We start from the raw sequence: 72,089 nt of genomic DNA on the forward strand, positions 1-72,089 counted from the left end.
TGCTGCCTCAAAGGGAATTTATTTATTGTTGATGTGTTCACTGGTGTCGAATTTTCACCTCCATCTCTTCCATTGAGTTGCGACTTTGACTTCTACTACTATGGCACTCTGACAGCGCGCCCTGCATCACCAAACTGCCATCTACTTGTCAGCACCCATCACTCCCTGTTTGATTGGCCCATTGGAAGTGACTCTTGGTCTCAACTCAACCTTCCCTATTCACGCATAGATCAGATTGTGGAATTCACCGGTCAGTTCATCGCACTGGATTGCCATTGGAGGATCCACATTCTGAAGTTGGCCCCCCAGCTTGGTCTGGAGCAGATAACAACCAGCAGGTTTTTCGACGGCATGGCCAAATGCCCACAAAGCCGATGGCTAGTAGTATGTGGTGACATGCTTCTCATCGTTGGCCATTACGAGAGCTTGATGTCATCTAAAGCACCAGTCCTATATAAACCATACCGTCTTGATATGTCGACCAGACCTGCAAAATGGGTGGAGGTGAAGAAGCTGGACAACTGGGCACTCTTTGTAGGGCGTGATTTCAGGAGCCCGTCGTTTTCTTGCTCGAGCCCGGAACAATGGGGAGGGTGGAGTAACCGGCTATACTACGCCCATAACTTTCAGCCTTTGACCATACATGGGTTGGGTGACGATGCAGAGGCTGTGTGGGATCCTTCCAATGACCCCAATCTTTTCTATGGGAGGAAGAGGTACAAGAAGGTGCAGGCCTTCTGGGTGTATCCGAGCATGTTCAGTTCCGATGGCTAGTGATCGTCAGTGTGCAACTACGGCTTGCTGCTCTACAATCTTCTTCTGAAAAACATTAAAGACGTCTACAGCTTTGGATGGGTGATTTTCATGGTGGAAGGAGGGCCAAAGATTTTTGCTGTTAGTTCCATCCTTCTGTTTTCAGAACACTGTGGGAGACTTTTACTCAAGATTTTTCAGTTAGTTTGCCATTCCGTTTTCTGTTTAATCTTTACATTACAATAGACGAATATGTAATACGTTTTGCATTAAGAAAAGTACCACGTTTTGCTTATTTGTGCTGGAATAGGTAGGTTTCTAGCCGCTTAGTTCAGCATGCACGGAAGTGCTTAGACCTTAGAAAGAGGTGTGTGTTCCTTTTATCAGTTATTAGGTGTGCTGTTTAACTATTTGCTGGAACTCACAAGTTTCAGGTGTAGCTTTGCCTCAAGAGGAATAGTGGGGCCTTGTGAATTAATCAAGGGATCCCATTAGGCAGTGTATGAGAAAGGGATTCTTCTTCAGGTGCACGCTTTGGTTTCAGATTGCGTGCATCGAAATGGCCGCGTACTTGTAGTAGAAAAATGCACTCCTGAGAGCACATATGTATCTAATCAGATGCTTGGGCGGAGTATATTCATCGGGAATATTTTCTCTGATTGCTAAATGGATGAAATTCAAGTTCGCACCAGATTTTGCTTGGTCGTAATATAGGAAGGTGAAGAGCACCAAATATACTCCTGAGAACATCAGATGCGTACGCTCTTGTGTTGTTGATTGACAGCTCTTCCTCCTGTGTCCTGTATCTTCAGTTTCATCTTATGTTCAGAGAATAGCCTACATGAACATATGGCGTCGGCAGAGCTCCCGATGGAGAAAAAATGTTTTTCCTCACGAATGATCTTGGGACGATAGAATTTGTTTTTTGTACAAAAAAAATTAGTCCAACGAGAATTATGTTGCAGTATTAAAGCTGCAGTTTTCATCCCTCAAGCTTTGTTCCTAGTCGCCTACAGCTTTAGGAATCCCAAAAATTGCTCAGTTTAGTTATATGCAAGTCGCCTGAAAATTAATTTTGGGTCAGTTGATTTTTGAGCTGTTCATTTCTGCTTTAAGATTTGTGTATCTATTTTTTCTGGGATGGTCTGTGCGTTGTTTTGGGCTGTTTTTTTGACTGACCTCATATTTCCGTCAGTCAGTTTGTTAATGGGCCAAAGCCCATTACTGTGAGACATAGCCTTCCTCTCTTCCCCTTTGTTGTTTCTGTTTTTATGCTTTTTTTTGCTTTTGTTTTTTGCTTTCTTTATTATTTCTTTATTTTTATTTTATATTTATGGAATGTAAATAAGTATTTTTTTTAGTTTTTTATATAATTTATTTCTTCTGTAAGGGTAATACCAATACCACTAATTCATTACTTCTTAGTAACATCTTCTTTTGCAAAATTTCACTATTACGTGTCTATGCTTTCATATTATAAAAAAGCATAATTTTTGTTTAAATTATGTGCACATTTTGTTATTTTTATTGTTTTCACTTTATTTCTTCATAGTGGGTAATACTAATATCACTAATTCATTCCTTCTTAGAAGATATTTTTTAATTTTTGTGTGTTTAAGTATACATGCAGGTACTAATAATATGTGCGTATATTATCGTAGAATGTGAAAAGTGCACTATTATATGCTTATTCTTGCATATTCCGAAATGTGCAATTTTAGTGTAAAGTTGTGTGCAAGTTTTGAAAGTTTTTTGTTCTTCTTAAAGGTTCATTACTTCTTAGAAAACTTCATTATCTTGTTTTTTTTTCTTTTGATAGGGTAATACAAACTCCACTAATTCATTCTTCCTTGGAAAAACTTTATTTTTTATTTTGTTTTACTTTTAGTTTTCATTTCATTTCATTTTCTTTTCTAATGGTAGTACAAGTGGCACTAACCCTTTACTTCTTAGAAAAGATTGTTTTCTGAAACTTTCACTATTATATGTTTGTTTTTTCAAAACTTGTGTGCAAATTTTTTTAATACTTGTTTTATTTTATTTTATTTTTTCTTAAAAGGGTAATACCAATTTCTTCTTAGGGATTTTGCGTAAATTCAACTCCTATATGCTTATTCTTGCATATTGTACAAAAGCACGGTTTTTGTGTAAATTGTGTGCTATGGTTTTTCATCATTTTGTGTATTAACTAATTCTTTCTCCACTTGAAAATTTTCATTTGTTGTTTTCCTTTATTTTTGTTTTATTCATCAACGGGCTGTTGTAGGATAAACAACGATGAGTAGGCTGGGCCGCTGGGGTACCAATCACATGCATAATTTGTGATGGACCATGCTTGCATGAGATACACATCAATCACATGCAACAGTGCAGCCCTGGACACCTCAATCCGGGGCGGCAAACAGTGCAGCCATCGGCACGTCAATCGGTAAAATATCTGGTGCACCGGAGCTGCACCGGTAGCACCACAAGTGCGGGTGCACCGGATATATTCCCCATGTCAATCACCTCGAGCGAGATTAATTTTTTTTTTTGTGAAACTAGTGAGATTAATTCACATGCAATAGAGCAACAGGAAAAAAATTTTACTGACCATAAATTGGTTTTCAATCGACTGATGTATAGCCTGTCCCATGATTGCTACATGGAGACCAAATATAAAGTGCGAAGAAAAAAAAATCCAATTCCAAGTATACTACTCCCTCCGTCTCAAAAATAAGCGACTGAACTTTGTACTAAAATTAATACAAAGTTGAGTCTCTTATTTTGGAACGGAGGGAGTACTTGTGTAAGCTCTGTTTTTTAAGAGCAGTGTTGTAGTCTCTCCGTGCTTGAAAAAAAAGCAAACAAATTTGGTTTCAAGTCAAACAATGGAAATTTTGATAAAGTTTATGCAAAAGAATATCAAAAACTACAAGTGTTCATGTGCCTCATAAAAAATATTCATGTGTTACAAAGATTTTTTTTAAAGAAAGAAAATAGAAAAAAGGACAAAAAGAAAAAAAAGAGAAAAAGAGAGAAGCACTAAAAGAAAACTAGAATCAAAGTAACCCGGATAAATAAAACTTGGTCAAACTTTAAAGGTTACATTTAGGAAAAACATAAATTAGAATTAATTTGAATGTAGGGAGACCATTAAGTCTTCGTTTTTTAAGTTTTTTTTTTTGAGACATGAAGGAGACTTTAAGTGTGGGCCAACGTCTAGGACTTCAACTCGTTAGCATGGGCTGCCCAAGCACGACCCAGGGTTAGCCCACACCCAGATAAGCTAGAGGAGACGACACGAGAGCTTCTGGAAGCAGCAGCACCAGAAGCAGAGACCAGTGTGAAAGCGTAAGGGAAGGCGAGGTCTGCCGGAGCCACCACCTGCCGCCGGAGAAGACGCCGGCGTTCGTCAGCCAGCCGTAGCGCCGTCATGGCCGACCTCTACCTCCTCCCCCCTGTAAGGCCTGCGCTCTCTCCCCTCCCTCCTCCCGCCTCCCTCTCTGGCCTAAGCCCTAGTTTCATTTCCCCTGAATTCTGAGTTCATCTTGGTTTCTGCCTCTAAATCCAGCCCTATCGCTTAGCACAGAACTCTGATTATCGTTACCAGGGTCACAAGATTTTGGGGCAAAATATACAGTAGGTGTGTACAGTTTAGTACCAAAACTCTGATTAGTAACAGTGGTTTTCAGAGAAGAAGAAATTTGTGTATCTCGCATACCCAATCAAGAAAAAAACTCTGATTGATACTTATAGAAGACCGGAATTTGATTTGGGCCGGTGTTTTGAGGAAAAATTAGTGTGTTTCGCGTACCACAGAACGATCTTTAGATGGAGTGGGAAGATAGAATACATTAATATGTCGGTGTACCGGGCAGTTGCATATTTGCATTACTGTCACATTTATAATCTCATGGTCTGAAGATGCATAGGTGTCTTGCGACGGAGTTTTAGCCTTTCAGGTGATGGTTTCCTGATATGTTTTTTCAGTGGAAATTAATGTTTTTTTTTCTTGTTATTGTATCAATTCTTGAACGTGAAATCCTACCGATGAGTTGGATGCTGATATGTTTTCTCTGTGAGCAAGGACCGTTACCCCATGGTCAGTCATGGTCCCTTGGTGTTTTACACTTTTTTTGGAAGTTTTTGTTTTTGCTTCTCTTTTGTAGTTTCAACAGTTTTCCCTAATGAAATCGGGGGCTTTCCTAATGAATCCCATAATATAAGGAAGAATCCACCCAAAACCAACCATTAAAATTACACATATTTTTACATGTGCATAACAAGTCTTGATACAGGGCATACATTAGACCCAAAGAACAACACATGTTTATCCATGGTTCTAACTTCTAACAGGCTATCTATGTTTTCAGTTTTCATTTCGTCATTGCCTTGTCTTTCTAATTCGTTGCCCTTCAACTTGTTATGTTTTGCAGAGAGTTTGCCATAATGCAAAGCCCTAGCAAACTGCGTGCCGCCTCTGTGTCCACACAACCTGCTCCGTCCATGCTCCGTTGTTGGGCAGACCTCCCAGATGACCCACTTCACACCGTTCTTGCTTTGTCACGATCCTTCGGTGACATTCTTGCCTTTGCTGCAACATGCCGCTCTTGGCGTGCTGCATTCTGCTCATACCCATCCAAATATACCTTCTGCTCCAAATTCCCGCCTCTCCTCGTCCAACTGAATGCCAGTGTTCAAGCTGCCAACCTTTCTTCTAACAATGGTCGTCAAGACCTGCACACATGCAAAGTCATTGATCCGACCAACAAGATAGTCCCCCTTCGCTGCCAGATTCCTCGAGAAATTTATCAGGAGATGCATTTTGCTGGCACTTCCTATGGTCAACTAATTTTTTGTCGTGGTGGACATTGTCTTGTTGTTGATGTATTCAGCGGTGCGAAGGTTTCACCTCCACGTCTCCCATTCAACGGCGAATTTGAGAGGGAGATCTACTTCAGTGGCACCCTGACAGCTCCCCTTGGATCATCCAACTCACACCTCCTTGTCAGCACTACAACATCTTTGTTTGACTGGCCGGTCAGAAGTGACTTTTGGTCTGAACTCCAACTTTCTCATGCATGGATAGAACAAATTGTGGAATTCAATGGTCAGTTCATCGCAATGGATGATTGCTATGAGATATACACTTTGCAGCTGTCGCCCCAACTTGGTCTGCAGAAGATAACAGCTGAGTTTGTCAGCGACCTGACCCCAAGCTCATATGAGAAACCTTGGCTGGTGGTCTGTGGTGACATGCTTATGATGGTTTTCTGTTTTAGCACATATGTTTCAGGCCGGACAGTATTTGTAATACACCACCTTGACATGTCAACCAAACCTGCAAAATGGGTGGAGGTAAAGCAGCTGGACAATTGGTCACTATTTGTTGGGGGTGATGTGAGGAGCCGGCCATTTTCTTGCTTGAGCCCAGAACGTTGGGGAGGAAGAAGCAAGTCGCTGTACTATGCGGGCCTTCGCTCTTTTATTGTGCATGGGGTGTGCGATGAGGAAGATCCAACTGGCAGTCCTATGATGGAATACAATAGAAGCTGGTGCCCCAATCTGCAACCCCTCTGGGTGTATCCGAGCATATTCTACTCAGATGGCGAGTGATCATCGCGTGCAACTATGGCTTGCTGCTCTACAAGACTACAAGCTCTGACGAAAATTTCCCCTTGCAGCACAGAGCATGGATTTTTGCAAGTTGGATAAGAAACAGGAGATGCCATGTAGCATTAGCACTTGCCAAATTTTACTTTGTTGTAAGAGAAGTGTAAAGCACAGAAAGATGTACTTAGTAATCAGCTTTGCTTGCACACCAATTGACTTTGTTGCCAGAAAGCATCAGATTCGCCTGCATACATCTGCTGTTGTCGTAAATCTTCTTTGACATATTGCAGTTTTGCTGAATCATAGTTGGGTCCAGAACATGCTCGGACTCTTCAGAGTCAGTCTAATTTTGCAGCATGGAAGAGGAAACCGCCGCGGCGACACCACCGGAGAAGGACTCATGAGAAGCACCGCCCGCCGCATCGCCGTTGTCTCCAAGGCAGGCTCTCTCTCCCTCCACCCTGGTAAGGTTTCACCTGTTCTCTTGGTTCATCTTGCATGTAACTGCCTCCTGCTTAGTACGCTAGATGCATCCGTATCTAGACAAATCTAAAACAACTGTGATGCAGAAACTGGCCCAACTTTAAGATGTATCATAAATTCGAGGATGAGTTTTTTAAACCATAGATTACAATATTGTATCAAATCCATTGGTGCCAGGTCATGAAACACCAAGATTGGCAACAGTAATGGGAAGTGCCACCTTTTTTTCAAAGTGGATTTGCCGGCACACAACAAAGCATTATGATACATTTTGAAACAAGAAAGAAATTAATCAAAACATCGAAACTACTTTGTGCACCACGTGCATGACCGATTTCTGCACGATGCATTATCGGATCGGATGAGGTTGTGGATGCTGCTTCCTAACACCAACAGCTTGATTAATAACATCGTGCATAAATCGGCCAGAGGACATCGTGTGTATAGCAGTGCTGATAAAACATTACGTAATACTCTGAAATAAGACAAACTTTGCCCAAACAACAAAATGTAGCAGGAATCTCAAAGCAATGTTGGACGACGGGTGCATACACGTTATATGAAGTGTGTGATAATATGTGTGATAATATCATTTCTCAACAATAATGGCTCACTGTCCAAAATCATAAACAGAGCCCCGGAGCACCCATAGGTTCTCCAGTTGACTGTAATGGCCATCATCCCCCGGCGGTCTCATTAGACTGGATGAAATGGCTCTGGTTCTGCTCGGCACTGGTTGACCAAGCTCGATCGCAGTCCAAGGTTCATCCAAACCTTCAATAGGTCTCGCAACATAAATGCAGTTGCTCTTTCCTCCCCACCTCTCGGGGCTCATGCAAGAAAATGTAGGGTTCCTCCTATCAAAGGTAATAAAGAGTGTCCAATTCTCCAACTTCTCTATCTCCACCCACTTGGCTGGTTCCGTTGACATGTCAAGGTGAAAGACTCGAAACTTCGCTTGGATGCCATATAGTTCGTCAGAGACTACCAATAGGTCAACCAGGAGAAGCCTCTCGCCACATACCACCAACCATGGCTTGAAATGGTGGCCAGTAACCATGTCCCCTCCCCTCACAACTGCTACTTCATGCATGGCAAGTTGAGGCAAAAATTGCATAATGTGGATCCTCTGAAGAAAACCGATGGCAAACATCTGACCTTTGAAGAACACGATCTGAAGGATGCAAGCACCACAAGAAGCAATTGGCTGCTCAACCCATGAGTGTGTTCCAGACTTCCACTGGACCATAGAGGTGTTCGAACAAAGGAGAGAAGACACGAGTTGGACGAATTGAGTGGAGCCGTAAGAATCCCATAATAGTAGTTCTCAAATTTGTTGCCACGTTGGAGTTTGGGAGATTTCGTTTTAGTGCCAGTGTACGCATTGACAAGTAGGCAGTGTGTCTGATCAAAGAATATAACATACCCGTATGAGGAACCTAAATAGCGCGCTGAACTTTTTGCCGCTCATCCCCGCATGATCATTTTGCGGGGCGGGTACGGGTATGGGGAATATAAGATACCCGTATGAGGAACCTAACACCCGCTGAGCATTTCGCGGGGCCAAACATCGAGGGGACAAAGCTGTCCTAGAAGGATCAACAAGCTCCCATTTGCATTGCGACAAAAGGATGCGCGTGGCACTGCGCCGCGGTCGACGAGCATAACGGGCATCAGGTTTGAGGTGGGGCGGGGGAAAGGTGGATGTATATATAGATGGAAAAGAAGAGCCCGTGGAGCGCCAAGATTTGCAGGTGCCAGCGAAGGCGAGGAAGTCATGGAATGAACTCAGGAGAACAATCACTTGGTGAAGCATGACGTCGAGGAGGTCTGTCCAATCACGGTGTTCATGCAAAGGAGGTGAGGGAGAGCCTGAAGCGGATGGCCTGCCAGCAGCAACAGCGACTTTTCTTTCAATGTGAAAAATTTAAGGTTAGTAGAGCAGAAGAAAGAATTCATACAGAAATGCTGTGTGAGGCAAACAAGAAGGACCAATTAGATTTATTGAGAAAATAATCAAGCTTCATGATTTTTAATGCCTACGACAAGCCACATCAGAGTTGAACAACGTTGAGTTCATCGTCTAGCCTTGTACTGGATCTCAGTTTGGAAAATCCATCATAATTAACTAGATAAACTTGAGATGAAATCAGAAGTACCAAACGGAGTTGGACAAAGACTCGAGCAACAAAGAAGGTGGGGTAATCAAGGGTGAACGTGCAGACCTAGTAGCGCTGAGAGCGGTGGGCAGCGCCCGCGGTGAGTGGTCGACCGGCGCTCTTCCGCGGCTGCTGCCGGCCATGGTCGCCTGTACGTACGTACCACCACTTGTAGAAAAAGGGCCATTTGTCCCGGTTCGTAAGGCCCATCTGTCCTGGTTCTGAAACCAAGACTAAAAGGTAGTTACTAATGCCCTAGGCCTTTAGTCCCGGTTCTTACACGAACTGGAACAGATGGGCCTCCACGTGGCCGCTCCGGCAAGACCAGGCAAGAGGGCCTTTGGTCCCGGTTGGTGGCACCAACCGGGACCAAAAGACATCCACGTGTCAGCAGCTGGCAGGAGTTGAGTTTTTTTTTAAAGGGGGTGGTTTAGGGGTTCTGGGGGTTAATTTAGTTTGTTAGCTAGCTAACATAGAGAATTGTCCTCTCTTATCTCCGTGCTTGGTTTACCAACGCTACTGCTATGCCTAAACATGGCTTAGATTGATGTGAAGGCAACATGTGGTTCATGTCCAAAGTAATACTAATCCTAACTTGATCAAGTTTGGATTGTACTACTTTCGACATGCACCACATGCATGTTGCCTTCACTTCAATCCAATCCATGTTCATTTCACCCACTGATATATAATAACTCTTCGTGCTCGCATCATGCATCATCATAATAACAAGTCCTACTAATCATCATCATACAACTTCTACTCGTTATTAATAACAAGTCATACGATCATTATCCTCATAGTCATCGAACCAACCCTACTTAATTGTTCTTAGCACATGATCATCAGTATTAGGTAGGACCTAAATACCCTTTTTAAGGTAAAATAGCATAAAACAATATAGACCCTGACTCTCCATTATGGAGAATGGAGATCATCCTGTCTCCAATTCTTGCGCTTCGCTTCCTTTTGCTTCCAAGAACTTCCTTACGACTGTCCATACATTTTTTCCATTTTTTGATTGGCATGTCTCCACTTCTTTTAGAAATCCGGTATGGACAGTTCAGATTCGTAGGATGACCTGGATGTATGTTCAAAACATCAAGGCTACCATTTTGATACATCAAATGAGGCACGCAATCCATCGGGATTCTCTGTTGAAAAACATAGTAATAACTTCATAGTTAGCAATGATGTACTAGTTTTAGAAGTACGCAAAAGATGCACGGATGTCGTAATAGTAAAAAAATCTTACCAGGGTATCTCCATGGTAGTTACCGTAGTTCAACATGTGCACTAGTGGCACGTATTGACCATAATGTTGAGGAGTTTGATTGTAGATATTGTAATTCTCAATATCAGTACAAAATGCAATCAGATGATTTTTCTCCTGATAAGTTAATTCGGAGCCATCCGTGTAGTGGGTTTTGTCTACCATCTTCCGCACATTCTTTGAAGAATGAGAATAAGCTGTCAATGGAAATAAGCTGTCAACTATTTTGAAATAAACAATATAAATTAGTTAATAACTATGTTTGAGAAACTCACATAGCGGTAGAATTGGAGGCGTATCAACAAGGACCCAAATGTCCATATTGTCTTGCTCGATTTTAGGATCATCAAGATCCATGGTGACAAGTATATCATCATGAAAACCATAAATCTTGCAAAGTGCTTCCTATTTTTTGCAACCAAAATGGGTTACGCTCTCAGAATTATACATTTTTACTTCGAAATCCATACCATGATGGGTCCTTAGGTGAATTTTCTGTGTTTCCATCCTTTCATGGTCTTCAAAACCCATCCTCTCCAAGACATAGCGTCTTGCATGGCATGGGATAAGCTATTCGAATTGTAAAAGATGAAAATTACACGTTGAAATAGTTGAAGTCATGCTTAATTATGAAAAAAACACTTGTCGTCGTTGCGTACCGTTTTAATATTGAAGATCTCCTCAAGCTTAATGCTGAAGCGCCGATCTTCGTCTAGGTGAGGCCTGTCGCACAGACCTCGGTTGTCGTGGCACCAGTAGCACTCCCCCGGGAGACTTTCGTCGTCCGAGTATGACATTTCCTATGTTCATAATTCAAATATTAAACTTGTACAATTAAATATATGTACTAAAAACCTAAATTAGATCATTATTATTCATCACGGGCTGACTATCGGTCTGTCGAGTCTTTTCTTGAAAACTCCCAGCTCACGTGGTGTACATATTCGACCGTCGGTGATGGCGTAGCTCCTCCTTTCATTCCCGAGTGCATTACACCAAATTGTCTAGCACACGGGAATGAAGGAGAAGCTACCGCCACGACAACAGTTGGGATTCTTCGTCCTCTCATATATATATATGGTGGAGACTCTCCCTCACTGATTCCTCTCTGACATTTGCGACCGTCGGTGATAGTAGCTCCTCCTTTCGTTCCCGAGTGCATTACACCAAATTGTCTAGCACACGGGAACGAAGGAGAAGCTACCCCCACGACAACAGTCGGGATTCTTCGTCCTCTCATATATGGTGGAGACTCGACAGACTTAAAGTCAACCCGAAATATCGTTTAATTATCTTTCTAAAAAAGGACATATCGAGAGCCTAAAATTCGCCGGAATGGAAATATACATGTTTTTATCTACATCATATGCGCATTCAAACTTGATGGCCATTACATTTCAGTGGTTGAAAATATGAGCAAAAACATTTCAAAATATCCTATAGGACTCATATTGACATGGAGATTTGGCTGGTCTCACCTCGAGGTCGGAGGGGGGTCGGTGATGGGGACGGCAGCGGGGATGATGGAGGGGGCTCCTAGATTTCTGCAAAAACAAAAACCCTATAAGCTATCAACTAATCAAATGCATACGCTTGCATAGTGCTCTCCAATTTTAGCATTCAAAGTTCCACTCTGAGCATTCAATAAGCAAAACCAAATCGTAAAATAAAGTAGTATTCCAATTAGCATGCATTCAATTATAAGCAAAACTACATCATCTCTTGCGTCCATACATCGTCGAATATTATCACTAATACACCTCGAATACTATCATACATATAGTATCGCTAATACAGCTAGAACCGTAGCGCCTGACGGGTATCGGTGCGGTCGGTGGACACCCAAAGAGAAGGAACCATCACAAGATCACTCCAGTGAGATCCTTGAAGAACCTGCCAGGTATTGTCGAACCTGCCCTCCAACGCAACCACGTAGCGACGAACGTGCTCGTCCTCCTAGCTGACACGGTGATGTACCACCTCCGCGGTGTCCGGAAGCCTCGGCATCGTCACTGGCCCATGCGACCGCCACCAAACAAGGATCGGGTCAACGACGGGCTGGCTCCTCACCAACCTACGCCCCCCGGAAGGTAGCACCTCCCAATACCAGCCCGGCGGAGCCCAGTCCCGGACATGGCCCCTCTGATGAAGCAGGCCTCCTCCGCTGAGTTGACGGCGAGGATGCGGGATAGGCATCGTCGACGTCGATGCGGGAATAATTGCTTGAACTAAAAAATAAACTAGTTCTATTAGTTTTCTTGCTAAAAATAAACTACTTCTATAGTAAAATTTATTAAATCAACTAGTTCAACTACTAAGCACTTACTATAAATAAAATAAACTAGTACTTATTAAAAATAAACTACTTCTATAGTAAAATAAAGTAGTTTTATTAAATCAACTAGTTCAACTACTAAGCACTTACTATAAATAAAATAAAGTAGTACTTACTAAAAATAAACTACTTCTATAGTAAAATAAAGTAGTTTTATTAAATCAACTAGTTCAACTACTAAGTACTTAATTACTATAAATAAAATAAAGTAGTACTTACTAAAAATAAGCTACTTCTATAGTAAAATAAACTAGTTTTATTAAATCAACTAGTTCAACTACTAAGCACTTACTAGAAATAAAATAAATTAGCTTAACTAGTTCTATTATTTATCGACCCCCCTCCCCCTCATGTCGAAATTATCGGGGAGGGGGTATATCGACAACGACATACCCAATAAAAAATAAGAAGAGGAAGAAGAAGAAAAAAAGAGGAGAAGAAGAAAGGAATAGAGGAGAAGATCGAAGAAAAAAAAGAAGAAAAAAAGAGGAGAAGAAGAAAGGAATAGAGGAGAAGAAGAAAAAATAGAATAATATATTTTCTTCTTCTTTTTTCCTCCTCTTATTTATTTCTCCACTTCTTCCTGTCCTCTTCTTCTCCTTCTTCTTCTCCTTCTTCCTCTTCTTATTTTCCTTTTTCCTCTCCTTCCTTTTCTTCTTCTTCCTTCTTCCTTCTTCCTCTTTTCTTCCTTTTCATTATTTTACTTTTTCCTCTCCGATCCACTAACCTAGAATCTACTATCCTAAATGCACTAACAGTACAACTAATAACCTAAAATGCACTAAATCAACTAACCTTAAATGTAACTTTTGCAACACAATTTTTTCTAAATATGCACATATATATATATGAACATATACATAAATTGACAACAAAAATTCTATGAACAAAAAAAATCATACGTCAATGCATACATATCCATGGATCATACATACATCCGCATATATATACATATACATACAACATACATACATCAATGAACAAAAAAGTGTATGAAAAAAAGCACCAGAGAGCAGGCCGGGGCGGCGGCGGCGGTGCGCGACAAAGCAGAGCAGGCCGGGGCGGCACGCGGCAAAGCAGAGCAGGCCGGGGCGGTGGCGGCAGCGAGCGGCAAGCAGACAAGAAGGGGCGGCGGCGCGGGGGAAGGGAGGGCTCACTGGGCGGCGACGACGAGGCACGGCAGAGGGCAGCGACGGCGAGGCCGGGGGCAGAGGGCGGCCACGTCAGGGCAGGGGTGTGATACGTCTCCAACGTATCTATAATTTTTGATTGCTTCATGCTATATTATATTCTGTTTTGGATGTTAATGAGTTTTATTTTACACTTTTATATTATTTTTGGGACTAACCTATTAAACGAAGGCCTAGCCCAGAATTGCTGTTTTTGCCTATTTCAGTGTTTCGCAGAATATCAAACGGAGTCCAAACGGAATGAAACCTTCGGGAACATTATTTTTGGAACAAACATGATCCAGGGGACTTGGACCCTACGTCAAGAAAGCAACCAGGAGGGCACGAGGTAGGGGGGCGCGCCTACCCCCCTAGGTGCGCCCTCCACCCTCGTGGGGCCCACGTTGCTCTACCGATGTACTTCTTCCTCCTATATATACCTACGTACCCCCAAACCAACAGAAGCATCCACGAAAACCTAATTCCACCGCCGCAACCTTCTGTACCTGTGAGATCCCATCTTGGGGCCTTTTCCGGCGTCCTGCCGGAGGGGGCATTGATCACGGAGGGCTTCTACATCAACACCATAGCCTCTCCATTATGTGTGAGTAGTTTACCTCAGACCTTCGGGTCCATAGTTATTAGCTAGATGGCTTCTTCTCTCTCTTTGGATCCGAATACAAAGTTCTCCACGATTCTCGTGGAGATCTATTCGATGTAATCTTCTTTTGCGGTGTGTTTGTTGGGACCGATGAATTGTGTGTTTATGATCAAGTTTATCTATGAACAATATTTGAATCTTCTCTGAATTCTTTTATGTATGATTGGTTATGTTTGCAAGTCTCTTCAAATTATCAGTTTGGTTTGGCCTACTAGATTGATCTTTCTTGCAACGGGAGAAGTGCTTAGCTTTGGGTTCAATCTTGCGGTGTCCTTTCCCAGTGACAGTAGGGGCAACAAGGCACGTATTGTATTGTTGCCATCAAGGATAACAAGATGAGGTTTATATCATATTGCATGAGTTTATCCCTTCACATCATGTCATCTTGCTTAAAGCGTTACTCCGTTCTTATGAACTTAATACTCTAGATGCATGCTGGATAGCGGTCGATGTGTGGAGTAATAGTAGTAGATGCAGGCAGGAGTCGGTCTAGTTGTCTCGGATGTGATGCCTATATACATGATCATACCTAGATATTCTCATAACTATGCTCAGTTCTATCAATTGCTCAACAGTAATTTGTTCACCCACCGTAATACTTATGCTCTCGAGAGAAGCCACTAGTGAAACCTATGGCCCCCGGGTCTATTTTCCATAATATTAATCTCCCGTCAACTAGTTAATTATTTCTGGCGCCGTTTATTTTGCTTTCTTTACTTTTAGTCTTTATCATAAAAATACCAAAAATATTATCTTATCATATCTATCAGATCTCACTTTCGTAAGTGATCGTGATGGGATTGACAACCCCTTTATTGCGTTGGTTGCGAGGTTTTTATTTGTTTGTGTAGGTGCGAGGGACTCGTGCGTGGCCTCCTACTGGATTGATACCTTGGTTCTCAAAAACTGAGGGAAATACTTACGCTGCTTTACTGCATCACCCTTTCCTATTCAAGGGAAAACCAACGCAGTGCTCAAGAGGTAGCAAGAAGGATTTCTGGCGCCGTTGCCGGGGAGGATCACGCCAAGTCAAGTAAAGATTTGACTCCCGCCAACGTGCGATTTCTGGCGCCGTTGCCGGGGAGGCTCACGCCAAGTCAAGTAAAGATTTGACTCCCACCAATGTGCGTTTTCTGGCGCCGTTGCCAGGGAGTCTACGCAAAAGTCAAACATACCAAGTACCCATCACAAACTCTTATCTACCGCATTAAAGTATTTGCCATTTGCCTCTCGCTTTCCTCTCCCCAACTTCACCCTTGCTGTTTTATTCGCCCTCTCTTTTCCGTTCACCTTTTTTTGCTTGCTTCTTGTTTGCTCATGTGTTGGATTGCTTGCTTATCACGATGGCTCTACCTAGATTTTGTGATCTTCACCTTAAAAGGTTAGAAGAGATCGAAAGCAACGTCAGGAGTTTTATGACTTTATAGTTTGAGCATAATAATTTCTTTAGGAACGAGCTTAAGGAACAAAAAAGCTTTATGAGTTATATGAATAAAGACCTCAATGATATGTCTAAGGAATTCTATGGTTTGAAATCTCAGATTGCTCATCTCGAAAAATTAATAGCTGAAGTCTCGGATAAGAAGGCCACCTTAGTTAATAAGATGGCCGCTAAGCCGGAAAATTTTGAGAATAAAGATGAAGATCTAAAAGTTATTGATGTGTCCCCTATTAAATCTTTGTTTTGCAATATAATCTTGATAATGATGGGACTGAATATGATCCACCTTTACATAGAAGGCGTTCCAAAAATTCGGAGTTTTTAGATCTTGATGCTAAAATTGATAAAAGTGAGATTGAAGAAGTTAAAACTTTAGGTATCAATGAACCCACTATTTTGGATTTCAAGGAATTTAATTATGATAATTGCTCTTTGATGGATTGTTTTTCCTTGTTGCAATCCGTGCTAAATTCTCCTCATGCTTATAACCAAAATAAGGCTTTCACTAAACATATCGTTGATGCTTTGATGCAATCTCATGAAAAAAAACTTGAGTTGGAAGTTTCTATCCCTAGAAAACTTTATGATGAGTGGGAACCTACTATTAAAATTAAAATTAAGGATCATGAATGCTATGCTTTGTGTGATTTGGGTGCTAGTGTTTCCACGATTCCAAAAACTTTGTGTGATTTGCTAGGATTCCATGAATTTGATGATGTCTCTTTAAGCTTGCACCTTGCGGATTCCACCATTAAGAAACCTACGGGAAGAATTAATTATGTTCTTATTGTTGCAAATAGGAATTATGTGCCCATAGATTTTATTGTTCTTGATATAGATTGCAATCCTTCATGTCCTATTATTCTTCGTAGACCTTTACTTAGAACGATTGGTGCAATTATTGATATGAAGGAAGGGAATATTAGACTCCAATTTCCGTTAAGGAAAGGCATGGAACACTTTCATAGAAAGAAAATAAAATTACCTTATGAATCTATTATGAGAGCCACTTATGGATTGCCTTCCAGAGATGGCAATACCTAGATCTATCCTTGCTTTTATGCCTAGCTAGGGGCGTTAAACGATAGCGCTTGTTGGGAGGCAACCCAATTTTATTTTTAGTTTTTTTGCTTTTTGCTTCTGTTTAGGAACAAATATTTGATCTAGCCTCTGTTTAGGTTTTTTTTATGTTTTAATTAGTGTTTGTGCCAAGTTATATGATCGTCTTGGATGATAGTTATTTGATCTTGCTGAAAATTCCAGAAACTTTCTGTTCACGAAAACAATTGTTAAAAATTATCAGAACGTGATATGATATTGATTCCAATTGCAGCAGATCAATAAACAAATTATTTACTTCTTCATATTGTGGCTGAATTTTTAGAGTTCCAGACGTTTGCGTTAGTTACAAATTACAACAGACTGTTCTGTTTTTGACAGATTCTGTTTTTCGTGTGTTGTTTGCTTATTTTGATGAATCTATGGCTAGTAAAATAGTTTATAAACCATAGATAAGTTGGAATAGAGTAGTTTAACACCAATATAAATAAAGAATGAGCTCATTACAGTACCTTAAAGTGGTGTTTTGTTTTCTTTCGCTAACGGAGCTCATGAGATTTTCTGCTAAGTTTTATGTTGTGAAGTTTTCAAGTTTTGGGTAAAAGATTTGATGGATTATGAAACATGGAGTGGCAAGATCTTATGCTTGGGGATGCCCATGGCACCCCAAGATAATCTAAGGACACCTAAAAGCCAAAGCTTGGTGATGCCCGGGAAGGCATCCCCTCTTTCGTCTACTTCCATTGGTAATTTTACTTGGAGCTATATTTTTATTCACCACATGATATGTGTTTTTCTTGGAGCGTCTTGTATTATTTGAGTCTTTATTTGTTAGTATACCACAATCATCCTTGCTGTACACACCTTTTGAGAGAGACACACATACTTTCAATTTTGTTAGAATACTCTATGTGCTTCACTTATATCTTTTGAGCTATATAGTTTTGCTCTAGTGCTTCACTTATATATTTTAGAGAATGGTGGTGGATTTGTTTTATAGAAACTATTATTCTCTCATGCTTTACTTAGATCATTTTGAGAGTCCTACAAAACAGCGCGGTAATTTTCTTTAATTATGATAGGCATTCAAGATTAGTAAAGATTTTTTTTTCTTATGAGTGTGTTGAATACTATGAGAAGTTGGATGCTTGATAATTGTTTTGAGATATAAAGATAGTGATATTAGAGTCATGCTAGTTGAGTAGTTGTGGATTTGAGGAATACTTGTGTTAAAGTTTGCGATTCCCGTAGAATGCACGTATGGTGAACCGTTATGTGATGAAGTCGGAGCATGATTATTTATTGATTGTATTCCTTATGAGTGGCGGTCGGGGACGAGCGATGGTCTTTTCCTACCAATCTATCCCCCTAGGAGCATGTGCGTAATACTTTGCTTTGATAACTTGTAGATATTTGCAACAAGTATATGAGTTTTTTATGACTAATGTTGAGTCCATGGATTATACGCACTCTCTTCCTTCCACCATTGCTAGCCTCTCTATTACCGCACACTTTTCGCCGGTATCATACACCCACCATATACGTTCCTGAAAACAGATACCATACCTTCCTATCATGGCATTTCCAAAGCCATTCCGAGATATATTGCCATGCAACTTACCACCGTTCCATTTATTATGACACGCTCCATCATTGTCATATTGCTTTGCATGATCATGTTGTTGATATCGTATTTGTGGCAAAGCCATCGTTCATAATTCTTTCATACATGTCACTCTTGATTCATTGCATATCCCGGTACACCGCCGGAGGCATTCACATAGAGTCTTATTTTGTTCTAAGTATTGAGTTGTAATTGTTGAGTTGTAAGTAAATAAAAGTGTGATGATCATCATTTTTAGAGCATTGGCCAAGGTGAGGAAAGGATGATGGAGACTATGATTCCCTCACAAGTCGTGATGAGACACCGGACGAAAAAAATAAAGAAACAAAAGAGGCCATAAAAAAGGGAGAAAAGGCCCAAATAAAAAAATGAGAGAAAAAGAGAGAAGGGACAATGTTATTATCCTTTTACCACACTTGTGCTTCAAAGTAGCACTATGATCTTCATGATAGAGAGTCTCCTATGATATCACTTTCATATACTAGTGGGAATTTTTCATTATTGAACTTGGCTTGTATATTCCGATGATGGGCTTCCTCAAAATGCCCTAGGTCTTCGTGAGCAAGCGAGTTGGATGCACACCCACTTAGTTTCTTTTGTTGAGCTTTCATATACTTATAGCTCTAGTGCATCCATTGCATGGCAATCCCTACTCACTCACATTGATACCTATTAATGGGCATCTCCATAGCCCGTTGATACGCCTAGTTGATGTGAGATTATCTTCTCCCTTTTTGTCTTCTCCACAACCACCATTCTATCCCACATATAGTGCTATATCCATGGCTCACGCTCATGTATTGCGTGAAGATTGAAAAAGTTTGAGAACACCAAAAGTATGAAACAATTGCTTGGCTTGTCCTCGTGGTTGTGCATGATTTAAATATTTTGTGTGGTGAAGATAGAGCATAGCCAGATCATATGATTTTGTAGGGATAACTTTCTCTGGCCATGTTATTTTGAGAAGACATGCTTGCTTAGTTAGTATGCTTGAAGTATTATTATTTTTATGTCAACATTAAAATTTTGTCTTGAATCTTTCAGAACTGAATATTCATACCACAATTAAGAGAATTACATTAAAAATTATGCCAAGTAGCATTCCGCATCAAAAATTCTGTTTTTATCATTACCTACTCGAGGACGAGCAGGAATTAAGCTTGGGGATGCTTGATACGTCTCCAACATATCTATAATTTTTGATTGCTTCATCCTATATTATATTCTGTTTTGGATGTTAATGGGCTTTATTTTACACTTTTATATTATTTTTGGAACTAACCTATTAACCGGAGGCCCAGCCCAGAATTATTGTTTTTTTGCCTATTTCAGTGTTTCGCAAAAAAGGGATATCAAACGAACGCTACTAGGGAAAAGCTTATGCACAAAACATTAGCAGTAGCGCGGGCCAAAAACGCACGCTGGTGCTAATTAGCAGCAGCGCGGTGTTGTAAACGGCGCTACAGATACAGTTATAGTAGTAGCGCGCCCGAGTACAAAAGCGCTACTACTAAAATTCCCACGGCTTAGCCGATAGCCTGCACATAGTAGTAGCGATCTTTGCCGAGCCGCGCTAGCGCTATTTGCTTTGTAGCAGCGCGTTTATGCTGAGAGGCGCTACTGCTAAAGTAAATAAAATTAAATGGAAAACAAATAGAAAATTAAATGAAAATGAAAGAAATACAAAAAGGTGAAAGGAAAAAAATAAAATGTAAAGAAAAATAAATGAAAAAGTGGAAAAAAGAGAATGGTTTAGCAGTAGCGCGTATCCAGGAACGCGCTTTAGCTATGTTAGCAGTAGCGCACTTCCAGGAACGCGCTACTGCTACTTCTGACTAAACCGCTTGATTCGTTTTTCCCAACGGCCACTTCCCCCAAATCGCAACTCCTCCGCTCTCGCCGCCGCCGTTGCCCATCGGCCCCGACCCCGGATTCGACGCCGCCTCCGACCCCGACCTCGGCGCTGCCCCCGACCCCGACCTTGACGCCACCCTCCGCCGCGCGCCCGAGCCCCGACCCCGACCTCGACGTCGCCCGCCCCTCCCTTGCCGCAGTCACTGTAAGGCTCTGCCTCTCCTCTTCCCTACCCTCCTCTCTCTCTCTCTACTAGGGCAATTTATATATGTGTTGATGCTGTGTTGATGTTCATATGAACAGGTTCATATGAACCCGAGATTTGTTTAGGGCAGTAGGCATTTTTTAGCATTTAGGAAAAATGATTAGCAATTTTTTTAGGAAATTAGCTAGGGCAAATTTTTATGAAAATGCCTAAACAATAATTTCATTTGCATATTGTTGTTATATGATATATGTCATTGATATTCACTTGCATATTCCATTATTGAAGTGGTTCGATTGTGCCCAAGTGGCTTTGTTGTTTCCAGGAAATGAAGCCGAGTGGCCTATGTTTTACTGGAATGTTGATTCGCTTCCGTTCCAGCAAATTTCAGGTTCTCGATTTGTCCACTTCTTAGCAAAAGTCATGCCGTAATTTTCCATGAATTTCGGCATGACTTGTGCTACAAACTAGGACATATCAAGTGCCCGGGATTTGCCGCACCGGGAAGGAGTCAACGTTCCTGCAAAGCATAGGCCTTTTTTTACGTCATTATTCGTTTTATTAGGTATAGAAATAATTGACTAGATTTAATCGTAAGAACTAGTTGAATTAATAGAACTAGTTGAACATGTCACATTTGTTGTTATTTTTTTAGTTAAAGCAATTTTTCGTGCATTGACGTTGACGATGCCTATCCCGCATCCTCGTCGTCGACTCGGCGGAGGACACCTGCGTCACCAGATGGGCCATGTCCGGGACTGGGCTCCGCCGGGGTGGTACTGGGAGGCGCTACCTACCGGGGGGCGCAGGTTGGTGAGGAGCTAGCCTATCGTTGACCCGAACCTTCTTTTGTGGCGGTCGCGTGGGCCAGTGACGGTCCAGAGGCTCGAGGACCCCGTGGAGGTGGTGTGTCACCATGTCAGTGAGGAGGACACGCACGTCCATCGCTACTTGTTTGCGTTGGAGCACAGGTTCTCCAATACATGGCAGGTTCTCCAGGGATCTCACTGGAGCTAGGATCCTGTGATGGTTCCTTCTCTTTTGGTGTCCACCGCCCGCGCCGATACCCGTCGTGCACCAGGGTTTTAGTTGTATTAGTGATGTTATATGTATGATACTATTCGGTATCTATTAGTGATAATATTCGACGATGTACGGACGCATGAGATGATTTATTTTTGCTTATTGAATGCATGCTAATTTGAATACTTATTTATTTTACGATTTGGTTTTGCTTATTGAATGCTCATGTCAATATGAGTCCTATAAGATATTTTGAGTATCCTGGAGTTGTCTTCGATCAATTTTCAATTAATGTTTCAACTATGAACATAGGAAATGTCTGACAACGAAAAGGATTTCCGTATTTGCAAATACTACAAAGACGAGTGCGGCCTGTGCGACGGAATCTTCCTAGATGATGATAGGCGCTTCAGCATCAAGCTGGACGTGAACTTCGAAGTGGATACAGTAAGTCACAAGGACAAGTCTTTTTTCGTAATTAAGCATGACATCTGCTTCATTTGCTTCAACTTATAATTTAATTTTTTTACTATTCTACTAGCGTATCCCCTGCCATGCAAGAGTTTTTGTCTTGGATAAGATAGGTTTGATACGTCTCCAATGTATCTGTAATTTTTGATTGCTCCATGCTATATTATCTACTGTTTTGGACATTATTGGGCTTTATTATTCACTTTTATATTATTTTTGGGACTAACATATTAACCGGAGGCCCAGCGCAGAATTGCTGTTTTTTGCCTATTTCAGAGTTTCGCACAAAAGGAATATCAAACGGAGTCTAAACGGAATGAAACCTTCGGGAACGTGATTTTTAGGAAGATTATGATCCGGGAGACTTGGACCCTACGTCAAGAAACAAAGGAGGAGGCCACGAGGTAGGGGGGCGCGCCCACCCTCCAAGGGCGCGCCCTCCACCCTCGTGGGCCCCCTGTAGCTCCACCGACGTACTCCTTCCTCCTATATATAACTACGTACCCGCAAACGATTAGATACGGAGCCAAAAACCTAATTCCACCGCCGCAACCTTCTGTACCCACGAGATCCCATCTTGGGGCCTGTTCCGAAGCTCCGCCGGAGGGGGCATCCATCTCGGAGGGCTTCTACATCAACACCATAGCCTCTCCGATGAAGTGTGAGTAGTTTACCCCAGACCTTCGGGTCCATAGTTAGTAGCTAGATGGCTTCTGATACGTCTCCAACGTATCTGTAATTTTTGATTGCTGCATGCTATATTATCTACTGTTTTGGACTATCTTGGGCTTTATTTTCCACTTTTATATTATTTTTGGGACTAACCTATTAACCGGAGGCCCAGCCCAGATTTGCTGTTTTTTGTCTATTTCAGTGTTTCGAAGAAAAGGAATATCAAACGGAGTCAAAACGGAACGAAATCAACTGGAGAAGTTATTTTTGGAGGGAAAGCCAACAGATAGACTTGGACTCTATGTCAGGAGATACGGGAGGTGCTCACGAGGGCGGGGGGCGCGCCCCCCTTAGGGCGCGCCCCCTGCCTCGTGGGGCCCCCGTAGCTCCTCCGACGTCCTCCTTGCACCCATATATACTCTCGTACCCTAAAACTTCCAGAACAGAGATTGGATCAGAAGTTCCATCGCGGCAAGCCTCTGTAGCCACGAGAAAGTAAATCTAGGCCCTCTCTGGCACCCTGCCGGAGGGGGACATCATCACCGGAGGCCATGGAGGAGTATCCCAGAGGGGTTTTCATGACCATGAAGGCCAGGGACCAGAAGGTGGAGGCCATGGAGGAAGAAGCACAAGGGGGAGAACCTCTCCTCCTCTCTTCCGGTGGCGCCAGAGTGCCATCAGGAGGGGAATCATCGCCACGGTGATCGTCTTCATCAACATCACCATCATCATCACCACCCTCATCTCTTTTACACGGTCCACTCTCCCGCACACCGTTGTAATCCCCTACTTGAACATGGTGCTTTATGCCACATATTATGATCCAATGATGTGTTGCCATCCTATGATGTTTTGAGTAGATATCTTTTGTCTTTGGGTTGATTGATGATCTAGATTGGTATGAGTTGCATGTTTTACTTTGGTGCTATCCTATGGTGCCCTTCGTGTCGCGCAAGTGTGAGGGATTCCCGCTATAGGGTGTTGCAATACGTTCATGATCCGCTTATAGTGGGTTGGTGAGTGACTGAAACACAAACCTGAGTAAGAGGGATTGTTGCGTATGGGAATAAAGAGGACTTGATGCTTTAATGCTATGGTTGGGTTTTACCTTAATGATCTTTAGTAGTTGCGGATACTTGCTAGAGTTCCAATCATAAGTGCATATGATCCAAGTAGAGAAAGTACGTTAGCTTATGCCTCTCCCTCATGTGAAACTGCAATAGTGATTACCGGTCTTGTTAACAATTGCCTAGGACAATTCCACACATCGATCCACTAGTATTCCACACTCGCTATTTATAATACTAAGTAATATATTCTAACTTTATGATAACAACACCTACTTTTATGTTTTAGCTCTCCGATACCATGCAAAGTTATCCTCTTCATACCCACAACGTAGTTTTATTTCTCGTTGCTAGTTGGAAGCAAACGTCCGGTGCACGTAGAGTCGTATCAGTGGCAGATAGGGCTTGAGAGAATATTGATCTTACCTTTAGCTCCTTGTGGGTTCGACACTCCATACTTATCACTTCCACCTTTGGAAAGTGCTACGATGATTCCTTACACTTGGGGATTATCAGCTTCTTCTCTCTTTTTGGATCTCAATACAATGTTCTCCCCCTCTCTCGTGGAGATCTATTCGATGTAATCTTCTTTTTGCGGTGTGTTTGTTGAGACCGATGAATTGTGGGTTTATGATCAAGATTATATATGAACAATATTTGAATCTTCTCTGAATTATTTTATGTATGATCGGTTATCTTTGCAAGTCTCTTCGAATTATCAGTTTGGTTTGGCCTACTAGATTGATCTTTCTTGCAATGGGAGAAGTTCTTAGCTTTGGGTTCAATCTTGCAGTGTCCTTTCCCAGTGACAGTAGGGGCAGCAAGGCACATATTGTATTGTTGCCATCGAGGATAACAAGATGGTTTTTTTTATCATATTGCATGAATTTATCCCTCTACATCATGTCATCTTACTTAAGGCGTTACTCTGTTTTCATGTAATTAATACTCTAGATGCATGCTGGATAGCGGTCAATGAGTGGAGTAATAGTAGTAGATGCAGGAAGGAGTCGGTCTACTTGTCTCGGACGTGATGCCTATATACATGATCATACCTAGGTATTCTCATAACTATGCTCAATTCTGTCAATTGCTCAACAGTAATTCGTTCACCCACCGTAAAATACTTATGCTCTTGAGAGAAGCCACTAGTGAAATCTATGGCCCCCAGGTCTATCTTCATCAATTAATCTTCCAACACTTAGTTATTTCCTTTGCTTTTATTTTACTTTGCATCTTTACACAAAAATACCAAAAATATTATCCTATCATATCTATCAGATCTCACTCTCGTAAGTGACCGTGAAGGGATTGACAACCCCTTCACGTCGGTTGCGAGGAGTTATTTGTTTTGTGTAGGTACGAGGGACTCGCGCGTATCCTCCTACTGGATTGATACCTTGGTTCTCAAAAACTGAGGGAAATACTTACGCTACTTTGCTGCATCACCCTTTCCTCTTCAAGGAAATCCAACGCAGTGCTCAAGAGGTAGCAAAGAAGATTTCTGGTGCCGTTGCCAGGGAGTCTACGCAAAAGTCAACATACCAAGTACCCATCACAAATCCCTTATCTCCCGCATTACATTATTTTCCATTTGCCTCTCGTTTTCCTCTCCCCCACTTCACCCTTGCCATTTTATTCGCCCTCTCTTTTTTGTTTGCCTCTTTTTCGCTTGCTTTTTGTTTGCTCGTGTGTTGGATTGCTTGTTTGTCACGATGGCTCAGGATAATACCAAATTGTGCGACTTTACCAATACCAACAATAATGATATCCTTAGCACTCCGATTGCTCCTCTTACCGATACTGAGTTATGTGAAATCAATGCTGCCTTGTTGAATCTTGTCATGAAAGATCAATTCGCAGGCCTTCCTAGTGAAGATGCCGCTACTCATCTAAATAGCTTTGTTGATTTGTGTGATATGCAGAAGAAGAAAGATGTTGATAATGATATTGTTAAATTGAAGCTATTTCCTTTTTCGGTTAGAGATCGTGCTAAAACTTGGTTTTCGTCTTTGCCTAAAAATAGTATTGATTCTTGGAACAAGTGCAAAGATGCTTTTATCTCTAAGTATTTTCCTCTCGCTAAGATCATCTCTCTTAGAAACGATATTATGAATTTTAAGCAACTTGATGATGAACATGTTGCACAAGCTTGGGAGAGGATGAAATTAATGATACGTAATTGCCCTACTCATGGTTTGAACTTGTGGATGATTATACAAAATTTTTATGCCGGATTGAATTTGCTTCTAGAAATCTTTTAGATTCGGCCGCGGGAGGCACTTTTATGGAAATCACTTTAGGAGAAGCTACTAAACTCCTAGATAATATTATGGTAAATTATTCTCAACTAGCAAAAAGGCCCATGCGTTGCAACGGGAGAAAAAAAATACCACACGCTCTTAATTTACCAAAAAATGGTCTATAATCTGAGAATTTGTAGCTACGGCCCAAACAAAGATGGTCTTAGCCTACAAAAACACAGTTCAAGATTCCACAGGTATTCTATATCAACACGGCCTGCATATAGATTTAATCCGTAGAAAGAAATGGGCAAGTGATCATGCATTGATTCATGTATGTGTGAAATGGGGTATTGTTATGGGCCGGTAAAGGAAAACAACAAAAACAGACGATGACACATTAGCACACTACGAAGACATGTGTGCATCAAGGGCGGTTTTCAGTTTAAGCATCACTAACTTATGGTAACTCTGGAACACTTTTTTCACATGCAATTTTTTTAAATGCATGAAGAGTTGTTAAAAAGATAGAGAATTTTTAAGCATAAATAGAGATTTTTTTTCTGGAAAATAACATTTTTGTATGGTCTTCTGTGGACGCAGGTACTTGCATCAATATTTCATCATTATTTCTTGTCATACATGTCATAGGTATTGGTCCCTAGATCGTATTTTTTAAAATTGTTAACAGGTAAACTAACATCATATTTAGATTCTACATATTTTTCTAATCAAAATACATATATAAAATGTTAAATTTGGAGTTATGGTTTAGAAGATATGAGTATTTTAAAAAACATTTGATATCTAGTGCGGGTTTAATGTCAGAAAAATCAGGGAGTTTTCTATAAAATAGCATGATGGAATAAGAATACCTATTTCTTTTATTAGTAGGTACAGATATAGATGGCACACTGAAAGATCTACTAATAAAAAAACGCATGCGATAAAAGAAATTAATGTTTTGAGTGGAAAGATGGATGAACTTATGAAATTATTTGCTAGTAAGAGTGTTACTTCTGATCCTAATGATATGCCCTTGTCTACTTTGATTGAGAATAATAATGAATTTATGGATGTGAATTTTGTTGGTAGGAATAATTTTGGTAACAACGCGTATAGAGGAAACTTTAATCCTAGGCCTTATCCTAGTAATTTCTCCAATAATTATGGAAATTCCTAGAACAACTCTTATGGAAAGATGCCCTCTGAATTTGAGACTAGTGTTAAAGAGTTTATGAATTCGCAAAAGAATTTCAATGCTTTGCTTGAAGAGAAATTGTTAAAGTTGATGAATTGGCTAGGAATGTTGATAGAATTTCTCTTGATGTTGATTCTTTAAAGCTTAGATCTATTCCTCCTAAGCATGATATCAATGAGTCTCTCAAAGCCATGAGAATCTCCATTGATGAGTGAAAAGAAAGAACGCTAGGATGCGTGCTAAGAAAGATTGCTTTATAAAAGCGTGTTCTTCCAATTTCTATGAAAATAAAGATGAAGATCTAAAAGTTATTGATGTGTCCCCTATTAAATCTTTGTTTTGCAATATGAATCTTGATAATGATGGGACTGAATATGATCCACCATTACCTAGTAGGCATCCCAAAAATTCAGAGTTTTTAGATCTTGATGCTAAATTTGATGAAAGTGGGATTGAAGAAATCAAAACCCTAGATGTTAATAAACCCACTATTTTGGATTTCAAGGAATTTAATTATGAAAATTGCTCTTTGATTGATTGTATTTCCTTGTTGAAATCCATGCTAAATTCTCCTCATGCTTATAGTCAAAATAAAGCGTTCACTAAACATATCGTTGATGCCTTGATGCAATCTTATGAAGAAAATCTTGAGTTGGAAGTTTCTATTCCTAGAAAACTTTATGATGAGTGGGAACCAACTATTAAAATTAAGATTAAGGATCATGAATTCTATGCTTTATGTGATTTGGGTGCTAGTGTTTCCATTATTCCCAAAACTTTGTGCGATTTGCTAGATTTCCGTGATTTTGATGATTGCTCTATAAATTTGCACCTTGCGGACTCCACTATTAAGAAACCTATGGGAATAATTAATGATGTTATTATTGTTTCAAATAGGAACTATGTGCCCGTAGATTTTATCGTTCTTTATATAGATTGCAATCCTTCATGTCCTATTATTCTTGGTAGACTTTTCCTTAGAGCGATTGGTGCAATTATTGATATGAAGGAAGGGAATATTAGATTCCAATTTCCATTAAAGAAAGGCATGGAACACTTCCCTAGGAAGAAAATAAAATTACCATATGAATCTATCATGAGAGCCACTTACGGATTGCCTACCAAAGATGGCAATACCTAGATCTATCCTTGCTTTTATGCCTAGCTAGGGGCGTTAAACGATAGCGCTTGTTGGGAGGCAACCCAATTTTATTTTTAGTATTTATTTCTTTTGCTTCTGCATAGGAATAAATCTTTGTTCTAGCCTCTGGTTAGATGTGTTTTTATGTTTTAATTAGTGTTTGTGCCAAGTTAAACCTATAGGATCTTCTTGGATGATAGTTATTTGATCTTGTTGTAATTTCCAGAAACTTTCTGTTTACGAAAACAATTGTTAAAAATCACCAGAACGTGATTAAATACTGATTCCAATTGCTTCTGATCAATAAGAAAATTTTCTAGGTCGTCCTATTTTGACTCATTTTTTGGAGTTCCAAAAGTTTGCGTTAGTTATAGATTACTGCAGACTGTTCTGTTTTTGACAGATTCTGTTTTGCGTGTGTTGTTTGCTTATTTTGATTAATCTACCGCTAGTGAGGCAAGTCCTTCGTGGGTGATGGCCATGGTGGGATAGACAAGGTTGCTTCTTCGTGGACCCTTCGTGGGTGGAGCCCTCCGTGGACTCGCGCAACCGTTACCCTTCGTGGGTTGAGGTCTCCATCAACATGGATGTAGGATAGCACCACCTATCCGAACCACGGGAAAAACATCCGTGTCTCCAATTGCGTTTGAATTCTCCAAACCCTTCCCTTTACATTCTTGCAAGTTGCATGCTTTACTTTCCGCTGCCTATATACTCTTTGCATGCTTGCTTGAATTGTGTGATGATTGCTTGACTTGTTCTAAAGTTGCTAAAATCTGCCAAGAACTAAAATTGGGAAAAGGTTAAGTTTTTATTTGGTCAAGTAGTCTAATCACCCCCCCTCTAGACGTACTTCCTATCCTACAGTTTTTCAATCAATTGGCCCTCGATAAAGCAACGGTCACCTGCTACTGTCTATAAGTACTACTACTTCTGTCATTAAGTCTCTCTATATAGCTCAGCTCTTTCATTGCATGTATTTATAATTATCCTCACTATATTATGCAGATTGAAGATCGCCGAATTGAAGAAAAGACAAATCGGTGATATTGGGTTCGTTAACACAAATCTCATAGATGCAGTTCAGGTTAAACATCATGCCGCACAAACCGAGGCCAGCTTGCTACGATCATTCCAAATAAATGAACACAAAGATATAATACTCTTTCCTTACAACTTCAAGTGAGTGCTGTCTTGTGCATATTCGGTTTCCCTTATATATTAGTCCAGGTTATAGTAATGTAATTGATGAGTTATGCATGCGTGTGCAGTTTCCACTATATTCTCCTGGAGATTAGGCTTGAGCAGGGAGTAGTAACTGTCTTGGACTCGAGACGAAAAGATCCCCAGGAGTATGCGGACATGACTGCAATCCTCGAGAAGTAAGTTAAATCGATCATTATCCACCATATCAGCAAATTTGTTCATTTCCTGATATCAAGTAATTGTTTTCTTTTGTCTGGCAGGGTTTGGAGAAAATTCACCACAAAATCCTCGGGACTGCCGAAGTAGCTGCAATTTAGATACCCGAAAGTAAGTACTATAGTACCATGTTCCGCGCGTCTCCTAGCTATTGATTCAAGCACTAGTTTCATCAATACCATTTGGCATTCTTGCTTATCTGTTTGATTGACCTCTATTTCTTGTAAAGTGGTTGTGGCAGGAGCAAGGGAATGATTTCTGTGGATACTACGTTTGCGAGTCCATCCGCCACACGACCTGTGAGCGGGGCTACTCTGACAAACAATATGAAGTGCGTAAGAAATAATATTCACAATTTTTTTTTATTACCATCATTTGTGTTGAGTTTCATTCATTCATATATATATGTATTGACCCCTTCTTCAAATTAGATGTTTCGGCAGCAGGATGAACTCCTAGAACCAGATCGCATGCGAGCAATTCAAGAGGAATTGGCGGCATTCTTTCTTGACCACGTGATCGCTGAAGACGGAGAATACTATGTGGACCATGCGTCCATAATGTAGGAGATTATATTTGTAAAAGATAATTATTGTATATATGTAGCCGGTAGTGTCGGACGATAGATATACGAGAACTTGTTGTTCGACCAATCTCTCGGAGAAGGAGAGGTGGTCGATATCACTTCTCTCTGTATGCATATATGTTCATGACGATCTTCTGTTTCCTTCGTTTGCTTACTACCTAGTTAGCGTGCCTAGTCCTCTCTATACGTATGTATAGTACGTAGCGTCGACCAAGCACGGACATAAGAGAAGACACTTCTCTCTATTAATTAGCTATCTAACACAATATATGAAATACCTAAATTAACCCCCCAAAACCCCCAACCCCCCCCCTTTAAAAAAAACCAAAAACCCCAGCCACAGAAATGCTGACGCGTGGAGGTCTATTGGTCCCGGTTGGTGCCACCAACCGGGACCAAAGGCCCTCCTGCCTGGGCTCGGCGCACAGGCCACGTGGAGGCCCATCTGTCCCGGTTCTGGTTTGAACCGGGACTAAAGGGTGAGGGTATTAGTAACGACCCTTTAGTCCCGGTTCGGGAACCGGGACTAAAGGCCCTTATGAACCGGGACAAAAGGCCGGTTTTCTACTAGTGTAAATGCATGACGCAATAGCAGACTGCGTTTTTATCACCTGCTCCCGCGAATGCCAATTTTAATTGATCAACTACAAACTGGCATACATTGGTCTTTGTTATCGCATCCACATGCATCACAGCAGGAAAACACCGTGGGGATATGTTCAAACTTGTGGTAGGAGCAAGGAAACAGGAGAAGGCGACCGCCAACCAAGCACGCAAGAAATTGTTATCTGCTGCACCATCCATTTCCTTAATCATTTTGCACCAAGATGTTTGTGTTGGTGAGCCTTTGGTATTGATCTTGAAGATTGTGTACATTTTGGATGTGTAATCTGCTCTATTCTCATAGCAAACCTTCCTCCCCCTGTTTGGCAGACCCCATATCCTGTGAACACTTGCTGCATCTACTGGAATCTTGCCCCTCTCTGGGATGACAAGTTGGGAAATTTCAGGGTCGTAATGCTTCATAACCCACTGACTCAAGTCTCCTGGCATGCTACATGTTGCAATATGCAACAGACCTCCAAACTCTATTCGAATTACCTCATCCTTCTGACATTGCACTAGATCTTTGCTTGAACAACCTTGCTGGTGATGCCCTATTCCTACGACCCTACAAGCAAGAAATATGGGCTAAGTCTAATCTCTGTGTGACAAAAATTAGCAAGTATCAAAATTGTTTCGTCCCATCCAGAAGAGTATAATTTTTTCTTATAACTTCAACATGCTCAATAGTGCTAGTGGCCTTGCTTACACACGATGATTAAACAGCTAGTCCAAAAAAACATACACTCATTACTCAAAATTGGCACAATCATCACTCAACTTCGAAAAGAACACATAAATCATACAGCCTTAAAAATGTAGTCTGGAAATGACAAATCATGATGCGTAAATACCTCATTTCCGCCTGTTCTCTAGCGTTTTGGCTTCGATTCCTCCTCTTGTGTGACATCCTTGCCTTCTAAATCATCATCTTGTGCACTGGCGTTGCTAGCTATGTCTGACGGGCGCTTCCCACGTCAAATTATTTCTTTAGTGCGCCTACGCTTGTAGCCAATCTTTGTTGGGTTCTGTTGCTCTGATGAGTGTGCCTGCATTGGGGGAAAATGAGTTCATCTGTTTCGCATTGAAAAAAGCAGAAAAAACTCAAACATGGCAACAGCACCACCGCCACCCCGTGCCACACTCAAGCTCTTACCTCTGTTTCTCGTACACCATCTGGGTTTGCTTGTAAATCCTGACCATCACTTTTGTTCCTTGCCTCGGACATTTTCGACACTGCAAACACATAGTACGATATTTTCAGGTTACAGAAAAAAAGAACTTTACTACTTGTAACACTATAGGTTGCTAGCAAAACATGAAAAAAAGGCATTTCCTAGAGCTTGCTGATGAACCATTATAGCAATGCATGAAACGAACACACACAACTCCTGATGAAAGGCAACTGTGGTTCGTAGTCACGCGCAACTTGTATACTGATTTCTGGCAAGTTATTAAGAAAAATAACCTCAAAAATCTACATGGTACTAGCAACTATGAAAAAAAACAAGTCCAGGCAATTTCTGTTTCAAACACCGACATTGCTAAGGCAACTCCTTCACAAAAAAATCGAAGCAACTCAGCGAAACGCCCTACTACTCGTAGATCAGACAGCTCTTCGTTTCGGCAACTCATCCAGAATCAATCAAGCAACTCCCACACAATGTCAAAGCAAAAAAAATCGGCGAACACCCTGAAACTGATCAGACAGTTCTAAGTTTCGGCAACTCAATCAACGTTGATCAGGCTACTCCCACACAATATCGAAGCAACACGGTGGACGCCCCCTACGACTAGTACAAAATACAGCTCTAATTCACCAACTCATCCAGCTTCAATCAGGCAACTCCTACACAATATCGAAGCAACTCCACAAAAAATCCCAAAAACATACACATGAACTGCCAAGCAAATCCCCATACCTGTCCATCCCCATCTCAGACCAAACAAATCTAACAACACACCACCAACCACCAATATCCTCAGGACATCCCCACGGCATGAATCCCCACCACGAGGAACCGCGATTCGTCCCTGCCGTGAAACGTGAAGCAAACCACTACCATCTATAAACGCGTGATTACATCCATCTCCCTGCTCGCATGAATCCCAATCCCCCCGCAACATCGAGTACCTAGATCCATACCGCGGGAGCAGAAAAAACGGTGGTGATGGGTCCATCTGGTGCTTACCTCGGGATTCCAGAAGAACGACTCGGCCGCCGAACACGTAGCGCCGCCGGCGACCTTCACCGCGCGCCCCTTTTGCCCTTCGGTGCCGAGATTGGCCCCGTTCCGCCTTATTCTGCGGGGCTCGTGCGCACCACCGCGCCCTCGCGCAGCTCTGCCGCTCAAACACAGCCACAACGCATACCGCCACCGCGCACGTCCTCCGCTCTCCGGCAACCGTCAGGGGGGGGGGGAGGGGAGGGGGGCGGTCGAACTTGCGAGAATGGCGACGAGGAGGGAGAGGATTGGGTTGGGGAATAGAGAGCGGAGAGAACCGTGGAATAGCGGTGCCTAGCAGTTTCGAAATCTGCGCCAACGGTAGGACGTGGGGGTAGTGGTGGGCCCTGCCAGGTGAACAGTTGTCCTGGTGAAGCCACGAAACGTCCATCCCAACAGGAAAAAACCTGGCCTCGACCGCGCAGGCGCGGACGCGATCCGACGGTTCTCAAGGGTGTGTGCTCGAACGTGACAACCAGCATCCATGCACTTTTTAGCATTTAGGATATTTTTTATGGGTGTTACCACGTTTACTAGGAAAGGAGTCAGCAGGGGCCGCTGTTCTGCTATGCTCTGTTTTTTCAGCCGGGCCGAACACAAAAAGTTCAGTGGCGAGAAGAATCCCATATGGGGCTGATAATAAAAGGAAAAAGAGAAAAAAAGAAGCCCATATCGGGCCAGGTCGGAGAGAGAGATAGCGCGGCGACACCGCCGGAGAAGACGCCGCCGGCACCAGACTTCCACCGCCTTGTCATCTCCGACCGCCTGCATCCCATCCTGCTCTACAAGGTCTGGTTTGTTCCGCCCCCTCCCTTCTCCCTCTCTCCCTCATCTCATGAGTGGAACCCCAGTTTTCTTCAATCTCTCCTGTGCCTATCGCTGTAGCCTGTACTGTAGGTGCGTCGTGGTTCCTCTTCCTCCCAAGTATCAGAACCCTATATAAATCACCAGATTTGGTGGTTCTGAGGAGAAACTGGTTTGGGTGATTTGCAAACTGGACAAGAGGATTACAACTGCCTAAGTCTCTGTAAGAATTTTAGCCCGCGTATCCGCACCGCCACCTGTATTGGGCATCAACAGAGCTAGGACTGCACCTGTTCTATATTCGTGGCACCATTTTAGTATCATCATCTTAAGATACAGATAGATGGTCTCACTGTCATGAACACGTTTTAACTTCAGTGGAGCATTTGCAATGGAAGTTCATTTTCTATTTCCTGATATAACTCTGCCGAGAATCAAATTCCTCGTCTGTCCAAGTGTTTTAACAATGTTTGTACATGTAACTAGTAAGATGCCAAGTGTAACAATGTTTTACATGTAACAAGTAAGTCATATACATGATATAGTCTGAGTCGTCCGTGCAGAAATTATCTCGAGTCTGCAAGTGGACAGGGGGATTAGAAGTTTAGAACTGCCTAAGTCGTTCAACTACACTAGAAGAATTTCAGCATATCCCCGTGTCGGTTATCGACAGGGCTAGAATGGCAGTTGTTCTGTTCGGTCTATGCACCAAGCAGAAAAAAAGGTAGTAACTTGCGGCACTGTTATTATCATCTTCTATATATTGATGAGTCTCATTATCATGTAGAAATCAGTTCATCTTGTCTTCATATAACACTGCAGAATCAACTGAATCAAATTCTTTGTCCGTGCAAGTGTTTAGCAAAATTTTCTTACATGTTACTGTGTGAGTCATATACAAGATATGAAGAATATTTAAATGTGCTTATCCATTCTACTAGCATGCTACCTACAATTCCCATTTAGTCAACTCGTTTTGTTTCTAGCCTGTCATTTATTTATCAACTCATATTATCTCTAACCTTTCATATATTGTGTTTTGTAGAGAGTTTACCACGATGCAAAGCTCGAGCAAATTGTCTGGCCCCTTTGTTTCTACTCCCTCTGGTGTGTCGGGGCTCCAAGGTTGGACTGACATTCCAGTTGACCTGTTGCATTCCATCGTTCCTCTGTTGCGATCATATGTCGACCTATTTGTGTTCGTTAGCACATGTCGTTCTTGGCGTGTTGCTTTCTTGTCATACCCATCCAAATCAACCTTATGCACGGTACTCCCGCCTCTCCTTGTCCAACCCAATCTCCTTGACCTATCTCGCCATCTCCCTTCTAGCAATGGTCGCCATGAGCTACGCAATTGTAAGCTCATCGATCTAGCCAAGCAGAACATATCCCATTGCTGCCAGATTCCTCGAAAGACTTTTGAGAACATGTGGTTTGTTGGCTCTTCCTATGGGCATCTCATCTGCTGCCTCAAAGGGAATTTATTTATTGTTGATGTGTTCACTGGTGTCGAATTTTCACCTCCATCTCTTCCATTGAGTTGCGACTTTGACTTCTACTACTATGGCACTCTGACAGCGCGCCCTGCATCACCAAACTGCCATCTACTTGTCAGCACCCATCACTCCCTGTTTGATTGGCCCATTGGAAGTGACTCTTGGTCTCAACTCAACCTTCCCTATTCACGCATAGATCAGATTGTGGAATTCACCGGTCAGTTCATCGCACTGGATTGCCATTGGAGGATCCACATTCTGAAGTTGGCCCCCCAGCTTGGTCTGGAGCAGATAACAACCAGCAGGTTTTTCGACGGCATGGCCAAATGCCCACAAAGCCGATGGCTAGTAGTATGTGGTGACATGCTTCTCATCGTTGGCCATTACGAGAGCTTGATGTCATCTAAAGCACCAGTCCTATATAAACCATACCGTCTTGATATGTCGACCAGACCTGCAAAATGGGTGGAGGTGAAGAAGCTGGACAACTGGGCACTCTTTGTAGGGCGTGATTTCAGGAGCCCGTCGTTTTCTTGCTCGAGCCCGGAACAATGGGGAGGGTGGAGTAACCGGCTATACTACGCCCATAACTTTCAGCCTTTGACCATACATGGGTTGGGTGACGATGCAGAGGCTGTGTGGGATCCTTCCAATGACCCCAATCTTTTCTATGGGAGGAAGAGGTACAAGAAGGTGCAGGCCTTCTGGGTGTATCCGAGCATGTTCAGTTCCGATGGCTAGTGATCGTCAGTGTGCAACTACGGCTTGCTGCTCTACAATCTTCTTCTGAAAAACATTAAAGACGTCTACAGCTTTGGATGGGTGATTTTCATGGTGGAAGGAGGGCCAAAGATTTTTGCTGTTAGTTCCATCCTTCTGTTTTCAGAACACTGTGGGAGACTTTTACTCAAGATTTTTCAGTTAGTTTGCCATTCCGTTTTCTGTTTAATCTTTACATTACAATAGACGAATATGTAATACGTTTTGCATTAAGAAAAGTACCACGTTTTGCTTATTTGTGCTGGAATAGGTAGGTTTCTAGCCGCTTAGTTCAGCATGCACGGAAGTGCTTAGACCTTAGAAAGAGGTGTGTGTTCCTTTTATCAGTTATTAGGTGTGCTGTTTAACTATTTGCTGGAACTCACAAGTTTCAGGTGTAGCTTTGCCTCAAGAGGAATAGTGGGGCCTTGTGAATTAATCAAGGGATCCCATTAGGCAGTGTATGAGAAAGGGATTCTTCTTCAGGTGCACGCTTTGGTTTCAGATTGCGTGCATCGAAATGGCCGCGTACTTGTAGTAGAAAAATGCACTCCTGAGAGCACATATGTATCTAATCAGATGCTTGGGCGGAGTATATTCATCGGGAATATTTTCTCTGATTGCTAAATGGATGAAATTCAAGTTCGCACCAGATTTTGCTTGGTCGTAATATAGGAAGGTGAAGAGCACCAAATATACTCCTGAGAACATCAGATGCGTACGCTCTTGTGTTGTTGATTGACAGCTCTTCCTCCTGTGTCCTGTATCTTCAGTTTCATCTTATGTTCAGAGAATAGCCTACATGAACATATGGCGTCGGCAGAGCTCCCGATGGAGAAAAAATGTTTTTCCTCACGAATGATCTTGGGACGATAGAATTTGTTTTTTGTACAAAAAAAATTAGTCCAACGAGAATTATGTTGCAGTATTAAAGCTGCAGTTTTCATCCCTCAAGCTTTGTTCCTAGTCGCCTACAGCTTTAGGAATCCCAAAAATTGCTCAGTTTAGTTATATGCAAGTCGCCTGAAAATTAATTTTGGGTCAGTTGATTTTTGAGCTGTTCATTTCTGCTTTAAGATTTGTGTATCTATTTTTTCTGGGATGGTCTGTGCGTTGTTTTGGGCTGTTTTTTTGACTGACCTCATATTTCCGTCAGTCAGTTTGTTAATGGGCCAAAGCCCATTACTGTGAGACATAGCCTTCCTCTCTTCCCCTTTGTTGTTTCTGTTTTTATGCTTTTTTTTGCTTTTGTTTTTTGCTTTCTTTATTATTTCTTTATTTTTATTTTATATTTATGGAATGTAAATAAGTATTTTTTTTAGTTTTTTATATAATTTATTTCTTCTGTAAGGGTAATACCAATACCACTAATTCATTACTTCTTAGTAACATCTTCTTTTGCAAAATTTCACTATTACGTGTCTATGCTTTCATATTATAAAAAAGCATAATTTTTGTTTAAATTATGTGCACATTTTGTTATTTTTATTGTTTTCACTTTATTTCTTCATAGTGGGTAATACTAATATCACTAATTCATTCCTTCTTAGAAGATATTTTTTAATTTTTGTGTGTTTAAGTATACATGCAGGTACTAATAATATGTGCGTATATTATCGTAGAATGTGAAAAGTGCACTATTATATGCTTATTCTTGCATATTCCGAAATGTGCAATTTTAGTGTAAAGTTGTGTGCAAGTTTTGAAAGTTTTTTGTTCTTCTTAAAGGTTCATTACTTCTTAGAAAACTTCATTATCTTGTTTTTTTTTCTTTTGATAGGGTAATACAAACTCCACTAATTCATTCTTCCTTGGAAAAACTTTATTTTTTATTTTGTTTTACTTTTAGTTTTCATTTCATTTCATTTTCTTTTCTAATGGTAGTACAAGTGGCACTAACCCTTTACTTCTTAGAAAAGATTGTTTTCTGAAACTTTCACTATTATATGTTTGTTTTTTCAAAACTTGTGTGCAAATTTTTTTAATACTTGTTTTATTTTATTTTATTTTTTCTTAAAAGGGTAATACCAATTTCTTCTTAGGGATTTTGCGTAAATTCAACTCCTATATGCTTATTCTTGCATATTGTACAAAAGCACGGTTTTTGTGTAAATTGTGTGCTATGGTTTTTCATCATTTTGTGTATTAACTAATTCTTTCTCCACTTGAAAATTTTCATTTGTTGTTTTCCTTTATTTTTGTTTTATTCATCAACGGGCTGTTGTAGGATAAACAACGATGAGTAGGCTGGGCCGCTGGGGTACCAATCACATGCATAATTTGTGATGGACCATGCTTGCATGAGATACACATCAATCACATGCAACAGTGCAGCCCTGGACACCTCAATCCGGGGCGGCAAACAGTGCAGCCATCGGCACGTCAATCGGTAAAATATCTGGTGCACCGGAGCTGCACCGGTAGCACCACAAGTGCGGGTGCACCGGATATATTCCCCATGTCAATCACCTCGAGCGAGATTAATTTTTTTTTTTGTGAAACTAGTGAGATTAATTCACATGCAATAGAGCAACAGGAAAAAAATTTTACTGACCATAAATTGGTTTTCAATCGACTGATGTATAGCCTGTCCCATGATTGCTACATGGAGACCAAATATAAAGTGCGAAGAAAAAAAAATCCAATTCCAAGTATACTACTCCCTCCGTCTCAAAAATAAGCGACTGAACTTTGTACTAAAATTAATACAAAGTTGAGTCTCTTATTTTGGAACGGAGGGAGTACTTGTGTAAGCTCTGTTTTTTAAGAGCAGTGTTGTAGTCTCTCCGTGCTTGAAAAAAAAGCAAACAAATTTGGTTTCAAGTCAAACAATGGAAATTTTGATAAAGTTTATGCAAAAGAATATCAAAAACTACAAGTGTTCATGTGCCTCATAAAAAATATTCATGTGTTACAAAGATTTTTTTTAAAGAAAGAAAATAGAAAAAAGGACAAAAAGAAAAAAAAGAGAAAAAGAGAGAAGCACTAAAAGAAAACTAGAATCAAAGTAACCCGGATAAATAAAACTTGGTCAAACTTTAAAGGTTACATTTAGGAAAAACATAAATTAGAATTAATTTGAATGTAGGGAGACCATTAAGTCTTCGTTTTTTAAGTTTTTTTTTTTGAGACATGAAGGAGACTTTAAGTGTGGGCCAACGTCTAGGACTTCAACTCGTTAGCATGGGCTGCCCAAGCACGACCCAGGGTTAGCCCACACCCAGATAAGCTAGAGGAGACGACACGAGAGCTTCTGGAAGCAGCAGCACCAGAAGCAGAGACCAGTGTGAAAGCGTAAGGGAAGGCGAGGTCTGCCGGAGCCACCACCTGCCGCCGGAGAAGACGCCGGCGTTCGTCAGCCAGCCGTAGCGCCGTCATGGCCGACCTCTACCTCCTCCCCCCTGTAAGGCCTGCGCTCTCTCCCCTCCCTCCTCCCGCCTCCCTCTCTGGCCTAAGCCCTAGTTTCATTTCCCCTGAATTCTGAGTTCATCTTGGTTTCTGCCTCTAAATCCAGCCCTATCGCTTAGCACAGAACTCTGATTATCGTTACCAGGGTCACAAGATTTTGGGGCAAAATATACAGTAGGTGTGTACAGTTTAGTACCAAAACTCTGATTAGTAACAGTGGTTTTCAGAGAAGAAGAAATTTGTGTATCTCGCATACCCAATCAAGAAAAAAACTCTGATTGATACTTATAGAAGACCGGAATTTGATTTGGGCCGGTGTTTTGAGGAAAAATTAGTGTGTTTCGCGTACCACAGAACGATCTTTAGATGGAGTGGGAAGATAGAATACATTAATATGTCGGTGTACCGGGCAGTTGCATATTTGCATTACTGTCACATTTATAATCTCATGGTCTGAAGATGCATAGGTGTCTTGCGACGGAGTTTTAGCCTTTCAGGTGATGGTTTCCTGATATGTTTTTTCAGTGGAAATTAATGTTTTTTTTTCTTGTTATTGTATCAATTCTTGAACGTGAAATCCTACCGATGAGTTGGATGCTGATATGTTTTCTCTGTGAGCAAGGACCGTTACCCCATGGTCAGTCATGGTCCCTTGGTGTTTTACACTTTTTTTGGAAGTTTTTGTTTTTGCTTCTCTTTTGTAGTTTCAACAGTTTTCCCTAATGAAATCGGGGGCTTTCCTAATGAATCCCATAATATAAGGAAGAATCCACCCAAAACCAACCATTAAAATTACACATATTTTTACATGTGCATAACAAGTCTTGATACAGGGCATACATTAGACCCAAAGAACAACACATGTTTATCCATGGTTCTAACTTCTAACAGGCTATCTATGTTTTCAGTTTTCATTTCGTCATTGCCTTGTCTTTCTAATTCGTTGCCCTTCAACTTGTTATGTTTTGCAGAGAGTTTGCCATAATGCAAAGCCCTAGCAAACTGCGTGCCGCCTCTGTGTCCACACAACCTGCTCCGTCCATGCTCCGTTGTTGGGCAGACCTCCCAGATGACCCACTTCACACCGTTCTTGCTTTGTCACGATCCTTCGGTGACATTCTTGCCTTTGCTGCAACATGCCGCTCTTGGCGTGCTGCATTCTGCTCATACCCATCCAAATATACCTTCTGCTCCAAATTCCCGCCTCTCCTCGTCCAACTGAATGCCAGTGTTCAAGCTGCCAACCTTTCTTCTAACAATGGTCGTCAAGACCTGCACACATGCAAAGTCATTGATCCGACCAACAAGATAGTCCCCCTTCGCTGCCAGATTCCTCGAGAAATTTATCAGGAGATGCATTTTGCTGGCACTTCCTATGGTCAACTAATTTTTTGTCGTGGTGGACATTGTCTTGTTGTTGATGTATTCAGCGGTGCGAAGGTTTCACCTCCACGTCTCCCATTCAACGGCGAATTTGAGAGGGAGATCTACTTCAGTGGCACCCTGACAGCTCCCCTTGGATCATCCAACTCACACCTCCTTGTCAGCACTACAACATCTTTGTTTGACTGGCCGGTCAGAAGTGACTTTTGGTCTGAACTCCAACTTTCTCATGCATGGATAGAACAAATTGTGGAATTCAATGGTCAGTTCATCGCAATGGATGATTGCTATGAGATATACACTTTGCAGCTGTCGCCCCAACTTGGTCTGCAGAAGATAACAGCTGAGTTTGTCAGCGACCTGACCCCAAGCTCATATGAGAAACCTTGGCTGGTGGTCTGTGGTGACATGCTTATGATGGTTTTCTGTTTTAGCACATATGTTTCAGGCCGGACAGTATTTGTAATACACCACCTTGACATGTCAACCAAACCTGCAAAATGGGTGGAGGTAAAGCAGCTGGACAATTGGTCACTATTTGTTGGGGGTGATGTGAGGAGCCGGCCATTTTCTTGCTTGAGCCCAGAACGTTGGGGAGGAAGAAGCAAGTCGCTGTACTATGCGGGCCTTCGCTCTTTTATTGTGCATGGGGTGTGCGATGAGGAAGATCCAACTGGCAGTCCTATGATGGAATACAATAGAAGCTGGTGCCCCAATCTGCAACCCCTCTGGGTGTATCCGAGCATATTCTACTCAGATGGCGAGTGATCATCGCGTGCAACTATGGCTTGCTGCTCTACAAGACTACAAGCTCTGACGAAAATTTCCCCTTGCAGCACAGAGCATGGATTTTTGCAAGTTGGATAAGAAACAGGAGATGCCATGTAGCATTAGCACTTGCCAAATTTTACTTTGTTGTAAGAGAAGTGTAAAGCACAGAAAGATGTACTTAGTAATCAGCTTTGCTTGCACACCAATTGACTTTGTTGCCAGAAAGCATCAGATTCGCCTGCATACATCTGCTGTTGTCGTAAATCTTCTTTGACATATTGCAGTTTTGCTGAATCATAGTTGGGTCCAGAACATGCTCGGACTCTTCAGAGTCAGTCTAATTTTGCAGCATGGAAGAGGAAACCGCCGCGGCGACACCACCGGAGAAGGACTCATGAGAAGCACCGCCCGCCGCATCGCCGTTGTCTCCAAGGCAGGCTCTCTCTCCCTCCACCCTGGTAAGGTTTCACCTGTTCTCTTGGTTCATCTTGCATGTAACTGCCTCCTGCTTAGTACGCTAGATGCATCCGTATCTAGACAAATCTAAAACAACTGTGATGCAGAAACTGGCCCAACTTTAAGATGTATCATAAATTCGAGGATGAGTTTTTTAAACCATAGATTACAATATTGTATCAAATCCATTGGTGCCAGGTCATGAAACACCAAGATTGGCAACAGTAATGGGAAGTGCCACCTTTTTTTCAAAGTGGATTTGCCGGCACACAACAAAGCATTATGATACATTTTGAAACAAGAAAGAAATTAATCAAAACATCGAAACTACTTTGTGCACCACGTGCATGACCGATTTCTGCACGATGCATTATCGGATCGGATGAGGTTGTGGATGCTGCTTCCTAACACCAACAGCTTGATTAATAACATCGTGCATAAATCGGCCAGAGGACATCGTGTGTATAGCAGTGCTGATAAAACATTACGTAATACTCTGAAATAAGACAAACTTTGCCCAAACAACAAAATGTAGCAGGAATCTCAAAGCAATGTTGGACGACGGGTGCATACACGTTATATGAAGTGTGTGATAATATGTGTGATAATATCATTTCTCAACAATAATGGCTCACTGTCCAAAATCATAAACAGAGCCCCGGAGCACCCATAGGTTCTCCAGTTGACTGTAATGGCCATCATCCCCCGGCGGTCTCATTAGACTGGATGAAATGGCTCTGGTTCTGCTCGGCACTGGTTGACCAAGCTCGATCGCAGTCCAAGGTTCATCCAAACCTTCAATAGGTCTCGCAACATAAATGCAGTTGCTCTTTCCTCCCCACCTCTCGGGGCTCATGCAAGAAAATGTAGGGTTCCTCCTATCAAAGGTAATAAAGAGTGTCCAATTCTCCAACTTCTCTATCTCCACCCACTTGGCTGGTTCCGTTGACATGTCAAGGTGAAAGACTCGAAACTTCGCTTGGATGCCATATAGTTCGTCAGAGACTACCAATAGGTCAACCAGGAGAAGCCTCTCGCCACATACCACCAACCATGGCTTGAAATGGTGGCCAGTAACCATGTCCCCTCCCCTCACAACTGCTACTTCATGCATGGCAAGTTGAGGCAAAAATTGCATAATGTGGATCCTCTGAAGAAAACCGATGGCAAACATCTGACCTTTGAAGAACACGATCTGAAGGATGCAAGCACCACAAGAAGCAATTGGCTGCTCAACCCATGAGTGTGTTCCAGACTTCCACTGGACCATAGAGGTGTTCGAACAAAGGAGAGAAGACACGAGTTGGACGAATTGAGTGGAGCCGTAAGAATCCCATAATAGTAGTTCTCAAATTTGTTGCCACGTTGGAGTTTGGGAGATTTCGTTTTAGTGCCAGTGTACGCATTGACAAGTAGGCAGTGTGTCTGATCAAAGAATATAACATACCCGTATGAGGAACCTAAATAGCGCGCTGAACTTTTTGCCGCTCATCCCCGCATGATCATTTTGCGGGGCGGGTACGGGTATGGGGAATATAAGATACCCGTATGAGGAACCTAACACCCGCTGAGCATTTCGCGGGGCCAAACATCGAGGGGACAAAGCTGTCCTAGAAGGATCAACAAGCTCCCATTTGCATTGCGACAAAAGGATGCGCGTGGCACTGCGCCGCGGTCGACGAGCATAACGGGCATCAGGTTTGAGGTGGGGCGGGGGAAAGGTGGATGTATATATAGATGGAAAAGAAGAGCCCGTGGAGCGCCAAGATTTGCAGGTGCCAGCGAAGGCGAGGAAGTCATGGAATGAACTCAGGAGAACAATCACTTGGTGAAGCATGACGTCGAGGAGGTCTGTCCAATCACGGTGTTCATGCAAAGGAGGTGAGGGAGAGCCTGAAGCGGATGGCCTGCCAGCAGCAACAGCGACTTTTCTTTCAATGTGAAAAATTTAAGGTTAGTAGAGCAGAAGAAAGAATTCATACAGAAATGCTGTGTGAGGCAAACAAGAAGGACCAATTAGATTTATTGAGAAAATAATCAAGCTTCATGATTTTTAATGCCTACGACAAGCCACATCAGAGTTGAACAACGTTGAGTTCATCGTCTAGCCTTGTACTGGATCTCAGTTTGGAAAATCCATCATAATTAACTAGATAAACTTGAGATGAAATCAGAAGTACCAAACGGAGTTGGACAAAGACTCGAGCAACAAAGAAGGTGGGGTAATCAAGGGTGAACGTGCAGACCTAGTAGCGCTGAGAGCGGTGGGCAGCGCCCGCGGTGAGTGGTCGACCGGCGCTCTTCCGCGGCTGCTGCCGGCCATGGTCGCCTGTACGTACGTACCACCACTTGTAGAAAAAGGGCCATTTGTCCCGGTTCGTAAGGCCCATCTGTCCTGGTTCTGAAACCAAGACTAAAAGGTAGTTACTAATGCCCTAGGCCTTTAGTCCCGGTTCTTACACGAACTGGAACAGATGGGCCTCCACGTGGCCGCTCCGGCAAGACCAGGCAAGAGGGCCTTTGGTCCCGGTTGGTGGCACCAACCGGGACCAAAAGACATCCACGTGTCAGCAGCTGGCAGGAGTTGAGTTTTTTTTTAAAGGGGGTGGTTTAGGGGTTCTGGGGGTTAATTTAGTTTGTTAGCTAGCTAACATAGAGAATTGTCCTCTCTTATCTCCGTGCTTGGTTTACCAACGCTACTGCTATGCCTAAACATGGCTTAGATTGATGTGAAGGCAACATGTGGTTCATGTCCAAAGTAATACTAATCCTAACTTGATCAAGTTTGGATTGTACTACTTTCGACATGCACCACATGCATGTTGCCTTCACTTCAATCCAATCCATGTTCATTTCACCCACTGATATATAATAACTCTTCGTGCTCGCATCATGCATCATCATAATAACAAGTCCTACTAATCATCATCATACAACTTCTACTCGTTATTAATAACAAGTCATACGATCATTATCCTCATAGTCATCGAACCAACCCTACTTAATTGTTCTTAGCACATGATCATCAGTATTAGGTAGGACCTAAATACCCTTTTTAAGGTAAAATAGCATAAAACAATATAGACCCTGACTCTCCATTATGGAGAATGGAGATCATCCTGTCTCCAATTCTTGCGCTTCGCTTCCTTTTGCTTCCAAGAACTTCCTTACGACTGTCCATACATTTTTTCCATTTTTTGATTGGCATGTCTCCACTTCTTTTAGAAATCCGGTATGGACAGTTCAGATTCGTAGGATGACCTGGATGTATGTTCAAAACATCAAGGCTACCATTTTGATACATCAAATGAGGCACGCAATCCATCGGGATTCTCTGTTGAAAAACATAGTAATAACTTCATAGTTAGCAATGATGTACTAGTTTTAGAAGTACGCAAAAGATGCACGGATGTCGTAATAGTAAAAAAATCTTACCAGGGTATCTCCATGGTAGTTACCGTAGTTCAACATGTGCACTAGTGGCACGTATTGACCATAATGTTGAGGAGTTTGATTGTAGATATTGTAATTCTCAATATCAGTACAAAATGCAATCAGATGATTTTTCTCCTGATAAGTTAATTCGGAGCCATCCGTGTAGTGGGTTTTGTCTACCATCTTCCGCACATTCTTTGAAGAATGAGAATAAGCTGTCAATGGAAATAAGCTGTCAACTATTTTGAAATAAACAATATAAATTAGTTAATAACTATGTTTGAGAAACTCACATAGCGGTAGAATTGGAGGCGTATCAACAAGGACCCAAATGTCCATATTGTCTTGCTCGATTTTAGGATCATCAAGATCCATGGTGACAAGTATATCATCATGAAAACCATAAATCTTGCAAAGTGCTTCCTATTTTTTGCAACCAAAATGGGTTACGCTCTCAGAATTATACATTTTTACTTCGAAATCCATACCATGATGGGTCCTTAGGTGAATTTTCTGTGTTTCCATCCTTTCATGGTCTTCAAAACCCATCCTCTCCAAGACATAGCGTCTTGCATGGCATGGGATAAGCTATTCGAATTGTAAAAGATGAAAATTACACGTTGAAATAGTTGAAGTCATGCTTAATTATGAAAAAAACACTTGTCGTCGTTGCGTACCGTTTTAATATTGAAGATCTCCTCAAGCTTAATGCTGAAGCGCCGATCTTCGTCTAGGTGAGGCCTGTCGCACAGACCTCGGTTGTCGTGGCACCAGTAGCACTCCCCCGGGAGACTTTCGTCGTCCGAGTATGACATTTCCTATGTTCATAATTCAAATATTAAACTTGTACAATTAAATATATGTACTAAAAACCTAAATTAGATCATTATTATTCATCACGGGCTGACTATCGGTCTGTCGAGTCTTTTCTTGAAAACTCCCAGCTCACGTGGTGTACATATTCGACCGTCGGTGATGGCGTAGCTCCTCCTTTCATTCCCGAGTGCATTACACCAAATTGTCTAGCACACGGGAATGAAGGAGAAGCTACCGCCACGACAACAGTTGGGATTCTTCGTCCTCTCATATATATATATGGTGGAGACTCTCCCTCACTGATTCCTCTCTGACATTTGCGACCGTCGGTGATAGTAGCTCCTCCTTTCGTTCCCGAGTGCATTACACCAAATTGTCTAGCACACGGGAACGAAGGAGAAGCTACCCCCACGACAACAGTCGGGATTCTTCGTCCTCTCATATATGGTGGAGACTCGACAGACTTAAAGTCAACCCGAAATATCGTTTAATTATCTTTCTAAAAAAGGACATATCGAGAGCCTAAAATTCGCCGGAATGGAAATATACATGTTTTTATCTACATCATATGCGCATTCAAACTTGATGGCCATTACATTTCAGTGGTTGAAAATATGAGCAAAAACATTTCAAAATATCCTATAGGACTCATATTGACATGGAGATTTGGCTGGTCTCACCTCGAGGTCGGAGGGGGGTCGGTGATGGGGACGGCAGCGGGGATGATGGAGGGGGCTCCTAGATTTCTGCAAAAACAAAAACCCTATAAGCTATCAACTAATCAAATGCATACGCTTGCATAGTGCTCTCCAATTTTAGCATTCAAAGTTCCACTCTGAGCATTCAATAAGCAAAACCAAATCGTAAAATAAAGTAGTATTCCAATTAGCATGCATTCAATTATAAGCAAAACTACATCATCTCTTGCGTCCATACATCGTCGAATATTATCACTAATACACCTCGAATACTATCATACATATAGTATCGCTAATACAGCTAGAACCGTAGCGCCTGACGGGTATCGGTGCGGTCGGTGGACACCCAAAGAGAAGGAACCATCACAAGATCACTCCAGTGAGATCCTTGAAGAACCTGCCAGGTATTGTCGAACCTGCCCTCCAACGCAACCACGTAGCGACGAACGTGCTCGTCCTCCTAGCTGACACGGTGATGTACCACCTCCGCGGTGTCCGGAAGCCTCGGCATCGTCACTGGCCCATGCGACCGCCACCAAACAAGGATCGGGTCAACGACGGGCTGGCTCCTCACCAACCTACGCCCCCCGGAAGGTAGCACCTCCCAATACCAGCCCGGCGGAGCCCAGTCCCGGACATGGCCCCTCTGATGAAGCAGGCCTCCTCCGCTGAGTTGACGGCGAGGATGCGGGATAGGCATCGTCGACGTCGATGCGGGAATAATTGCTTGAACTAAAAAATAAACTAGTTCTATTAGTTTTCTTGCTAAAAATAAACTACTTCTATAGTAAAATTTATTAAATCAACTAGTTCAACTACTAAGCACTTACTATAAATAAAATAAACTAGTACTTATTAAAAATAAACTACTTCTATAGTAAAATAAAGTAGTTTTATTAAATCAACTAGTTCAACTACTAAGCACTTACTATAAATAAAATAAAGTAGTACTTACTAAAAATAAACTACTTCTATAGTAAAATAAAGTAGTTTTATTAAATCAACTAGTTCAACTACTAAGTACTTAATTACTATAAATAAAATAAAGTAGTACTTACTAAAAATAAGCTACTTCTATAGTAAAATAAACTAGTTTTATTAAATCAACTAGTTCAACTACTAAGCACTTACTAGAAATAAAATAAATTAGCTTAACTAGTTCTATTATTTATCGACCCCCCTCCCCCTCATGTCGAAATTATCGGGGAGGGGGTATATCGACAACGACATACCCAATAAAAAATAAGAAGAGGAAGAAGAAGAAAAAAAGAGGAGAAGAAGAAAGGAATAGAGGAGAAGATCGAAGAAAAAAAAGAAGAAAAAAAGAGGAGAAGAAGAAAGGAATAGAGGAGAAGAAGAAAAAATAGAATAATATATTTTCTTCTTCTTTTTTCCTCCTCTTATTTATTTCTCCACTTCTTCCTGTCCTCTTCTTCTCCTTCTTCTTCTCCTTCTTCCTCTTCTTATTTTCCTTTTTCCTCTCCTTCCTTTTCTTCTTCTTCCTTCTTCCTTCTTCCTCTTTTCTTCCTTTTCATTATTTTACTTTTTCCTCTCCGATCCACTAACCTAGAATCTACTATCCTAAATGCACTAACAGTACAACTAATAACCTAAAATGCACTAAATCAACTAACCTTAAATGTAACTTTTGCAACACAATTTTTTCTAAATATGCACATATATATATATGAACATATACATAAATTGACAACAAAAATTCTATGAACAAAAAAAATCATACGTCAATGCATACATATCCATGGATCATACATACATCCGCATATATATACATATACATACAACATACATACATCAATGAACAAAAAAGTGTATGAAAAAAAGCACCAGAGAGCAGGCCGGGGCGGCGGTGGCGGTGCGCGACAAAGCAGAGCAGGCCGGGGCGGCACGCGGCAAAGCAGAGCAGGCCGGGGCGGTGGCGGCAGCGAGCGGCAAGCAGACAAGAAGGGGCGGCGGCGCGGGGGAAGGGAGGGCTCACTGGGCGGCGACGACGAGGCACGGCAGAGGGCAGCGACGGCGAGGCCGGGGGCAGAGGGCGGCCACGTCAGGGCAGGGGTGTGATACGTCTCCAACGTATCTATAATTTTTGATTGCTTCATGCTATATTATATTCTGTTTTGGATGTTAATGAGTTTTATTTTACACTTTTATATTATTTTTGGGACTAACCTATTAAACGAAGGCCTAGCCCAGAATTGCTGTTTTTGCCTATTTCAGTGTTTCGCAGAATATCAAACGGAGTCCAAACGGAATGAAACCTTCGGGAACATTATTTTTGGAACAAACATGATCCAGGGGACTTGGACCCTACGTCAAGAAAGCAACCAGGAGGGCACGAGGTAGGGGGGCGCGCCTACCCCCCTAGGTGCGCCCTCCACCCTCGTGGGGCCCACGTTGCTCTACCGATGTACTTCTTCCTTCTATATATACCTACGTACCCCCAAACCAACAGAAGCATCCACGAAAACCTAATTCCACCGCCGCAACCTTCTGTACCTGTGAGATCCCATCTTGGGGCCTTTTCCGGCGTCCTGCCGGAGGGGGCATTGATCACGGAGGGCTTCTACATCAACACCATAGCCTCTCCATTATGTGTGAGTAGTTTACCTCAGACCTTCGGGTCCATAGTTATTAGCTAGATGGCTTCTTCTCTCTCTTTGGATCCGAATACAAAGTTCTCCACGATTCTCGTGGAGATCTATTCGATGTAATCTTCTTTTGCGGTGTGTTTGTTGGGACCGATGAATTGTGTGTTTATGATCAAGTTTATCTATGAACAATATTTGAATCTTCTCTGAATTCTTTTATGTATGATTGGTTATGTTTGCAAGTCTCTTCAAATTATCAGTTTGGTTTGGCCTACTAGATTGATCTTTCTTGCAACGGGAGAAGTGCTTAGCTTTGGGTTCAATCTTGCGGTGTCCTTTCCCAGTGACAGTAGGGGCAACAAGGCACGTATTGTATTGTTGCCATCAAGGATAACAAGATGAGGTTTATATCATATTGCATGAGTTTATCCCTTCACATCATGTCATCTTGCTTAAAGCGTTACTCCGTTCTTATGAACTTAATACTCTAGATGCATGCTGGATAGCGGTCGATGTGTGGAGTAATAGTAGTAGATGCAGGCAGGAGTCGGTCTAGTTGTCTCGGATGTGATGCCTATATACATGATCATACCTAGATATTCTCATAACTATGCTCAGTTCTATCAATTGCTCAACAGTAATTTGTTCACCCACCGTAATACTTATGCTCTCGAGAGAAGCCACTAGTGAAACCTATGGCCCCCGGGTCTATTTTCCATAATATTAATCTCCCGTCAACTAGTTAATTATTTCTGGCGCCGTTTATTTTGCTTTCTTTACTTTTAGTCTTTATCATAAAAATACCAAAAATATTATCTTATCATATCTATCAGATCTCACTTTCGTAAGTGATCGTGATGGGATTGACAACCCCTTTATTGCGTTGGTTGCGAGGTTTTTATTTGTTTGTGTAGGTGCGAGGGACTCGTGCGTGGCCTCCTACTGGATTGATACCTTGGTTCTCAAAAACTGAGGGAAATACTTACGCTGCTTTACTGCATCACCCTTTCCTATTCAAGGGAAAACCAACGCAGTGCTCAAGAGGTAGCAAGAAGGATTTCTGGCGCCGTTGCCGGGGAGGATCACGCCAAGTCAAGTAAAGATTTGACTCCCGCCAACGTGCGATTTCTGGCGCCGTTGCCGGGGAGGCTCACGCCAAGTCAAGTAAAGATTTGACTCCCACCAATGTGCGTTTTCTGGCGCCGTTGCCAGGGAGTCTACGCAAAAGTCAAACATACCAAGTACCCATCACAAACTCTTATCTACCGCATTAAAGTATTTGCCATTTGCCTCTCGCTTTCCTCTCCCCAACTTCACCCTTGCTGTTTTATTCGCCCTCTCTTTTCCGTTCACCTTTTTTTGCTTGCTTCTTGTTTGCTCATGTGTTGGATTGCTTGCTTATCACGATGGCTCTACCTAGATTTTGTGATCTTCACCTTAAAAGGTTAGAAGAGATCGAAAGCAACGTCAGGAGTTTTATGACTTTATAGTTTGAGCATAATAATTTCTTTAGGAACGAGCTTAAGGAACAAAAAAGCTTTATGAGTTATATGAATAAAGACCTCAATGATATGTCTAAGGAATTCTATGGTTTGAAATCTCAGATTGCTCATCTCGAAAAATTAATAGCTGAAGTCTCGGATAAGAAGGCCACCTTAGTTAATAAGATGGCCGCTAAGCCGGAAAATTTTGAGAATAAAGATGAAGATCTAAAAGTTATTGATGTGTCCCCTATTAAATCTTTGTTTTGCAATATAATCTTGATAATGATGGGACTGAATATGATCCACCTTTACATAGAAGGCGTTCCAAAAATTCGGAGTTTTTAGATCTTGATGCTAAAATTGATAAAAGTGAGATTGAAGAAGTTAAAACTTTAGGTATCAATGAACCCACTATTTTGGATTTCAAGGAATTTAATTATGATAATTGCTCTTTGATGGATTGTTTTTCCTTGTTGCAATCCGTGCTAAATTCTCCTCATGCTTATAACCAAAATAAGGCTTTCACTAAACATATCGTTGATGCTTTGATGCAATCTCATGAAAAAAAACTTGAGTTGGAAGTTTCTATCCCTAGAAAACTTTATGATGAGTGGGAACCTACTATTAAAATTAAAATTAAGGATCATGAATGCTATGCTTTGTGTGATTTGGGTGCTAGTGTTTCCACGATTCCAAAAACTTTGTGTGATTTGCTAGGATTCCATGAATTTGATGATGTCTCTTTAAGCTTGCACCTTGCGGATTCCACCATTAAGAAACCTACGGGAAGAATTAATTATGTTCTTATTGTTGCAAATAGGAATTATGTGCCCATAGATTTTATTGTTCTTGATATAGATTGCAATCCTTCATGTCCTATTATTCTTCGTAGACCTTTACTTAGAACGATTGGTGCAATTATTGATATGAAGGAAGGGAATATTAGACTCCAATTTCCGTTAAGGAAAGGCATGGAACACTTTCATAGAAAGAAAATAAAATTACCTTATGAATCTATTATGAGAGCCACTTATGGATTGCCTTCCAGAGATGGCAATACCTAGATCTATCCTTGCTTTTATGCCTAGCTAGGGGCGTTAAACGATAGCGCTTGTTGGGAGGCAACCCAATTTTATTTTTAGTTTTTTTGCTTTTTGCTTCTGTTTAGGAACAAATATTTGATCTAGCCTCTGTTTAGGTTTTTTTTATGTTTTAATTAGTGTTTGTGCCAAGTTATATGATCGTCTTGGATGATAGTTATTTGATCTTGCTGAAAATTCCAGAAACTTTCTGTTCACGAAAACAATTGTTAAAAATTATCAGAACGTGATATGATATTGATTCCAATTGCAGCAGATCAATAAACAAATTATTTACTTCTTCATATTGTGGCTGAATTTTTAGAGTTCCAGACGTTTGCGTTAGTTACAAATTACAACAGACTGTTCTGTTTTTGACAGATTCTGTTTTTCGTGTGTTGTTTGCTTATTTTGATGAATCTATGGCTAGTAAAATAGTTTATAAACCATAGATAAGTTGGAATAGAGTAGTTTAACACCAATATAAATAAAGAATGAGCTCATTACAGTACCTTAAAGTGGTGTTTTGTTTTCTTTCGCTAACGGAGCTCATGAGATTTTCTGCTAAGTTTTATGTTGTGAAGTTTTCAAGTTTTGGGTAAAAGATTTGATGGATTATGAAACATGGAGTGGCAAGATCTTATGCTTGGGGATGCCCATGGCACCCCAAGATAATCTAAGGACACCTAAAAGCCAAAGCTTGGTGATGCCCGGGAAGGCATCCCCTCTTTCGTCTACTTCCATTGGTAATTTTACTTGGAGCTATATTTTTATTCACCACATGATATGTGTTTTTCTTGGAGCGTCTTGTATTATTTGAGTCTTTATTTGTTAGTATACCACAATCATCCTTGCTGTACACACCTTTTGAGAGAGACACACATACTTTCAATTTTGTTAGAATACTCTATGTGCTTCACTTATATCTTTTGAGCTATATAGTTTTGCTCTAGTGCTTCACTTATATATTTTAGAGAATGGTGGTGGATTTGTTTTATAGAAACTATTATTCTCTCATGCTTTACTTAGATCATTTTGAGAGTCCTACAAAACAGCGCGGTAATTTTCTTTAATTATGATAGGCATTCAAGATTAGTAAAGATTTTTTTTTCTTATGAGTGTGTTGAATACTATGAGAAGTTGGATGCTTGATAATTGTTTTGAGATATAAAGATAGTGATATTAGAGTCATGCTAGTTGAGTAGTTGTGGATTTGAGGAATACTTGTGTTAAAGTTTGCGATTCCCGTAGAATGCACGTATGGTGAACCGTTATGTGATGAAGTCGGAGCATGATTATTTATTGATTGTATTCCTTATGAGTGGCGGTCGGGGACGAGCGATGGTCTTTTCCTACCAATCTATCCCCCTAGGAGCATGTGCGTAATACTTTGCTTTGATAACTTGTAGATATTTGCAACAAGTATATGAGTTTTTTATGACTAATGTTGAGTCCATGGATTATACGCACTCTCTTCCTTCCACCATTGCTAGCCTCTCTATTACCGCACACTTTTCGCCGGTATCATACACCCACCATATACGTTCCTGAAAACAGATACCATACCTTCCTATCATGGCATTTCCAAAGCCATTCCGAGATATATTGCCATGCAACTTACCACCGTTCCATTTATTATGACACGCTCCATCATTGTCATATTGCTTTGCATGATCATGTTGTTGATATCGTATTTGTGGCAAAGCCATCGTTCATAATTCTTTCATACATGTCACTCTTGATTCATTGCATATCCCGGTACACCGCCGGAGGCATTCACATAGAGTCTTATTTTGTTCTAAGTATTGAGTTGTAATTGTTGAGTTGTAAGTAAATAAAAGTGTGATGATCATCATTTTTAGAGCATTGGCCAAGGTGAGGAAAGGATGATGGAGACTATGATTCCCTCACAAGTCGTGATGAGACACCGGACGAAAAAAATAAAGAAACAAAAGAGGCCATAAAAAAGGGAGAAAAGGCCCAAATAAAAAAATGAGAGAAAAAGAGAGAAGGGACAATGTTATTATCCTTTTACCACACTTGTGCTTCAAAGTAGCACTATGATCTTCATGATAGAGAGTCTCCTATGATATCACTTTCATATACTAGTGGGAATTTTTCATTATTGAACTTGGCTTGTATATTCCGATGATGGGCTTCCTCAAAATGCCCTAGGTCTTCGTGAGCAAGCGAGTTGGATGCACACCCACTTAGTTTCTTTTGTTGAGCTTTCATATACTTATAGCTCTAGTGCATCCATTGCATGGCAATCCCTACTCACTCACATTGATACCTATTAATGGGCATCTCCATAGCCCGTTGATACGCCTAGTTGATGTGAGATTATCTTCTCCCTTTTTGTCTTCTCCACAACCACCATTCTATCCCACATATAGTGCTATATCCATGGCTCACGCTCATGTATTGCGTGAAGATTGAAAAAGTTTGAGAACACCAAAAGTATGAAACAATTGCTTGGCTTGTCCTCGTGGTTGTGCATGATTTAAATATTTTGTGTGGTGAAGATAGAGCATAGCCAGATCATATGATTTTGTAGGGATAACTTTCTCTGGCCATGTTATTTTGAGAAGACATGCTTGCTTAGTTAGTATGCTTGAAGTATTATTATTTTTATGTCAACATTAAAATTTTGTCTTGAATCTTTCAGAACTGAATATTCATACCACAATTAAGAGAATTACATTAAAAATTATGCCAAGTAGCATTCCGCATCAAAAATTCTGTTTTTATCATTACCTACTCGAGGACGAGCAGGAATTAAGCTTGGGGATGCTTGATACGTCTCCAACATATCTATAATTTTTGATTGCTTCATCCTATATTATATTCTGTTTTGGATGTTAATGGGCTTTATTTTACACTTTTATATTATTTTTGGAACTAACCTATTAACCGGAGGCCCAGCCCAGAATTATTGTTTTTTTGCCTATTTCAGTGTTTCGCAAAAAAGGGATATCAAACGAACGCTACTAGGGAAAAGCTTATGCACAAAACATTAGCAGTAGCGCGGGCCAAAAACGCACGCTGGTGCTAATTAGCAGCAGCGCGGTGTTGTAAACGGCGCTACAGATACAGTTATAGTAGTAGCGCGCCCGAGTACAAAAGCGCTACTACTAAAATTCCCACGGCTTAGCCGATAGCCTGCACATAGTAGTAGCGATCTTTGCCGAGCCGCGCTAGCGCTATTTGCTTTGTAGCAGCGCGTTTATGCTGAGAGGCGCTACTGCTAAAGTAAATAAAATTAAATGGAAAACAAATAGAAAATTAAATGAAAATGAAAGAAATACAAAAAGGTGAAAGGAAAAAAATAAAATGTAAAGAAAAATAAATGAAAAAGTGGAAAAAAGAGAATGGTTTAGCAGTAGCGCGTATCCAGGAACGCGCTTTAGCTATGTTAGCAGTAGCGCACTTCCAGGAACGCGCTACTGCTACTTCTGACTAAACCGCTTGATTCGTTTTTCCCAACGGCCACTTCCCCCAAATCGCAACTCCTCCGCTCTCGCCGCCGCCGTTGCCCATCGGCCCCGACCCCGGATTCGACGCCGCCTCCGACCCCGACCTCGGCGCTGCCCCCGACCCCGACCTTGACGCCACCCTCCGCCGCGCGCCCGAGCCCCGACCCCGACCTCGACGTCGCCCGCCCCTCCCTTGCCGCAGTCACTGTAAGGCTCTGCCTCTCCTCTTCCCTACCCTCCTCTCTCTCTCTCTACTAGGGCAATTTATATATGTGTTGATGCTGTGTTGATGTTCATATGAACAGGTTCATATGAACCCGAGATTTGTTTAGGGCAGTAGGCATTTTTTAGCATTTAGGAAAAATGATTAGCAATTTTTTTAGGAAATTAGCTAGGGCAAATTTTTATGAAAATGCCTAAACAATAATTTCATTTGCATATTGTTGTTATATGATATATGTCATTGATATTCACTTGCATATTCCATTATTGAAGTGGTTCGATTGTGCCCAAGTGGCTTTGTTGTTTCCAGGAAATGAAGCCGAGTGGCCTATGTTTTACTGGAATGTTGATTCGCTTCCGTTCCAGCAAATTTCAGGTTCTCGATTTGTCCACTTCTTAGCAAAAGTCATGCCGTAATTTTCCATGAATTTCGGCATGACTTGTGCTACAAACTAGGACATATCAAGTGCCCGGGATTTGCCGCACCGGGAAGGAGTCAACGTTCCTGCAAAGCATAGGCCTTTTTTTACGTCATTATTCGTTTTATTAGGTATAGAAATAATTGACTAGATTTAATCGTAAGAACTAGTTGAATTAATAGAACTAGTTGAACATGTCACATTTGTTGTTATTTTTTTAGTTAAAGCAATTTTTCGTGCATTGACGTTGACGATGCCTATCCCGCATCCTCGTCGTCGACTCGGCGGAGGACACCTGCGTCACCAGATGGGCCATGTCCGGGACTGGGCTCCGCCGGGGTGGTACTGGGAGGCGCTACCTACCGGGGGGCGCAGGTTGGTGAGGAGCTAGCCTATCGTTGACCCGAACCTTCTTTTGTGGCGGTCGCGTGGGCCAGTGACGGTCCAGAGGCTCGAGGACCCCGTGGAGGTGGTGTGTCACCATGTCAGTGAGGAGGACACGCACGTCCATCGCTACTTGTTTGCGTTGGAGCACAGGTTCTCCAATACATGGCAGGTTCTCCAGGGATCTCACTGGAGCTAGGATCCTGTGATGGTTCCTTCTCTTTTGGTGTCCACCGCCCGCGCCGATACCCGTCGTGCACCAGGGTTTTAGTTGTATTAGTGATGTTATATGTATGATACTATTCGGTATCTATTAGTGATAATATTCGACGATGTACGGACGCATGAGATGATTTATTTTTGCTTATTGAATGCATGCTAATTTGAATACTTATTTATTTTACGATTTGGTTTTGCTTATTGAATGCTCATGTCAATATGAGTCCTATAAGATATTTTGAGTATCCTGGAGTTGTCTTCGATCAATTTTCAATTAATGTTTCAACTATGAACATAGGAAATGTCTGACAACGAAAAGGATTTCCGTATTTGCAAATACTACAAAGACGAGTGCGGCCTGTGCGACGGAATCTTCCTAGATGATGATAGGCGCTTCAGCATCAAGCTGGACGTGAACTTCGAAGTGGATACAGTAAGTCACAAGGACAAGTCTTTTTTCGTAATTAAGCATGACATCTGCTTCATTTGCTTCAACTTATAATTTAATTTTTTTACTATTCTACTAGCGTATCCCCTGCCATGCAAGAGTTTTTGTCTTGGATAAGATAGGTTTGATACGTCTCCAATGTATCTGTAATTTTTGATTGCTCCATGCTATATTATCTACTGTTTTGGACATTATTGGGCTTTATTATTCACTTTTATATTATTTTTGGGACTAACATATTAACCGGAGGCCCAGCGCAGAATTGCTGTTTTTTGCCTATTTCAGAGTTTCGCACAAAAGGAATATCAAACGGAGTCTAAACGGAATGAAACCTTCGGGAACGTGATTTTTAGGAAGATTATGATCCGGGAGACTTGGACCCTACGTCAAGAAACAAAGGAGGAGGCCACGAGGTAGGGGGGCGCGCCCACCCTCCAAGGGCGCGCCCTCCACCCTCGTGGGCCCCCTGTAGCTCCACCGACGTACTCCTTCCTCCTATATATAACTACGTACCCGCAAACGATTAGATACGGAGCCAAAAACCTAATTCCACCGCCGCAACCTTCTGTACCCACGAGATCCCATCTTGGGGCCTGTTCCGAAGCTCCGCCGGAGGGGGCATCCATCTCGGAGGGCTTCTACATCAACACCATAGCCTCTCCGATGAAGTGTGAGTAGTTTACCCCAGACCTTCGGGTCCATAGTTAGTAGCTAGATGGCTTCTGATACGTCTCCAACGTATCTGTAATTTTTGATTGCTGCATGCTATATTATCTACTGTTTTGGACTATCTTGGGCTTTATTTTCCACTTTTATATTATTTTTGGGACTAACCTATTAACCGGAGGCCCAGCCCAGATTTGCTGTTTTTTGTCTATTTCAGTGTTTCGAAGAAAAGGAATATCAAACGGAGTCAAAACGGAACGAAATCAACTGGAGAAGTTATTTTTGGAGGGAAAGCCAACAGATAGACTTGGACTCTATGTCAGGAGATACGGGAGGTGCTCACGAGGGCGGGGGGCGCGCCCCCCTTAGGGCGCGCCCCCTGCCTCGTGGGGCCCCCGTAGCTCCTCCGACGTCCTCCTTGCACCCATATATACTCTCGTACCCTAAAACTTCCAGAACAGAGATTGGATCAGAAGTTCCATCGCGGCAAGCCTCTGTAGCCACGAGAAAGTAAATCTAGGCCCTCTCTGGCACCCTGCCGGAGGGGGACATCATCACCGGAGGCCATGGAGGAGTATCCCAGAGGGGTTTTCATGACCATGAAGGCCAGGGACCAGAAGGTGGAGGCCATGGAGGAAGAAGCACAAGGGGGAGAACCTCTCCTCCTCTCTTCCGGTGGCGCCAGAGTGCCATCAGGAGGGGAATCATCGCCACGGTGATCGTCTTCATCAACATCACCATCATCATCACCACCCTCATCTCTTTTACACGGTCCACTCTCCCGCACACCGTTGTAATCCCCTACTTGAACATGGTGCTTTATGCCACATATTATGATCCAATGATGTGTTGCCATCCTATGATGTTTTGAGTAGATATCTTTTGTCTTTGGGTTGATTGATGATCTAGATTGGTATGAGTTGCATGTTTTACTTTGGTGCTATCCTATGGTGCCCTTCGTGTCGCGCAAGTGTGAGGGATTCCCGCTATAGGGTGTTGCAATACGTTCATGATCCGCTTATAGTGGGTTGGTGAGTGACTGAAACACAAACCTGAGTAAGAGGGATTGTTGCGTATGGGAATAAAGAGGACTTGATGCTTTAATGCTATGGTTGGGTTTTACCTTAATGATCTTTAGTAGTTGCGGATACTTGCTAGAGTTCCAATCATAAGTGCATATGATCCAAGTAGAGAAAGTACGTTAGCTTATGCCTCTCCCTCATGTGAAACTGCAATAGTGATTACCGGTCTTGTTAACAATTGCCTAGGACAATTCCACACATCGATCCACTAGTATTCCACACTCGCTATTTATAATACTAAGTAATATATTCTAACTTTATGATAACAACACCTACTTTTATGTTTTAGCTCTCCGATACCATGCAAAGTTATCCTCTTCATACCCACAACGTAGTTTTATTTCTCGTTGCTAGTTGGAAGCAAACGTCCGGTGCACGTAGAGTCGTATCAGTGGCAGATAGGGCTTGAGAGAATATTGATCTTACCTTTAGCTCCTTGTGGGTTCGACACTCCATACTTATCACTTCCACCTTTGGAAAGTGCTACGATGATTCCTTACACTTGGGGATTATCAGCTTCTTCTCTCTTTTTGGATCTCAATACAATGTTCTCCCCCTCTCTCGTGGAGATCTATTCGATGTAATCTTCTTTTTGCGGTGTGTTTGTTGAGACCGATGAATTGTGGGTTTATGATCAAGATTATATATGAACAATATTTGAATCTTCTCTGAATTATTTTATGTATGATCGGTTATCTTTGCAAGTCTCTTCGAATTATCAGTTTGGTTTGGCCTACTAGATTGATCTTTCTTGCAATGGGAGAAGTTCTTAGCTTTGGGTTCAATCTTGCAGTGTCCTTTCCCAGTGACAGTAGGGGCAGCAAGGCACATATTGTATTGTTGCCATCGAGGATAACAAGATGGTTTTTTTTATCATATTGCATGAATTTATCCCTCTACATCATGTCATCTTACTTAAGGCGTTACTCTGTTTTCATGTAATTAATACTCTAGATGCATGCTGGATAGCGGTCAATGAGTGGAGTAATAGTAGTAGATGCAGGAAGGAGTCGGTCTACTTGTCTCGGACGTGATGCCTATATACATGATCATACCTAGGTATTCTCATAACTATGCTCAATTCTGTCAATTGCTCAACAGTAATTCGTTCACCCACCGTAAAATACTTATGCTCTTGAGAGAAGCCACTAGTGAAATCTATGGCCCCCAGGTCTATCTTCATCAATTAATCTTCCAACACTTAGTTATTTCCTTTGCTTTTATTTTACTTTGCATCTTTACACAAAAATACCAAAAATATTATCCTATCATATCTATCAGATCTCACTCTCGTAAGTGACCGTGAAGGGATTGACAACCCCTTCACGTCGGTTGCGAGGAGTTATTTGTTTTGTGTAGGTACGAGGGACTCGCGCGTATCCTCCTACTGGATTGATACCTTGGTTCTCAAAAACTGAGGGAAATACTTACGCTACTTTGCTGCATCACCCTTTCCTCTTCAAGGAAATCCAACGCAGTGCTCAAGAGGTAGCAAAGAAGATTTCTGGTGCCGTTGCCAGGGAGTCTACGCAAAAGTCAACATACCAAGTACCCATCACAAATCCCTTATCTCCCGCATTACATTATTTTCCATTTGCCTCTCGTTTTCCTCTCCCCCACTTCACCCTTGCCATTTTATTCGCCCTCTCTTTTTTGTTTGCCTCTTTTTCGCTTGCTTTTTGTTTGCTCGTGTGTTGGATTGCTTGTTTGTCACGATGGCTCAGGATAATACCAAATTGTGCGACTTTACCAATACCAACAATAATGATATCCTTAGCACTCCGATTGCTCCTCTTACCGATACTGAGTTATGTGAAATCAATGCTGCCTTGTTGAATCTTGTCATGAAAGATCAATTCGCAGGCCTTCCTAGTGAAGATGCCGCTACTCATCTAAATAGCTTTGTTGATTTGTGTGATATGCAGAAGAAGAAAGATGTTGATAATGATATTGTTAAATTGAAGCTATTTCCTTTTTCGGTTAGAGATCGTGCTAAAACTTGGTTTTCGTCTTTGCCTAAAAATAGTATTGATTCTTGGAACAAGTGCAAAGATGCTTTTATCTCTAAGTATTTTCCTCTCGCTAAGATCATCTCTCTTAGAAACGATATTATGAATTTTAAGCAACTTGATGATGAACATGTTGCACAAGCTTGGGAGAGGATGAAATTAATGATACGTAATTGCCCTACTCATGGTTTGAACTTGTGGATGATTATACAAAATTTTTATGCCGGATTGAATTTGCTTCTAGAAATCTTTTAGATTCGGCCGCGGGAGGCACTTTTATGGAAATCACTTTAGGAGAAGCTACTAAACTCCTAGATAATATTATGGTAAATTATTCTCAACTAGCAAAAAGGCCCATGCGTTGCAACGGGAGAAAAAAAATACCACACGCTCTTAATTTACCAAAAAATGGTCTATAATCTGAGAATTTGTAGCTACGGCCCAAACAAAGATGGTCTTAGCCTACAAAAACACAGTTCAAGATTCCACAGGTATTCTATATCAACACGGCCTGCATATAGATTTAATCCGTAGAAAGAAATGGGCAAGTGATCATGCATTGATTCATGTATGTGTGAAATGGGGTATTGTTATGGGCCGGTAAAGGAAAACAACAAAAACAGACGATGACACATTAGCACACTACGAAGACATGTGTGCATCAAGGGCGGTTTTCAGTTTAAGCATCACTAACTTATGGTAACTCTGGAACACTTTTTTCACATGGAATTTTTTTAAATGCATGAAGAGTTGTTAAAAAGATAGAGAATTTTTAAGCATAAATAGAGATTTTTTTTCTGGAAAATAACATTTTTGTATGGTCTTCTGTGGACGCAGGTACTTGCATCAATATTTCATCATTATTTCTTGTCATACATGTCATAGGTATTGGTCCCTAGATCGTATTTTTTAAAATTGTTAACAGGTAAACTAACATCATATTTAGATTCTACATATTTTTCTAATCAAAATACATATATAAAATGTTAAATTTGGAGTTATGGTTTAGAAGATATGAGTATTTTAAAAAACATTTGATATCTAGTGCGGGTTTAATGTCAGAAAAATCAGGGAGTTTTCTATAAAATAGCATGATGGAATAAGAATACCTATTTCTTTTATTAGTAGGTACAGATATAGATGGCACACTGAAAGATCTACTAATAAAAAAACGCATGCGATAAAAGAAATTAATGTTTTGAGTGGAAAGATGGATGAACTTATGAAATTATTTGCTAGTAAGAGTGTTACTTCTGATCCTAATGATATGCCCTTGTCTACTTTGATTGAGAATAATAATGAATTTATGGATGTGAATTTTGTTGGTAGGAATAATTTTGGTAACAACGCGTATAGAGGAAACTTTAATCCTAGGCCTTATCCTAGTAATTTCTCCAATAATTATGGAAATTCCTAGAACAACTCTTATGGAAAGATGCCCTCTGAATTTGAGACTAGTGTTAAAGAGTTTATGAATTCGCAAAAGAATTTCAATGCTTTGCTTGAAGAGAAATTGTTAAAGTTGATGAATTGGCTAGGAATGTTGATAGAATTTCTCTTGATGTTGATTCTTTAAAGCTTAGATCTATTCCTCCTAAGCATGATATCAATGAGTCTCTCAAAGCCATGAGAATCTCCATTGATGAGTGAAAAGAAAGAACGCTAGGATGCGTGCTAAGAAAGATTGCTTTATAAAAGCGTGTTCTTCCAATTTCTATGAAAATAAAGATGAAGATCTAAAAGTTATTGATGTGTCCCCTATTAAATCTTTGTTTTGCAATATGAATCTTGATAATGATGGGACTGAATATGATCCACCATTACCTAGTAGGCATCCCAAAAATTCAGAGTTTTTAGATCTTGATGCTAAATTTGATGAAAGTGGGATTGAAGAAATCAAAACCCTAGATGTTAATAAACCCACTATTTTGGATTTCAAGGAATTTAATTATGAAAATTGCTCTTTGATTGATTGTATTTCCTTGTTGAAATCCATGCTAAATTCTCCTCATGCTTATAGTCAAAATAAAGCGTTCACTAAACATATCGTTGATGCCTTGATGCAATCTTATGAAGAAAATCTTGAGTTGGAAGTTTCTATTCCTAGAAAACTTTATGATGAGTGGGAACCAACTATTAAAATTAAGATTAAGGATCATGAATTCTATGCTTTATGTGATTTGGGTGCTAGTGTTTCCATTATTCCCAAAACTTTGTGCGATTTGCTAGATTTCCGTGATTTTGATGATTGCTCTATAAATTTGCACCTTGCGGACTCCACTATTAAGAAACCTATGGGAATAATTAATGATGTTATTATTGTTTCAAATAGGAACTATGTGCCCGTAGATTTTATCGTTCTTTATATAGATTGCAATCCTTCATGTCCTATTATTCTTGGTAGACTTTTCCTTAGAGCGATTGGTGCAATTATTGATATGAAGGAAGGGAATATTAGATTCCAATTTCCATTAAAGAAAGGCATGGAACACTTCCCTAGGAAGAAAATAAAATTACCATATGAATCTATCATGAGAGCCACTTACGGATTGCCTACCAAAGATGGCAATACCTAGATCTATCCTTGCTTTTATGCCTAGCTAGGGGCGTTAAACGATAGCGCTTGTTGGGAGGCAACCCAATTTTATTTTTAGTATTTATTTCTTTTGCTTCTGCATAGGAATAAATCTTTGTTCTAGCCTCTGGTTAGATGTGTTTTTATGTTTTAATTAGTGTTTGTGCCAAGTTAAACCTATAGGATCTTCTTGGATGATAGTTATTTGATCTTGTTGTAATTTCCAGAAACTTTCTGTTTACGAAAACAATTGTTAAAAATCACCAGAACGTGATTAAATACTGATTCCAATTGCTTCTGATCAATAAGAAAATTTTCTAGGTCGTCCTATTTTGACTCATTTTTTGGAGTTCCAAAAGTTTGCGTTAGTTATAGATTACTGCAGACTGTTCTGTTTTTGACAGATTCTGTTTTGCGTGTGTTGTTTGCTTATTTTGATGAATCTATGACTTGTAAAATAGCTTATAAACCATAGAGAAGTTGGAATACAGTAGGTCTAACACCAATATAAATAAATAATGAGTTCATTACAGTACCTTGAAGTGGTTTTTGTTTTCTTTCGCTAACGAAGCTCACGAGATTTCTGTTGAGTTTTGTGTTGTTAAGTTTTCAAGTTTTGGGTGAATTTTTTTGATGGATTATGGAGCAAGGAGTGGCAAGAGCCTAAGCTTGGGGATGCCCATGGCACCCCCAAGATAATCTAAGGACACCAAAAAGCCAAAGCTTGGGGATGCCCCGGAAGGCATCCCCTCTTTCATCTACTTCCATGGGTAGCTTTACTTGGAGCTATATTTTTATTCACCACATGATATGTGTTTTGCTTGGAGCGTCTTGTATGATTTGAGTCTTTGTATTTTAGTTTACCACAATCATCCTTGCTGTACACACCTTTTGAGAGAGCCATACATGATTTGGAATTTGTTAGAATACTCTATGTGCCTCGCTTATATCTTTTGAGTTATATAGTTTTGCTCTGGTACTTCACTTATATATTTTAGAGCACGGTGGTGGATTTGTTTTATAGAAACTGTTGATCTCTCATGCTTCACTTAGATTATTTTGATAGTCTTAAATAGCATGGTAATTTGCTTAAATAATCCTAATATGCTTGGTATTCAAGAATAGTAAAAACTTTCTTATGAGTGTGTTGAATACTATGAGAAGTTTGATGCTTGATAATTGTTTTGAGATAAGAAGATGGTGATATTAGAGACATGCTAGTTGAGTAGTTGTGAATTTGAGAAATAATTGTGTTAAAGTTTGTGATTCCTGTAGCATGCACGTATGGTGAACCGTTATGTGATGAAGTCGGAGCATGATTTATTTATTGATTGTCTTCCTTATGAGTGGCGGTCGGGGACGAGCGATGGTGTTTTCCTACCAATCTATCCCCCTAGGAGCATGCGCATAACACTTTGCTTTGATAACTTGTAGATTTTTGCAATAAGTATATGAGTTCTTTATGACTAATGTTGAGTCCATGTATTATACGCACTTTTCTTCCTTCCACCATTGCTAGCCTCTCTAATACCGCGCACCTTTCGCCGGTATCATACACCCACCATATACCTTCCTCAAAACAGCCACCATACCTACCTATCATGGCATTGCCATAGCCATTCCGAGATATATTGCCATGCAACTTTCCACCGTTCCGTTTATTATGACACGCTCCATCATTGTCATATTGCTTTGCATGATCATGTAGTTGACATCGTATTTGTGGCAAGGCCACCATTCATAATTCTTTCATACATGTCACTCTTGATTCATTGCATATCCCAGTACACCGCCAGAGGCATTCATATAGAGTCATATTTGTTCTAAGTATCGAGTTGTAATTGTTGAGTTGTAAGAAAATAAAAGTGTGATGATCTTCATTTTTAGAGCATTGTCCCAAGTGAGGAAAAGGATGATGGAGACTATGATTCCCCCACAAGTCGGGATGAGACTCTGGACGAAAAATAAAAAAAAAGAGAAAAGAGGCCATAAAAAAAGAAAAGGCCCATATAAGAAAAATGAGAGAAAAAGAGAGAAGGGACAATGTTACTATCCTTTTACCACACTTGTGCTTCAAAGTAGCACCATGCTCTTCATGATAGAGAGTCTCTCATTTTGTCACTTTCATATACTAGTGGGAAATTTTCATTATAGAACTTGGCTTGTATATTCCAATGATGGGCTTCCTCAAAGTGCCCTAGCACTACAAAAAAAAGACACATCCGTGACATTTTGGGCCGAACGAATTTTTTTTCTGTCATACATATGCCACTTCTATGACGATAATTGTGACAAAACCCGGTATCATCATAGATGTGGTGGGCTCCTACTTCTATGACAAAAAATCATGACAAAAAATGGGCTTTTCGTCCTGAGCGGGCCAGAGACGCAGCTGCATGACATTCTTTGGGCCGTCCATGACAAAAAAAACCATGGTGGAAGCGAGGGGGAGGAAAATTTCGGGGAGTTCCCGGTTACGGTGGGAGGTCGGGGGCCGAGCGATGCACGTTTCTCTCGTACACATACGCGCGTGTGTGCGAGGCGTTGGCTCTAACTGAACCCGAGTGAGGCGTTGGGCTCTAACTGAAGCCGAGCAATTGCACTGCAGGCTACGCGTTACTGAGCCCGAGCGATCGATTGATGGCTGTTAACTGAACCCAATCGAGCGATTCCTTCGCTACTGCTGCTAACTGAAGCCGATCGACGGGATGAACAATGAGCGTTGCCTCTGGATGAATAGGACCCAGTGGTGTGGTGGAGGGCTGGATGAACAGTAGACGATGGAGGGGTGCCTGAGGGAGTCCTGGATTAGGGGGTGTCCGGATAGTCGGACTATACCTTCAGCCGGACTCCTGGACTATGAAGATACAAGATTGAAGACTTCGTCCCGTGTCCGGAAGGGACTTTCCTTGGCATGGAAGGCAAGCTTGGCGATGCGGATATGTAGATCTCCTACCATTGTAACCGACTCTGTGTAACCCTAGCCCTCTCCGGTGTCTATATAAGCCGGAGAGGTTTAGTCCGTAGGACAACACAACAATCATACCATAGGCTAGCTTCTAGTGTTTAGCCTCCTTGATCTTGTGGTAGATCTACTCTTGTACTACCCATATCATCAATATTAATCAAGCAGGAGTAGGGTTTTACCTCCATCGAGAGGGCCCGAACCTGGGTAAAAACATCGTGTCCCTTGTCTCCTGTTACCATCCGCCTAGACGCACAGTTCGGGACCCCCTACCCGAGATCCGCCGGTTTTGACACCGACATTGGTGCTTTCATTGAGAGTTCCTCTGTGTCGTCACTTTTAGGCCCGATTGCTTCTCCGATCATCAATAGCGATGCAGTCCAGGGTGAGACCTTTCCCCCCGGACAGATCTTCGTCTCCGGCGGCTTCGCACTGTGGGCCAATTCGCTTGGCCATCTGCAGCAGATCGAAAGCTACGCCCCTGGCCATCAGGTCAGATTTGGAAGTCTAAACTACACGGCGAGCAACCGCGGAGACTTGATCTTCGACGGATCTGAGCCACTGCCAAGCGCGCCGCACTGTCACGACGGGCACGATCTAGCTCTGCCGCCGAACAGTGCCCTGGAGGCCGCACCGGTGTCTGCTCCGACCCTTAACTCGGAGCCGACCACACCAGTCGAGGATGGGTGGTTAGACACCGCCTCGGGGGCTGCAATCTCTACGGCGATCAAGCCGAACACCAGCCCTGCCCTTCGCGAGGCTCGTGACTCCGAGGAGCCGGACTCCTTTCCGGACGCCGAGCCCTCCGCGCCCCTGCCGATCGAATCTGATTGGGCACCGATCATGGAGTTCACCGCCACGAACATGTTTCAGCACTCGCCCTTCGGCGATATCCTGAAGTCACTAAAGTCTCTCTCTTTATCAGGAGAGCCCTGGCCGGACTACGGTCAGCAAGGTTGGGATACGGACGATGAAGAAATTCAAAGCCCACCCACCTCCCACTTCGTAGCCACTGTCGATAATTTAGACGACGTGCTCGACTTCGACTCCCAAGACATCGACGGTATGGACGAGGATGTACGAGACGAACATGAACCAATGCCTTTAGGGCACTGGACAGCCACCTCATCTCATGATGTGTACATGGTGGACACACCTAAAGGATGCGACGACGAGGAACACAGGGACGCAACGAGGGATCGTTCTCTCGAAAAGCAATCAAAGCGGCGACGTAAACGCCACTCCAAGCCCCACCTCGATAGAGACAGCAGCCATACAGACCCAGCCATAGAGCAGGACGAGCCGGCGGACGACGAACATGGCAACTTGGATAAACAAACCGAACAACCTGTCCCCGGCGAGAACAGCATTCCGGACGACCTTACGCCGGACAAGCTAATGGAGCAGAAGAACCTCCACCGAAGGCTCGTTGCCACTACGCGTAGCCTGAAAAAGCAGAAGCAGAAGCTCAAAACTACGGAAGATGCACTCAGAATCAGATGGAGCAAAGTACTCAACACTGCAGACAAATACGGCGGTAGTCGCCACACCAAAAGCTATCCGAAGTGAAATCTACTGCCGGAATTTGACGAGGAGGCCTTAGAGCCCCCGCAATCAAAAAATAAGAAAGCCACCCGGTCGGATAGACGACCTCATGGCCAGCATAAAGCGGCAAGCGGCGCCGCACACAAGCCGGCACGCGACCTACTAAAGGATTCGCATCAAAAAGATGGCCCAGCTAGATCTATCTATGGGCCAAGAAAGCAAGCTCTCGCAAGCAATGCAACACAACCAATATCCGAACATCACGGCACACCCAAATACAGGGGTGCCGCACACCCCCTATGTTTCACCGATGAGGTTCTGGACCATGAATTTCCAGCGGGATTCAAGCCCGTAAACATAGAGGCGTACGACGGAACAATAGACCCTAGAGTCTGGATTGAGAATTATATCCTCCACATACACATGGAAAGAGGAGATGACCTCCACGCCATAAAATACTTACCCCTCAAGATTAAAGGGCCAGCTCGGCATTCTCTCAAAAGCCTTCCTGAAAACACCATTGGAAGTCGGGGAGAGCTCGAAGACGCTTTTCGGGCAAATTTTCAAGGGACCTATGTCCGCCCTCCGGATGCAGACGATCTAAGTCACATAACTCAACAGCCTGGAGAGTCAGCCCGGAAATTCTGGAACAGATTCCTTACTAAAAAGAATCAGATAGTCGACTGTCCGGATGCCGAAGCCCTAGCAGCTTTTAAGCATAACGTTCGAGACGAATGGCTCGCTAGACACCTCGGCCAAGAAAAACCAAGAACAATGGCCGCATTAACAAACCTCATGACCCGCTTTTGCGCAGGAGAGGACAGCTGGTTGGCAAGATGTAGCACCAGCGACCCAAGTACATCCGAAATTAGGGATGGAAACGGAAAACCGTGACGCAACAAGGACCAGCGCCGGACTAAGGAAAGCAGTCCGAAGAGCATGGCAGTCAATGCCGGATTCAAAAGCTCGCGGCAGAATCAGAAAAAGCCGCCCCTCAAGGATAACAGGGACAAGCTATCCAACTTAAACAAAATCCTGGACAAGATATGTGAAATACACAGTACTCCCGGGAAGCCTGCAAACCATACCCACAGAGATTGTTGGGTTTTCAAGCAATCCGGCAAACTCAACGCCGAACACAAGGGGCTCGACACACCAAGCGAAGACGATGACAAACCCCAAAAGCAGAGCACCAGGAAACAAAGTAATTTTCCACAAGAAGTCAAAACAGTAAATTTACTTCACATAACAAAACGAGCGGCGCCCACAGAGGTACGCGCCATACGGCCTATCACAACGGAGTCTCGCCACTGGTTGTTAAAACCGACCACCTTCAATCATCTGGATTACTCTAGAAGTATTCGGAACGCGGGCTGGACTTCCTTGGTATTAGATCCAATAATCGGCGGACTCCCCTTTACAAATGTCCTGATGGATGGCGGCAGTGGTCTAAACCTGATATATGAAGACACAATCCGCCACATGAGGATAGACACAACAAAAATTCTCCATAGAAAAACCTCCTTTCAAGGGGTAGCACCAGGCCCGGATGCCCATTGCATGGGTTCTCTCCGGCTAGAAGTTATGTTCGGCTCCCCCGACAACTTCCCTCGCGAAAGGCTAACCTTCCATATTGTCCCATTCTCAAACAGCTATCAAGCACTACTGGGACGCGAAGCTTTCGCCCGCTTTAACGCAATTCCACATTATGCATCTCTTACGCTTAAAATGCCCGATCCACGAGGCATCATCTCATTAACGGGAAAGCATTGAGTGCGCCTCCTGCGCGGAAGATTGTGCGGCTGCCTTAACAGCCCCACAATAAAACGGCTTCACCAGCCTAAACACCTAAACAGGTCGTCAAGACCACGGACACGGCTAGGCGAGTCCGGCATAAAAATACAATCGGTAAAGGCTTAATAGCCGTATACCCCCGTACTAGGGGCTCCGCGCATATAAAGCAAGAGACAGTCAAGCTCAATTCTACCCGTTTCAATTTATACTTTGTTTATTTAGTATAACTTCTATTCGGCGCGACCTTTCTTCAGCTAAATTCCTCTCTTTTACAGATGAACACCGTGCTGCGCCCGTCCAGGATACGGCACAACGGAGACACAGGCGCAGACGTGCAGCTGGGACCCGTTCCAAGGATTATTTTTAGATTAAGACCCTGCGTAAACCTTTTTTACTCTCTCTTGTTGATATACGTCCCCTGGTTTTTTTGGCATAACCAAGGAGGAGGCTGGCGTCTTGGCATGTGGCCACGTCAGAATTTTGCGCATACCTGGACACTACAGGCTTATAACTAAGGGCGTTGTTTCGTCCACCCTCATAAAGACCGAATACCTTAGGGAGTGTTCGGCGTCGCGAGTTTGGCCTTATATGCATCAGCTCCGAATCATGTCTTTGGTCAAATGTTGGGTTGCCTGGCTCATGTGTTTTGCTGCCTTATGTTCCGCTCTATCGGCTAAGGCGGCACCAGGAGAACTACTGCGATTGTGCCCCGGTTCGGCCAGGCGAGCACCTCAGTAGAGAAAGCCGAAAACTGATTATCATGATATAGCGAGAGACTGGTCAACCACTCGATGACTCACCGGAATCTTTAGGATTTCTCCGCATTAACGAAGGGCTATTTTCCGGTCAGGCACATACGCGCCCCGAGTTCGGGCAAGCGCAGGCGCCACCAGGGGCTATATAAGTAGCCCCACCTTCAAACTCCTATGGCTAAGTGAAAGTGTTAAAGCATTATAGCCCGATTGCCTAGTTCACTGCACTATCACCTCCTTTGTAGGACCAAGACGTTGGATCAAGTGTGAAAACGCGCCTTCTACGAACACCCCCGCAATATTTGCATGGGGGCTGAAGCCGACGACTGCCATCTTTCATATTATATATACATATATCTTAAACGGCCGCACAGGAGGTGTTACAATACTTGAAGGCACAAGTATAAAAAGCTTCCACAATTTATCAAAACATTGTTTTACGATAACATATGCTATTGGAACATAACATCCTTCGAGCACTGCGTCTCTATCACACGAGCGCCTTGAAGGACTTCCTGAAAATAGTGCTCGGCAGGTACTCGGCTTTTGTCCGAATCTCGGGATGCAACAATGGTGGTCTCCATCTCCGCCCAGTATGTCTTGACACGGGCAAGAGCCATCCGTGCACCCTCTATGCATGCTGACCTCTTCATCGCATTAATATGTGGCACCGCACCAAGGAACTGCTGCACCAAGTTGAAATAACTTTTCGGCTCTGGCCTCTCCGGCCACAGATGGCTCATGACACACTTCATGGCGAGTCTGGATAACCTATTCAGCTCAGCCCATTCGGCCAGTCGATTGGCTACTGACAGCGGATGCTCCGGATTATGGAACTGCGACTAGAAGAGCTTTTCCACTTCGCGATCTTCTTGATCCCGAAAGTGTTCGGTCGCATCTGCAGCACTCACTGCCAAATCCAGATAGGTGTCCGCCGTACTCCACATTCGATCTAGCGGAGCATGTTTAGGATCACAGAACTTCCTCCGCACCATAAAGGGCTTTCCAGCCGTGATCTCTCCGGCCTGACGCGGCTCCTCCTTCACAGCTCTCATCACAGAGTGAGCATCCTT

General features: G+C 42.0%; 4 protein-coding genes and 2 pseudogenes across 4 annotated transcripts in view; 4 read left to right on the forward strand and 2 right to left on the reverse strand.

The window, feature by feature from the left end:
• The window catches only part of LOC147957207 (putative F-box protein At3g25750), a 1,182-nt gene extending 408 nt beyond the window's left edge, over positions 1-774 (forward strand). Inside the window, exon 1 of the mRNA XM_087534785.1 lies at positions 1-774. This exon is cut by the window's left edge and continues 408 nt beyond it. Within this exon, the coding sequence (XP_087390911.1) occupies positions 1-774 (774 nt within the window).
• A 3,200-nt stretch (positions 775-3,974) lies between these two features.
• Positions 3,975-6,587, forward strand: LOC147957208 (putative F-box protein At5g55150). Its single transcript, XM_087534784.1, has 2 exons — positions 3,975-4,195; positions 5,172-6,587. The coding sequence occupies exon 2, from the start codon at positions 5,185-5,187 to the stop codon at positions 6,349-6,351; it is 1,167 nt and encodes a 388-aa protein (XP_087390910.1). The 5' UTR covers positions 3,975-4,195; positions 5,172-5,184; the 3' UTR covers positions 6,352-6,587.
• An 854-nt stretch (positions 6,588-7,441) lies between these two features.
• Positions 7,442-9,133, reverse strand: LOC147957209 (uncharacterized; annotated as a pseudogene).
• Positions 9,134-35,124: 25,991 nt separating this feature from the next.
• Positions 35,125-36,306, forward strand: LOC147957210 (putative F-box protein At3g25750). Its single transcript, XM_087534753.1, has one exon. The coding sequence runs from the start codon at positions 35,128-35,130 to the stop codon at positions 36,304-36,306; it is 1,179 nt and encodes a 392-aa protein (XP_087390879.1). The 5' UTR covers positions 35,125-35,127.
• A 3,200-nt stretch (positions 36,307-39,506) lies between these two features.
• LOC147957211 (putative F-box protein At5g55150) lies at positions 39,507-42,119 on the forward strand. The gene is made up of 2 exons (XM_087534752.1): positions 39,507-39,727; positions 40,704-42,119. The coding sequence occupies exon 2, from the start codon at positions 40,717-40,719 to the stop codon at positions 41,881-41,883; it is 1,167 nt and encodes a 388-aa protein (XP_087390878.1). The 5' UTR covers positions 39,507-39,727; positions 40,704-40,716; the 3' UTR covers positions 41,884-42,119.
• Positions 42,120-42,973: 854 nt separating this feature from the next.
• LOC147957212 (uncharacterized) lies at positions 42,974-44,665 on the reverse strand (annotated as a pseudogene).
• Between the last annotated feature and the right edge of the window lie 27,424 nt (positions 44,666-72,089).

This window comes from Triticum urartu, chromosome 7A (genome assembly GCF_056163025.1).
Source record: "Triticum urartu cultivar PI428250 chromosome 7A, HENAU_Tu73, whole genome shotgun sequence".
In the NCBI taxonomy this organism is placed as follows: domain Eukaryota; kingdom Viridiplantae; phylum Streptophyta; class Magnoliopsida; order Poales; family Poaceae; genus Triticum; species Triticum urartu.

Bases quoted from the DNA above. Each gene is read 5' to 3' on its own strand.
- LOC147957210 (XM_087534753.1), top strand. From the start codon at position 35,128: ATGCAAAGCTCGAGCAAATTGTCTGGCCCCTTTGTTTCTACTCCCTCT.
- LOC147957208 (XM_087534784.1), top strand. From the start codon at position 5,185: ATGCAAAGCCCTAGCAAACTGCGTGCCGCCTCTGTGTCCACACAACCT.
- LOC147957211 (XM_087534752.1), top strand. From the start codon at position 40,717: ATGCAAAGCCCTAGCAAACTGCGTGCCGCCTCTGTGTCCACACAACCT.